At 47.1% G+C, this 72,089-nt stretch overlaps 1 protein-coding gene across 2 annotated transcripts; it reads left to right on the plus strand.

The window, feature by feature from the left end:
* Positions 1 to 15,127: 15,127 nt before the first annotated feature.
* Positions 15,128 to 55,906, plus strand: LOC143775227 (hexokinase-2). Of its 2 annotated transcripts, none has more exons than XM_077263105.1 (18): positions 15,128 to 15,744; positions 29,177 to 29,339; positions 36,769 to 36,917; positions 38,137 to 38,256; positions 38,860 to 38,955; positions 40,644 to 40,743; positions 40,822 to 41,005; positions 42,866 to 43,021; positions 43,664 to 43,897; positions 44,007 to 44,311; positions 46,443 to 46,591; positions 46,705 to 46,824; positions 47,847 to 47,942; positions 48,351 to 48,450; positions 50,239 to 50,422; positions 53,076 to 53,231; positions 53,581 to 53,814; positions 54,164 to 55,906. In XM_077263105.1, the coding sequence occupies exons 1-18, from the start codon at positions 15,319 to 15,321 to the stop codon at positions 54,306 to 54,308; spliced, it is 3,117 nt and encodes a 1,038-aa protein (XP_077119220.1). In that variant the 5' UTR covers positions 15,128 to 15,318; the 3' UTR covers positions 54,309 to 55,906. The 2 variants fall into 2 exon arrangements, with proteins under 2 accessions (XP_077119220.1, XP_077119221.1); XM_077263106.1 differs by lacking the exon at positions 15,128 to 15,744 and adding an exon at positions 24,152 to 24,173.
* The last annotated feature ends 16,183 nt before the right edge of the window (positions 55,907 to 72,089 follow it).

The following is a 72,089-nucleotide window of genomic DNA, read 5'->3' on the forward strand; positions in this document are numbered from 1 at the left end:
GGCACACAGAATGCCTGTCTGGGTGAGACAACCGTGAGTGAGAGCTGGGCTCGTGATCTATGTAATGTTAGCTGGGAGGGAGAAGCCCCCCCAGTTGTTAGATAGGAACGTATTTGTATAGTTAGCGCCGGACAGGCAAGGATTTATTTTTATGTTTTGTTTTCTGTATTTGCTTTCACTTTAATAAAACTGACCTGAGGTCAGTCTACTTGGAAACCTGCTGTCGCCTCAGAGTTTAATGCACAAACCACGTGACCTTTGACCCCAGCAAAGGCGATCCCGGAGTGTTTTTGTTACATTGTGGTGGAGAACGCGGGCACTCCGTGGCACAGGCGACAGTATGGAAGACGTGGGGAAAGCCCTAGTACAGTCCGCTGCCGTACAGCAGGAAGCTAACCGCTTGATGGCCGCACAGCTGAAGGAGTTGGTGGACGTGACGACTGCAGACCGCCAGCTTCTCCAACAGGTGGCGCAGCGCTTGGTGAGCATGCCTGAGGCTAACCCGGAAGCAGAGTCCAGGAGAATCCATGTGAGTCAGTACTGGCAAAAGCTGACCGCAGAAGATGACGTCGAGGCGTACCTGACAACGTTTGAGTGGACAGCGTTGAGAGAGAAGTGGCCGAAGGAACGATGGGCCGATCTAATTGCTCCGTTTCTCTCCGGTGAGGCCCAAAAAGCTTACCATGACTTGGACCCGGAAGTCGCTCAGGACTTTGAGAGGCTGAAAGCTGAGGTCCTGGCCCGGCTGGGTGTGACGACGGCTGTCCGTGCACAGAGGGTACATCAGTGGACCTATCAGCAAGATAAACCGCCGCGATCGCAGATGTTCGACCTGATCTACTTGATTAAGAAATGGCTGCAACCCGAGGTACTGACAACTCCGGAGATAATCCAGCGGATCGTTCTGGACAAGTACCTGAGAGTACTACCACCGGCGCTGAAAAAGTGGGTGAGCCAAGGAAATCCCGCGACAGCGGATCAATTGGTGGACTTGGTGGAGCGTTATTCCGTGGCGGAAGGACTTCCTGATGATACCGCTACTACCCGAACTGTACCTCCTCCTCGTGGAACCGGTAAGACTGTTCCAGGGACTGTGGGGGAAGGAAAATTGCCAAAAACTATGGGGGAGGAACACGAGACTGCTCGCACCCCGAGATCAAGGGTGTCGGACTTTGGTTTCAATAGGGGGCCTGTTAAGTGTTTCCGTTGCCATGAGAAGGGCCATGTTTCTGCGAACTGTCCTGTTACCACTGAACCCATGCAGTGCGACGTTACGGACTCTAAGAAACGCATGTCTTTAGTTACACGGCTAGTAAGTGTGAATGCGGGTCAAAATGATACAGCGAAACACCTGCGTGAATTGTCTGTAGATGGGAAAAATGTTGTGGCATTGCTAGACTCTGGAAGTGTGGTGACTCTGGTGAAAGCTAGTCTGGTGGCACTTCCATCTGGTCCGTCTGATAAATTTTCTGTAACGTGTGTGCATGGTGACACCTGCTCATATCCTACAGCGGTCATATGTATCTCCACTCCCTATGGGTCTGTGCAACACAAAGTGGGACTCGTTCCCGCATTGTTACATGATATAATCCTGGGAAGGGATTTTCCTCATTTCTGGCAGTTGTGGGAGAATCAGTTGCTCCTTCACGGTAGCTGTAACCGTGAATCTTCCCCCATGCCATCTGGAGGTCCCGAGTTCCTAGACGAGACTCCACAGGAAGATGTTGCTGGGGAGGTTATTGAATCTAACCTTCAGTTCCCCTTCTCAGTTATGGCGGGGGAAACTGAGGAAACTCAGCGAGAGGCGGAGGCAGACAGCCATCCAGCACCCTGCCTACCCGATTTGGGAGTTCAGTTGGATGACTTCCACAGCGAACAAATGAAAGATCCTACCCTGACTCAGGCTAGGAAAAATGTAAAAGTGATAGATAGCGTTCCCGTAGAACCTGACACTAGGCTAGCGTACCCGTACATGGTTCTTGAGAATGATTTACTCTACCAGGTAGAAAAAAAAGGGGAAGACACTGTGCAACAGTTAGTGGTACCCAAACCTTATCGGCGGAAGGTACTGGACCTGGCCCACGGACATATAATGGGGGGACATCTGGGGGTACAAAAAACCACAGAAAGGATATTGCATTGTTTTGTGTGGCCCGGAATACACAATGATGTGCGTAACTATTGTGAGTCCTGTCCAGAGTGCCAAATCTCGGCACCTAAACCTCGGTTCTGTAGCCCTTTGGTACCCCTCCCTATTATTGGGGTCCCGTTTGAGAGAATTGGGATGGATTTGGTTGGGCCCCTTTCCCGGTCCGCACGTGGGCATCAACATATCCTCGTCATCATGGACTATGCCACTCGTTACCCCGAAGCCATCCCTTTGCGTAACACTGCTACCAAAACGATCGCCAAAGAGTTGGTACAAGTGTTTAGTCGGGTGGGAATTCCAAAACAGATACTCACCGACCAGGGGACTCCCTTTATGTCAAGGGTGATGAAGGAGCTCTGCAGGCTCTTACAAATAGACCAGTTGCGTACGTCAGTCTATCACCCTCAAACAGATGGCCTGGTTGAGCGGTTCAATAAAACCTTAAAACAGATGCTCCGGAAGGCGATAGACAAAGATGGGAAGAACTGGGATTACTTGTTACCCTATTTGCTGTTTGCCATTATGGAAGTTCCCCAGTCTTCCACAGGATTCTCGCCTTCCGAGCTATTATATGCCCGTCGTCCCCGTGGACTGTTGGACGTCGCAAAAGAAACCTGGGAAGGTCAAGTCACTCCCTTTAAAACGGTGATAGACCATGTAACGCAAATGCAGGACCGGATTGCTGCTGTCATGCCCCTTGTTAGGGAACATATGTTACAGGCCCAGGGAGCCCAGAGGCAAAGTTATGATAGAGGCGCCAAGGTCCGTACGTTTGCACCCGGGGATAGGGTGTTGATCCTAATCCCTACGGTGGATAGTAAATTTCTGGCAAAATGGCAGGGCCCCTTTGAGGTCGTGGAACGAGTTGGAGAAGTGAACTATAAAGTGCACCAGCCTGGTAAGAGAAAACCAGAGCAGATTTATCATGTGAATCTGATAAAACCCTGGAAAGACCGCGCTGCCCTACCAGCGGATCTGCCCCGTCCGGTTTGCTCACCTACCATACCGGAGGTGCAGATTGCCGAGACTCTCTCTGAACGACAAAAATCTGAGGTTAAGCAGTTTTTGTTACAGAACCAACAGTTTTTCTCAGAAAAACCTGGCCAGACTAGGCTAGTGAAACATGAGATTGTCACAGAGCCTGGTGTCACAGTTCATGTGAAGCCGTACCGGATTCCGGAAGCACGCTGTGAAGCCGTCTCCCGGGAGGTGAAGGCCATGTTGGACTTAGGAGTTATTGAAGAGTCGCACAGCGCCTGGTCCAGTCCAATCGTGTTGATACCTAAGCCGGATGGCTCTATACGGTTTTGCAATGACTTTCGGAAACTGAATGCGGTTTCTAAATTTGATGCCTACCCTATGCCCCGGGTCGATGAGTTGATCGATCGGCTGGGTAAAGCCCGATATATTACGACCCTGGACCTAACAAAGGGGTACTGGCAGATCCCTCTGGCCGAGGCGGCCAGAGAGAAGACGGCATTTGCTACACCGGAAGGGCTGTTCCAGTATATCTACATGCCGTTTGGACTTCACGGAGCCCCAGCAACGTTCCAGAGATTGATGGATCGAGTCTTGAGGCCCCACAGGCAGTACGCTTCTGCCTACCTAGACGACATCATAATTTACAGCGTGGACTGGGAAGCTCACCTCCGGAAGGTACAGGCGGTGATTGATGACCTGAGAGACGCAGGCTTAACGGCGAATCCTAAGAAATGTCACATCGGCCTTGAAGAAGCCTGATACTTGGGCTACGTGATTGGCAGAGGAGTGGTTAAACCCCAGATCGACAAAATACAGGCAATTCAGGGCTGGCCGCAACCAGTGAACAAGAAACAAGTTCAAGCTTTCCTGGGCATTGCCGGCTATTATCGCCGGTTCATACCCAACTTTGCGGCCATGGCTACCCCCTTGACGGATCTTACCAAAGGGAGGGATTCCGTCATGGTAAAATGGACCTCAGCGGCTGAAGAGGCCTTCCACAGTCTGAAACGGGCTTTGTGCTCTCAGCCCGTACTAGTGACTCCTGATTTCAGCAGCGAGTTTGTGGTGCAAACGGATGCTTCTGATACTGGTATCGGAGCTGTACTTTCCCAGGTAAGGGACGGAGTCGAACACCCGGTCCTCTACCTCAGTCAGAAACTGAATGTACATGAGCAGAGGTATGCCGTGATTGAAAAAGAGTGCCTAGCCATCAAATGGGCTCTTGACTCCCTCAAATATTACCTGGCAGGTAGGAAGTTTAGGCTGGTCACGGACCATGCCCCTCTCAAGTGGATGCATCTCCACAAGGACCGTAATAGTCGGGTAACCCGGTGGTTCCTTGCTCTGCAGGCTTACTCGTTCACGGTGGAGCACCGCCCCGGGGTGCAGATGGGGAACGCTGATGCCCTGTCCCGAGTACACTGTTTCAAGAGTATTCTTGCTCGACCTGAGTGGTCTGAGCAGGGGGGGAGGATATGTAAGAGTCATGTCGGTCTGGTAGTCGGGGGCAGGTATATCTCGCCCAGGTATTTGTCCTATGTGAATTAAGCCGCTCAGTATCTTCAGGATACCGAGGGGTTAATAAGTGCAGGAATAAAGGCTGACCAGCTGGAGGTTTCAGGTGTCAGCCTGGGGCACACAGAATGCCTGTCTGTGTGAGACAACCGTGAGTGAGAGCTGGGCTCGTGATCTATGTAATGTTAGCTGGGAGGGAGAAGCCCCCCCAGTTGTTAGATAGGAACGTATTTGTATAGTTAGCGCCGGACAGGCAAGGATTTATTTTTATGTTTTGTTTTCTGTATTTGCTTTCACTTTAATAAACCTGACCTGAGGTCAGTCTACTTGGAAACCTGCTGTCGCCTCAGAGTTTAATGCACAAACCACGTGACCTTTGACCCCAGCAAAGGCGATCCCGGAGTGTTTTTGTTACACTAAGTTTACACTATCAGTATTTGGTCAGTATTTTACCTCCGTATTTGTAAGCCAAAACCAGGAATGGGTGATAAATACAGAAGTGGTGCATATGTTTCTATTATACTTTTCCTCTGATTGTTCCTCACCTGGTTTTGGCTTCCAAATACTGATGTAAAATACTGACCAAATACTGTAGGTTGAATGTGGCCTAAGAGACATTTTTTGATACCGCTCTCTGCTATGACAAAGAAATAAGGATATTGAAAATGGGACCTCCAATTTATTAATTCAGAATTACAAAATAGGAAAATGAAAATCGACATTCTGAACTGGATAATCACTTTCAATAATTTCTTTAAATATATGTTGCTGCTGGTTTTGTTTTACAAATTCTGATGCAAAATTCTGACCAAGCTACAGCTGTGTGAATAAGAGCAGATGAGGAGCGAGTCTCAGAACTCCAGCATTTGCAGTCATGAGTCCTAAAAATTCAGTTTGTGAAATGTCTGCACTGGTAAATACTTCACCATTATCTGTGAGTGGTATTATGCATAAAGGTACCTTCACATTAAGCGACGCTGCAGCGATAGCGACAACGATGCCGATCGCTGCAGCGTCGCTGTTTGGTCGCTGGAGAGCTGTCACACAGACCGCTCTCCAGCGACCAACGATGCCGAGGTCCCCGGGTAACCAGGGTAAACATCGGGTTACTAAGCGCAGGGCCGCGCTTAGTAACCCGATGTTTACATTCGACAGAAACTGCACTCATCAAGGTGACCAATGACCTTCTGACAGCAAAATGTAACGGTGACCACTCTCTGCTCATTCTCCTCGATCTTTCTGCAGCTTTCGACACTGTTGACCACCCTCTCCTACTCTCTAGGCTCCAGTCACTAGGCATTAAGGACACTGCTCTCTCCTGGTTCTCTTCCTATCTTTCTGAACGCTCCTTCAGTGTTCTGTTCTCCGGCTCCACTTCATCTCCTCTTCCTCTCACTGTCGGGGTACCTCAGGGCTCAGTCCTTGGCCCCCTTCTCTTCTCCCTCTACACGGCCCCAATTGGACAGACCATCAGCAGATTTGGCTTTCAGTACCATCTTTACGCTGATGACACACAACTATACACGTCAGCCCCTGACCTTACCCCCGCTGTACTACAGAACGCCACTGACTGTCTGTCTGCAGTCTCTAACATCATGTCCGCTCTCTATCTGAAGCTCAACCTCTCCAAAACTGAACTTCTTCTGCTCCCGCCTTCTACTAACCTCCCTAAATCTGACATTTCCCTCTCTGTGGGTGGCACCATAATAACACCACGGCAGCAGGCACGCTGTCTGGGTGTCATGTTTGACTCCGATCTCTCCTTCACCTCCCACATACAATATCTTGCCGCTTACACCTAAAGAACATCTCTAGAATCCGCCCTTTTCTCACCATGGAGACAACAAAAACTCTCACTGTCGCCCTAATCCACTCCCGTCTGGACTACTGTAACTCTCTTTTAATTGGCCTCCCCCTCACGCGACTTTCCCCTCTCCAGTCTATCCTTAATGCAGCAGCCAGGGTCGTCCATCTGGCTAATCGTTACTCGGACGTGTCCGCTCTTCGCCAGTCATTACACTGGCTGCCCATTCATTACAGGATACAATTCAAAGTACTTGTTCTCACCCACAAAGCTCTCCACAGTGCGGCACCCCCTTACATCTCCTCCCTCATTTCTGTCTATCGGCCTAACCGACCTCTGCGCTCTGCAAACGACTTTCGACTAACCTCTGCACTAATCCGTACCTCCCACTCCCGACTCCAAGACTTCTCCCGTGCTGCGCCAATCCTCTGGAATGCTCTACCCCAAGATATTAGGACCATCCACAACTTGCATAGCTTTAGGCGCTCACTCAAAACTCATTTGTTCAGAGCGGCCTATCGCGTTCCCTAATCAGTCATTTTATGTTTGTGTGTGTGTGTAGCCCATTCACTATCTCACCTACCCCCCACCCCCTGAAGATGGCTGGACCATCATTGTAAATACACACCTGTACTTTGTATCTCCCCACCTCATTGTAGATTGTAAGCTCTCACGAGCAGGGTCGTCTTATTTTGCTTTATTGCTGTATTGTTAACATTGTTACCTATGACTGTTGTGTTTGAAACTGTTAAACTGTAAAGCGCTGCGGAATATGTTGGCGCTATATAAATAAAGATTATTATTATTATTATTATTATTATTATTACCCTGGTTACCAGCGTAAAATGTAAAAAAAACAAACCGTACATACTTACATTCGCGTCCCCCGGCGTCCGCTTCCTGCACTGACTGAGCCCGGCCCTAACAGCAGAGCGGTGACGTCACCGCTGTGCTGTACTTTCACTTTACGGCGCTCAGTCAGTGTGGCAAGCGGACGCCGGGGGACGCGAAGGTGAGTATGTACTGTTTGTTTTTTTTACATTTTACACTGGTAACCAGGGTAAACATCGGGTTACTAAGCGCGGCCCTGCGCTTAGTAACCCGATGTTTACCCTGGTTACCAGTGTAAAACATCGCTGGTATCGTTGCTTTTGGTGTCAAACACGACGATACACGCCGGTCTGACGACCAAATAAAGTTCTGAACTTTGTTCAACGACCAGCGATATCACAGCAGGATCCTGATCGCTGCTGCGTGTCAAACTAAACGATATCGCTAGCCAGGACGCTGCAACGTCACGGATCGCTAGCGATATCGTTTAGTGTGAAGGTACCTTAAGTGTGAGGAACCACAGCAACTCCGCCACAAAATGGAGACCACATAAAGTTACAGAGCATGGTCACCCAGTGATAAGGAGCATATAAATCGCCAACACTCTGCTGACTCTGTAACTGTAGTGTCCAAACCTTCTTTGAGTTTCCATAGCCGAGTTGCTGACTGCCAGCCTTACATCAGCAAGCACAAAGTCATATATCAGATGGTGTGTTATAAAGCCACCACTGGAGTCTGGAGCAGTGGAAATGTATTCTGTGGAGGGATGGATCATGCTTCTCCATCTGGCATCTGTTGGACAGGTCTGAGTTTGGTGAATACCAGAAGAACATTACCTGCCCAATTGCATTGTGTCAGCTGTAAAGTTTGGTGGAGGAGGGATAATGACATGGGGTTGTTTTCAAGGATCTGTCTAGGCCCCTTAATTCTAGTGAACGGAAATCTTAATCCTTCAGCTGTCCAAGATATTTTGGGCAATTGTGAGGAAGCTTGAGGAAGGGCCTTCCTTTTTCTGTTCCCCATGATTGTGCCCCCAGTGCAGAAAGCAAGGCCCATAAACTCATGGCTGGGGAAATTTTGTGTGGAAAAACATGACCGGCTGCACTGAGCCTGGACCTCAACCGCATCCGACAACTTTAGGATGAACTAGAATGGAGATTGTGAGCCCGGCCCTCTCCTGCAACACCAGTGTCTGATCCCACAACTGTTCTATTCGATGAAATAAAAATTCCCACAGACTACTCCAAAAGTTTGTATACATCCTTCCCAGAAGAGAGGAAGCTGTCACTGCTGCAAAGGGAGGACCAACACCATTCTAATGCCTATAGGTTTATAATGGTATGCCATAACCGCTCCTGTGGGTGGAACATGTAGGTGTCCCGATGCTTTATTCCATATAGTCTAGTACTAACATTGCTGTTAGCAAGGACGTTTCAGCCTCGCCCTTCACACCTTCACATCACCATCCATTTATAAGAGTTCATCAGAGGTTCCTTTGGGGTCTGCTAGACAGAGTGACTAGTACCAATTCTGTCTGTTGCTTTTTTAAGCCAATGGCTTCAGGCCGACTGTAGAATAGCTATCCTTAAAGGGAACCTGTCACCTTGAATAAATGCTGTTTACCTGCAGGTAAAGAGTTATTCTGAAGGTAAATAGTGTTACAATACTGACCTACCTCCTTGCCAAAGTGCAGCTACTGGTAGAAAATTAACTTATTTCCTCCCGGAAGCCACTGGCTTTTAGTCACAGGTGCGTGGATGGAGCGGTTACGGTCATCATTCCAGATGAGCTGTCAATCAAAGATGCGATCAAAGTCAATGAAAAAGATAACACAAAAAAAGAGAAATGTTTTCAAAAATTCGGAAAAAGATGAATTGCCCCCTATGGCTAATCCTGGGGTGGGGACAGGAGAAGGTAAATGTCAGAGAGAAAAACAGAAGAGCGCAGAGAATTTAGCACACAACAGTAACCCCGTAATGGCTATATAAAATTTTCATTTCCAGTTAATGTTTAACTACAAATTATACTTCCTAAATACTCAGGCAATCACAATGAATGAAGCAGGGATCGAAGATGTGCAGCTCCACATGGGGCCCTGCAGACCCCAGTACTTAGGTTTTAGAGTTATATCTTGAGATGGTGGAGGTCCCAGCAGCTGAACCCCCAGCGATCATTGAATTATTCCCTATCGATTAGATAGGGGATATTTAATATTTTGGAAATAAACCTTTAGTGCCTTTAATCCTGCCCACTATGAGAAATGCCAGTCTGACACAGCTTTGTGAAAGAAGGTCATGTGCTTTGATGATTCATCCATACTGCGGGATGGAAACCTCTCTTGGCCATGTGGGTTTGTTTCAGCAGGTCCATCAGAATAAACAATGGGACTTCCAGGAACAAGTGACCGTGTTTCAAATTCTGGAATAAGTAATGTCACTTGTTGAAGTGATTTCCAAAACTTCTGCAGAAAAATCTAAAGGCTATGTGTATTTTTTTCTTAGAAACTATGGGAGGTTTCTTTGCAGTTTTTAAGTTGGTTTCGACTCAGAAGATGAGCCAAAGTCCAGGTATAACAAGATCCTTTTGACCGAATCCTAACTCTATAGGACCAGAGTGGTGTAACGTGAAGCTTGTGGGCCCCATTGCAAAGCCTCCAACAGGGCCCTCACGCTTCTTTAATAGAATTGATCTCCTTATGGGCCAAAGAAACCTTTTGGGTTCCCCTCAACTCCAGGTCCAGGGTACAACCAGAACCCCTGCAACAACTAAAGTTACACTCCTGACTCTGTACTGTGATCATGTATACATGGCTGACTAATTCAAATTAATAGGTGCAATCAAATATCATGGCCCTAGCCTAGCACACTACTGAGTTCAGTGACAGTCCAGTACCAAACATTAAGAATAAAGAGATTTATAGGATTAGAAAAAAGGTTTGTTTTCAAATATAGCGCCACTCTTGTCTGTTGGCTGCGTCAGGTATTGCTGCTCATCGTAGTCCATAGATTGGGGCTCAGCTGTAATATCAAACAAAACCCGAGGAGTTGTGCTATTTCTAGAAAACCCCAAAGTAGGCATATAGGGTCATGTGTCCAGAAGCCTGAAGACTCTTTATCTTCCATGTATCCTCTCCATTGTAATCATTGTCGTCAATTGTGAGATTGCATCAGCCTACATCCGGTGTAACTATAGATTCCTGGTGACAATGCAGTGCCCAACCCACGGCCGAGCCTCCAGCACGCTGGCAATGACACAATGCAAAGTGCTGTCCTGGAAACCCTACACACACAGTAACCATGTCGCTGGGAGGTGACAGCGCTCTCCTCACATTATCTCGGAGGAAGATGATGTCTTACCCTTCACCCTCTTAGTGTGACCCCTGTGACATACTGAACCATTCTCCGGCAGTTACACATATCCTGTGATGTCCCATGTGCGACACAGCGCTGCATCCTCCAGTCATCAGTCACCATTGCTGCAGGTTACTATTAACCCCTTCACCCACGGGCCATTTTCCATTTTCGTTTTTCGCTCCCCTCTTTCCCAGAACCATAACTTTTTTATTTTTCCGTCAATATGGCCTTATGAGGGCTTGATTTTTGAGGGACAAGTTGTATTTTTGAATGACAACATTCATTTTACCATATTGTGTGCTAGAAAACGAGAGAAAAATTTCAAGTGCGGTGAAATTCCAAAAAAGTTAAATTCCTCAACTGTATTTTTTTGTTTTTACCATGTTCACTAAATGCTAAAACTGACTTGTCGTTATGATTCTCCAGATCATTGCAAGTTCAAAGACACCAAACATGCCTAGGTACTTTTTTATTTAAGTGGTGAAAAACAAACAAAGTTTGTAAAAAAATAAATAAATAAAAATGTCGGCGCCATTTTCCGAGATCTGTAGTGTCTCCATTTTTCGGGATCTGGGGCCTGGTGATGGCTCATTTTGCGCGCGTGGAGCTGACATTTTTATTGATACCATTTTGGTGCAGGTACGATCTTTTCATCTCCTGTTATTGCATTTTATTGCAATGTTGCGGCAACCAAATAAACATAATTCTGGAGTTTTGATTTTTTTCTCGTTATGCCGTTTACCAGATTAATTCTTTTTATATTTTGATAGATTGGGCGATTCTGAACTCGATGATACCAAATATGTATATTTTTTTATTATTATTTTTTTACTTTGAATGGGGCAAAAGATGGGTGATTTGAATTTTTATATTTTATTAAAAATTCAAATTGCCTCTTCTGAGAAAAAGAGGACTTAAACTCTATAGCGCCACCTGTTGGAAGTAGCGATCCTACAAGTCACAATCAACCCTTTAACGGGTCGTGCAATATGACTTAGGATAAAAGCCAAATCAGTATCTCAATTCGCAGACACGGTGTTTCGGGCTGTTGGCCCTCGTCAATATTTTAATATTTTTAAAAACATTTTCTTTTACACTTTTTACTTGCATCAGTAGTCTCCTTAGGAGACTTGAAGCTGCGATCTTCTGATCGCTTGTGCTACACATATATGTGGCAGAATTGACCATCTGCTATGAGCGCTGGCCACAGGACCACCCTACAAAACAGCAGCCGGGATACCTTGGCTCTATCAAGAGTGACTTGACAGAACAACAGCAAGGACACCATGACTCCATGAAGAGAGAGTCTCTACAGGACAGCAGCCAAGGCACCATGGCACCATCAAGTGACACACAGATTTGACATTCTACAGGTTACCAGCTTATGCAAAAAGGGCCCTAGCTGGGAGAACACAGAACTGCTCCATTGTCCATTACTGAACCCATAGAGATGTTTGGGGAAGCCAGGATTGGGACCCTCTGGTTACCTAGACCCATGGACATGTTTAGGGAAGCCAGGATTGGGATCCACTAGTCACCTGGCCACATGGGGACATTCAGAGTGGCCAGGTTGCGACCCTCCAGTCACCTGGCCCCAAAGAGAAGTTCAGAGAAGCCAGGTTGTGATCCTCTGGTCACCTGGCCATTTGCCTCAGTAGACTATCAACTTCCTCAGCTCGTCGTTACCTCCTCTCGGTCGATGCTCGCCAAAAACGGTGTGCCACTGGTGGGGGTAGTCGGCCCTGGACACCCTGAAGTCGCAGTTGCTCTAATCCTGTCGAGTCAGTGGAAAGTTGACACTCTGTAATTTTGCACCATCTTGGGTATTTGCCAGGACTGTTCTATATGTTATTGTGTTTGTGGTTCAATAAAGTATTGCCACACTGTTTTACCCTCACCCTGTGTTGTCTGAGTAGTATTATGCCCACAGGAAAGCAGAGTGGGCATTCAATGGGATGGGCCCTGTTCCTTGCGGTCTCGGGCCAGCGGATTATAGCACCACTGCTCCCCCGTGTCTCCACAACATATATACTGGAAACCTTTCCTGGAGAATATGCAAGATATAAGGATCGTACACTGTGCATGCAGGGCCGAGCCTGGATATGTACGGCATCCATGTCCCAGTACCTACTGTTTTATTAGATTATTCCCACTTCTAAAGGTGCAATTCTGAGAATTGCTGAATTAACCAGATCTACCAAATCTGTAACAACGTCCCTAGCATCACCCGTGTCACTGTGTAGACTCCTACTACGAGTTTTCATACGAGACCTGCAGCAATCAGTCTTCTTCCAGAACAGACGCTGACAGCAGACGTCTCACTTCGCAGTCACTGTGGGCTACACCAGCTCTCTCCATTGTGTCTGCTGTGTCCCGTAGAACTTCATCCTGGTTATTGGGTCAGTAGTTATGTACTTCAGGATGATTAGGACTAATAGGAGGTCAGCAGGTGACGGACTCTTGTAATAATGAAAGGGTTAAACAGGTGCATGCTGAGTGCGGAGCCCCAGGCCACATATCAGGAGCAGCCCTACCCAAGAGACGTCTCCTGATCAGACATAGCTGTGGGGAGTGGTGATCATGTGCTGCTGTGGCCTAAATGCTTCAAATGATAAATGTACGTACAGTGTGGAGACGGACGCTCCCTGTAGACAGCAGAGCCGTTCTGACCTCCGCTATATATAAACCTATTTACTGCTAACCCGGTGCTGAGGTCAGAGCTCCAGCCAGGGTCAGTAATGACAGTCAGGGACACTCCTGTGCTTATATAATGCCAGCATGGCTTATTGGAGGAGACTTGTTACCCCATCCAGAGGGGGAGCAGCATCGCTGGGGTTGTCACAGATCAGTCTACACAGAAGCTGTCAGGTGACCGATGGTTGGGCCGATTGCTCCGCTGGCAGCTGTCTCGCAGCCTCTCCCATACACAGGAGCACTCACTCTGCCGAGCGCTGTGTTCTCGAGGAGAGCGTGGCTGCCGGACACCCCTGACGGTGGCTTATCTCGCCAAAAACGAAAGGATCAGCAGTCAGAAATCAGATATGCTGGATCCTATGCCACAATCATCTGCCGGGGACCCCCATACCCAGTGGCCGAGCCCGTCTATATCAGTGGGTATGCCTGACAATAGGATTATGTGGATGGGGGTCTTAAAATATGAAATAGAAAGAATTCAAAAGCGCAAGAAAATCCCAGTAAGGTCTCATTCACACGTCTCATTTACACAGATTCTATCAGTGGTTTACTCACAGAACCATTGCAGTCCCCGGCTGTTCACGTCTGTTTTTTTGTGGACTGATTACAAAGCTGAACACAGCAACAAGACACAAGGTAGTTATAGTGCATCAGCAAGGTCTGTCCCAGGCAAAGATGTCAGAGCAGACTGGGGGGTCAGCAGGTGCAGCTCAAGGTTAGATGCGCTGAGAAATGGGCAATGCTGAGGACCACAGATGGGGTGATGGCCAAGGACACAGTGCAGCAGATGAAAAACGCATCATGTCAATTGGCAGATATCCAGCAGTGCCAGCAGCTCAGACCTAGCAGTAACCAATGGGACCAGCTACTAGTTGGGGAAGTCTGGCTAGAACTGACCTTCATGGAAGACTTGAAGCCACAAAGCATACTTTGACATTGACAGAATGAAAAGTGACGTGACTAATGGCCTATAAGGCTACTTTCACACTAGCGTCGTACTCGGCCCGTCGCAGAGCGTCGGGCCGACGTACCGACTCTAGCAGTGAATGCGCCGCACAACGGGGGCAGCGGATGCTGTTTTTCCACGCATCCGCTGCCCCATTGTGAGGTGCGGGGAGGTGGGGGCGGAGTTTCGGCCGCGCATGCGCGGTCGGAAATGGCGGACCGTCGGCACAAAAAAACGTTACATGTAACGTTTTTTGCTGTCGGCGGTCCGCCAAAACACGACGCAACCGTCGCATGACGGTTGCAACGTGTGTGCATACGTCGCAATGTGTCGCCAATGTAAATCTATGGGGAAAAAACGCATCCTGCAGACAACTTTGCAGGATGCGTTTTTTCGCCAAAACGACGCATTGCGACGTATGCAAAAAAACGCTAGTGTGAAAGTAGCCTAAGCCACCTCACCCTGACATGTCACTCTCCACAAGCTCCCTACATAGAGCTCCATCACTATACACTATCTGTGTGTGATACATCGCTCCATCCCCGCTCCGCCATCCCAGCTGTACACCCCACATTACATAACCCCTTCCCCCGCCAGATGCGGACACGTGACCGCTGCTCCCGCACGTTCCTTCCTGCACACGACGTAGTCGGGGCGGGGCCAATCATTGTCACTTCTCCATCCAGGGGGAAATTCCAGGACCACCAAGAGCGACTGCAGACAGCCCCGCCTACCTCTATCAGCCCAACTGACCAATTCTGGAGCAGCATCCATCACACACCCCATTCCCAGCCAATAGGATGCCGTACCGGCTCTTGGCTGATGTTAACCACTGAAGTGCCGTTCGGGATGCTGCAGACATGTATGTACATAGCGGTCCAGTGTGGTGTGCATGGAGGAGGCTGTCACCTCCCGGTATCAGTTACTACTGCTGGCGGCAGCCGTGAGTCACCCAGGATGGAGGATGCTCCGGACGTGCGGCGGCAGTGCAGAGGTTAATCATGGGCGTGACGTCAGCGGGGGCTTGGCTGCCGGGTATCAGTGAATGAAGCACATTGTAAAGAGAGAGACAGCGAGGAAAAAAGCCGGCAAAGAGGAGCGCGGAGCACCGGGGAGCGGAGAACCGGCAGCAGAGCACCGAGAAGCGGAGAACCGGGGAGCAAAGAACCGGGGAGCAGAGCACGGAGAAGCGGAGAACCGGGGAGCAGAGCACCGAGGAGCGGAGAACCGGGGAGCAAAGAACCGGGGAGCAGAGCACGGAGGAGCAGAGCACGGAGGAGCGGAGAACCGGGGAGCAGAGCACGGAGGAGCAGGGCACCGAGGAGCAGAGAACCGGGCAGCAGAGCACGGAACCGGGCACAGAGGAGCAGCGGGACAGAGCTGCTACATCTCCGCGGCGGCCACAGACATGATCGCCTCACATCTCCTGGCATACTTCTTCACCGAGCTCAACCATGACCAAGTGCAGAAGGTGAGGAAAGAAGTGATCTATCTATCGATCTATCTATCTATCTTTTTATAAATTCCAAAATATGCGGCAGCACTCCAAAGTCACATGATGGAAAAAAATGGATTTTAATTAGCTTAATTAAGATTATTCTTTCTATGAAAAAGTGCAACTCTATCTATCTATGTATCTATCTATCTATCTATCTATCCCAGAGGACACTCCATATCTCCCATATAGTCACTGGCCGCCCGCACATCTTCCTACAGTGAAGCGCTCCATGATGGCCATTTCCCCCCAGAGTCCTATCATCAGATGAGATCTTCTGCAGAGCAGTCGGCCATATTTGCCATTTTCGGTCCATTCATGAAGTGTCATTGTGTGTGACCAGTGTCTCCATCGGCCACTACCCGCCCGCTGCAATCTGAGAATCACTGTCTGGCTGCTGTGAGCCACTAGACATGGGACAGGGGTCCTTTATCATTTGTGGTTACAATCACCCCGTTGGTTCCCACCAAACTCCCCCAACCCCCCTTGCCCTCTATCCCTTTAATTACAACCCTTTTATATATGGTATTCGGTTGGATGCCGTAACCCTGTGGTATTAGTGTGATATTGATCCGGCTGATTTGACCAGACATTGTTTCTGGATAGTTAGGGGTTAATAGGGTATATCTAGGGTCAGCCGTCAGTGAGCGGGGGCGCCACTTTGCGATCAAGTTTAGGGTGCCAATCTCCGCTGGCAGGAAGGGGTGCATTAGGGAATGATGGGGTGTAACAGCCCTTAGGGTACTGATTGCAACAACATTTGACCTTTTTTTTCTGGCCTGGCTAGATGTATTTTTGTTGATTTGTTTATTCCATTTTATTTCTAAATAATTAAAAGTTATATTTTAAAGCTATTATTTTTTCAGTGAGCCTGTTGTGAAGCACTAGAATTGCCAATAGCAAGGGAAAATGTGTATGGCTGCGGCAGCGGAGCGATCGTTCACCTGATCAATGGTTGTTTAACCATCAACCTACTTCTGTCTGTGTATGGTCATCTATAGGGGCATGTCTGATACTAGAGTCCAGGGAAAGGGGGTGATAGTCATGCTAGAGCGCGGCAGGGGGAGACATGTCTGATGCTAGAGCGCGGCAGGAGGAGGCTTGTCTGATGCTAGAGCGTGGCAGGAGGAGGCGTGTCTGATGCTGGAGCGCGGCAGGAGGAGGCGTGTCTGATGCTAGAGCGCGACAGGAGGAGGCGTGTCTGATGCTAGAGCGCGGCAGGAGGAGGCGTGTCTGATGCTAGAGCGCGGCAGGAGGAGGCGTGTCTGATGCTAGAGCGCGGCAGGAGGAGGCGTGTCTGATGCTAGAGCGCGGCAGGAGGAGGCGTGTCTGATGCTAGAGCGCGACAGGAGGAGGCGTGTCTGATGCTAGAGCGCGACAGGACGAGACATGTCTGATGCTGGAGCGCGGCAAGAGGCGTGTCTGATGCTAGAGCGCGACAGGACGAGACGTGTCTGATGCTAGAGCGCGGCAGGAGGCGTGTCTGATGCTAGAGCGTGACAGGACGAGATGTGTCTGATGCTAGAGCGCGGCAGGAGGAGGCGTGTCTGATGCTAGAGCGCGACAGGACGAGACGTGTCTGATGCTAGAGCGCGGCAGGAGGCGTGTCTGATGCTAGAGCGCGGCAGGAGGCGTGTCTGATGCTAGAGCGCGGCAGGAGGCGTGTCTGATGCTAGAGCGCGGCAGGAGGAGGCGTGTCTGATGCTAGAGCGCGGCAGGAGGAGGCGTGTCTGATGCTAGAGCGCGGCAGGAGGAGGCGTGTCTGATGCTAGAGCGCGGCAGGAGGAGGCGTGTCTGATGCTAGAGCGCGGCAGGAGGAGGCGTGTCTGATGCTAGAGCGCGGCAGGAGGAGGCGTGTCTGATGCTAGAGCGCGGCAGGAGGAGGCGTGTCTGATGCTAGAGCGCGGCAGGGGGAGGCGTGTCTGATGCTAGAGCGTGGCAGGAGAGGGTGTGTCTGATGCTGGAGCGCGGCAGGAGGAGGCGTGTCTGATGCTAGAGCGCGGCAGGGGGAGGCGTGTCTGATGCTAGAGCGCGGCAGGGGGAGGCGTGTCTGATGCTAGAGCGCGGCAGGAGGAGGTGTGTCTGATGCTAGAGCGCGGCAGGAGGAGGTGTGTCTGATGCTAGAGCGCGGCAGGAGGAGGTGTGTCTGATGCTAGAGCGCGGCAGGAGGAGGCGTGTCTGATGCTAGAGCGCGGCAGGAGGAGGCGTGTCTGATGCTAGAGCGCGACAGGACGAGACGTGTCTGATGCTAGAGCGCGGCAGGAGGCGTGTCTGATGCTAGAGCGTGACAGGACGAGATGTGTCTGATGCTAGAGCGCGGCAGGAGGAGGCGTGTCTGATGCTAGAGCGCGACAGGAGGAGGCGTGTCTGATGCTAGAGCGCGGCAGGAGGAGGCGTGTCTGATGCTAGAGCGCGGCAGGAGGCGTGTCTGATGCTAGAGCGCGGCAGGAGGCGTGTCTGATGCTAGAGCGCGGCAGGAGGAGGCGTGTCTGATGCTAGAGCGCGACAGGAGGAGGCGTATCTGATGCTAGAGCGCGGCAGGAGGAGGCGTGTCTGATGCTAGAGCGCGGCAGGAGGAGGCGTGTCTGATGCTAGAGCGCGGCAGGAGGAGGCGTGTCTGATGCTAGAGCGCGGCAGGACGAGGCGTGTCTGATGCTAGAGCGCGACAGGACGAGACATGTCTGATGCTGGAGCGCGGCAAGAGGCGTGTCTGATGCTAGAGCGCGACAGGACGAGACGTGTCTGATGCTAGAGCGCGGCAGGAGGCGTGTCTGATGCTAGAGCGTGACAGGACGAGATGTGTCTGATGCTAGAGCGCGGCAGGAGGAGGCGTGTCTGATGCTAGAGCGCGACAGGACGAGACGTGTCTGATGCTAGAGCGCGGCAGGAGGCGTGTCTGATGCTAGAGCGCGGCAGGAGGCGTGTCTGATGCTAGAGCGCGGCAGGAGGAGGCGTGTCTGATGCTAGAGCGCGGCAGGAGGAGGCGTGTCTGATGCTAGAGCGCGGCAGGAGGAGGCGTGTCTGATGCTAGAGCGCGGCAGGAGGAGGCGTGTCTGATGCTAGAGCGCGGCAGGAGGAGGCGTGTCTGATGCTAGAGCGCGGCAGGAGGAGGCGTGTCTGATGCTAGAGCGCGGCAGGGGGAGGCGTGTCTGATGCTAGAGCGCGGCAGGAGGGGGTGTGTCTGATGCTAGAGCGTGGCAGGAGAGGGTGTGTCTGATGCTGGAGCGCGGCAGGAGGAGGCGTGTCTGATGCTAGAGCGCGGCAGGGGGAGGCGTGTCTGATGCTAGAGCGCGGCAGGGGGAGGCGTGTCTGATGCTAGAGCGCGGCAGGAGGAGGTGTGTCTGATGCTAGAGCGCGGCAGGAGGAGGTGTGTCTGATGCTAGAGCGCGGCAGGAGGAGGTGTGTCTGATGCTAGAGCGCGGCAGGAGGAGGCGTGTCTGATGCTAGAGCGCGGCAGGAGGAGGCGTGTCTGATGCTAGAGCGCGACAGGACGAGACGTGTCTGATGCTAGAGCGCGGCAGGAGGCGTGTCTGATGCTAGAGCGCGACAAGACGTGTCTGATGCTAGAGCGCGGCAGGAGGCGTGTCTGATGCTAGAGCGCGACAGGATGAGATGTGTCTGATGCTAGAGCGCGGCAGGAGGAGGCGTGTCTGATGCTAGAGCGCGGCAGGAGGAGGCATGTCTGATGCTAGAGCGCGACAGGACGAGACGTGTCTGATGCTAGAGCGCGACAGGACGAGACGTGTCTGATGCTAGAGCGCGACAGGACGAGACGTGTCTGATGCTAGAGCGCGGCAGGAGGAGGCGTGTCTGATGCTAGAGCGCGGCAGGAGGAGGCGTGTCTGATGCTAGAGCGCGGCAGGAGGAGGCGTGTCTGATGCTAGAGCGCGGCAGGAGGAGGCGTGTCTGATGCTAGAGCGCGGCAGGGGGAGGCGTGTCTGATGCTAGAGCGCGGCAGGAGCGGGTGTGTCTGATGCTGGAGCGTGGCAGGAGAGGGTGTGTCTGATGCTGGAGCGCGGCAGGGGGAGGCGTGTCTGATGCTAGAGCGCGGCAGGGGGAGGCGTGTCTGATGCTAGAGCGCGGCAGGAGGAGGCGTGTCTGATGCTAGAGCGCGGCAGGAGGAGGCGTGTCTGATGCTAGAGCGCGGCAGGAGGAGGTTGTCTGATGCTAGAGCGCGGCAGGAGGGGGTGTGTCTGCTGCTAGAGCGCGGCAGGATGAGGTGTGTCTGCTGCTAGAGCGCAGCAGGAGGAGGTGTGTCTGATGCTACAGCGCGGCAGGAGGAGGTGTGTCTGATGCTACAGCGCGGCAGGAGGAGGTGTGTCTGATGCTACAGCGTGGCAGGAGGAGGTGTGTCTGATGCTAGAGCGCGGCAGGAGGAGGCGTGTCTGATGCTAGAGTGCACATGTTATACCGTAAAGTGCATAGGAATGTACACTTTGAGGTCACGTCGGGGGGTGGCAGAGGTCTCCGCAGCATTCTAGGACACTGGTAATTCATGCAGCATGTCCAGTAAGACGCAGCCTCCCCAGCCTGTGCACGTCTAGGAATAGGGTTGTAATGAGGGTAAGCGATGTGACGATGCCACGGCTGTGATCACACATGTCACAGTGGGATTTTCCCTGCTCCATCTTTCCTCATCACTAAGCAGCGATTACCACAACATGTAAAATGTAAATTCCGCCTCAAACAGGAAGTTTGTTTAGTTGCGTAAAAAAATTGACATAAAATCCCGCCCCGAGCTCGGTCTGCGTATTAACCATTTCCTTCCCCTTGACTCGAGTGTCTGCCATCCAGTAACAGTCACACTGTTGATTTGATGTGAGGCGACGTTTGCTGATCCCTCCGCAGTCCAGCAGTCAGGGCTGTAATATTCACAGCGACAGTGATGATGGAAGTGGATTATTCTTAGCTTCTAGTTGGGATCAATATAAATTTGTCATTTAAAGAGGAACTTCTGGGAATAAAATATGGTCACACTGTTGTGTAAAACTCGTAGAGATGACCGTCCCAATAGCAGGTGACTTCTGAGTCTTTGGGCTGCAATGAGGAGAAATCAGCACCTGCATGAATAAGAGGAGATGTCGCCATGTTTTTAGAAGTATCCCCTTGAATGGGTTCTCCGGGAGTCTAAAAATATGAAGAAAGAAAGGAAAATGTCGTCATGAATACATTCCTGAGCACCTTTTTATTTAGCGATTTACACTCCATTTTGCCTAGAGGTAATGATGATTACAGAAGTAAAATGGCCGCTGTCTTGTTCCAATGACAGAGGGTCGTCCTGGAATATTAACAGGTCAGGGGTCTGTGAGCGTGTGCCCTGGGGGGCTTCACAGTCTCTGGGTCATAGCAGCGGAGTTGCATATTGCACCTGCTCACGGCCCACAGTCATGTTCACATTCTAGAATAGATTTCTGTCAGTATAAGAAGACAGCGGCCATCTTAATTCCATAGTCATTACCTCTCTAGACAAAACGAGCATAACTAAAAGGTATTAAGGAATGTATTCATAATGACATTTTCTTTCTTTACATGTTTCTGTTCCTGGAGACCCCCTTTCATATAAGCTAATTACAGGGTACCTTGCTGCTGGAACTTTCAGTGATCCCTGAGGAAATATGGCAGCGTCTACAGGGTGACTGAGCGTTTACATGGGGTTTGTTGGAGTGAGCGAACTGTCCATGTAATGCATGGATATGACAGTGCTCTCAGTTCTGACTGGCTAATGAACGTCCTAAATGGAGGACCCTTATATTCAGTCAGAAGGGTTTTTAGACGCCAATGACAATTGACGCCAGGAGCCATTTTGATTTTTCTAGTAGCCAGGTGATATGAACCATAGACCTCTATAGAAGAGATGATGTCAGCAGTATGTCTATGGGAATTTCTCTGTTGGCAGACTTCCCATATCACTGTTTGGAGATAATTGTTTTTGCTCCATGTTCACTGTCAGTTGGATTGTGTATAGTCATTTACTGGTTGCTAGGGTGTTTCTAGGAGAATTCTCCGAGCAAGCGAGCTGATGAGCATGCTTTATTCTTATGGGCAGAGTGACGATGGCATTACAAGGTTTGCTGAAATCTCAAGGGCAGGAATGGAAAGTCTGGAGCAATCCTAATCAATGAAGGGGAAATCAATGTTAGAATTTGTATGGCATTAGTCTGAAAATCTTTCCATTGTATGTATTGTACCTGTTGTCACCAAGTCAAAAGTGGCCGGTAGTGATGAGCGAGCGTGCTCGCCACTCAAGTGAGCATTGGGGTGCTCAGGCACGCATCAAGGTCAAAAGTGGCCAGCGGTGATGAGTGACCGTGCTCGCCACTCGAGTGCGCATCAGGGTGCTCAGGCATGCATCGAGTTCAGAAGTGGCCAGTAGTGATGAGTGAGCGTGCTCGCCACTCGCGTGAGCATTGGGGTGCTCAGGCACGCATCGAGGTCAAAAGTGGCCAGTAGTGATGAGCGAGCGTGCTCGCCACTCGAGTGCGCATCAGGGTGCTCAGGCATGCGTCGAGTTCAGAAGTGGCCAGTAGTGATGAGTGAGCGTGCTCGCCACTCGCGTGAGCATTGGGGTGCTCAGGCACGCATCGAGGTCAAAAGTGGCCAGTAGTGATGAGCGAGCGTGCTCGCCACTCGAGTGTGCATCAGGGTGCTCAGGCATGCGTCGAGTTCAGAAGTGGCCAGTAGTGATGAGTGAGCGTGCTCGCCACTCGCGTGAGCATTGGGGTGCTCAGGCACGCATCGAGGTCAAAAGTGGCCAGTAGTGATGAGCGAGCGTGCTCGCCACTCGCGTGAGCATTGGGGTGCTCAGGCACGCATCGAGGTCAAAAGTGGCCAGTAGTGATGAGCGAGCGTGCTCGCCACTCGCGTGAGCATTGGGGTGCTCAGGCACGCATCGAGGTCAAAAGTGGCCAGTAGTGATGAGCGAGCGTGCTCGCCACTCGAGTGTGCATCAGGGTGCTCAGGCATGCGTCGAGTTCAGAAGTGGCCAGTAGTGATGAGTGAGCGTGCTCGCCACTCGCGTGAGCATTGGGGTGCTCAGGCACGCATCGAGGTCAAAAGTGGCCAGTAGTGATGAGCGAGCGTGCTCGCCACTCGCGTGAGCATTGGGGTGCTCAGGCACGCATCGAGGTCAAAAGTGGCCAGTAGTGATGAGCGAGCGTGCTCGCCACTCGCGTGAGCATTGGGGTGCTCAGGCACGCATCGAGGTCAAAAGTGGCCAGTAGTGATGAGCGAGCGTGCTCGCCACTCGCGTGAGCATTGGGGTGCTCAGGTACACATCGAGGTCAAAAGTGGCCAGTAGTGATGAGTGAGGGTGCTCGCCACTCGAGTGAGCATTGGGGTGCTCAGGCACGCATCGAGGTCAAAAGTGGCCAGTAGTGATGAGCGAGGGTGCTCAGGCACGCATTGTGATGGGGATTGCCAAAGGCAATCCCTGCATGTTTATTGGCTGTGTAACAGCCGCGAAACATGCGTTTCGGGGACTCCAGCATGGCGCTCAAGCACCAACGATACTCAATGCGTACCCGAGCACCCCAATGCTCACTTGAGTGGCGAGTAAGCTCCCTCCTCACTAGTGGCCAGTATTTGCTCTAATTCCCGCTGTTCCCCAGTTTTTTAAGCTGCTCTGCACGATCTCCCTGTGAGCCATGCTCCCTTGGTAAAGACCACACAAATTAGCACTAAATAAAAAGGTCTATATCTCTACAACCATATGGTGGGTTAAAAAGAAACGTAACAAAACGTACTGGGAGCAACGGGTATAAAATTAGAGCAAAAACTGCCTACTGGTGATCGGTCCTGTAAGACACTCATTAGGAGGGCATGGAAGAAAATATGGCCTGACCCCAGCAGCAGTCTTTCCTTTCTCCTATAGAGTGGTACAGTACAGGCAGGTTTGGGATTGTTAAGCTCGCAGTGTGCTGTGTGATTGGATAAAAATGAGGTCACGTTTTCTGGAGCGCGAGGCTGGATCAGGTATACAATCACTTACTGCAGTCATCTCTTGTGAAAGGTCACATTCTGGGGAACTGTCTGCACATCCGGGTGGTTTGTGCGAAAGCGCTCAATAATAAGCTGGGATCACAATCTGACGTCGCCGGGCATCTCCTCATGGGTCGTGGAGTTAGTGCATTGTGTTGCTTTCTAGGAAATCTTCAGAATTGCATTTGCTGCTGAGTATTGGAAGCCTGGAGACAATATGCAGAAATGTGTGTACAGAAATGCAGTAGGTCATGTGGGTGCATTAAAGGGGCACTTCACACCTACTGTCCAGCTGTGTACATGCTGATGGTTGGCATAACTAGCCAGTGCCATCCAATGGGAAAATGACAAGCAATACACCCTCGTAGATACAATACCCTTGACCCCTATGGAGGCAGAAGCCATAACTAATCCATTTTACTAGCAATGTGAGTAATTTCATTGAAAAGATAACGAGACTTCTGAACGAAGGTGTCATTATAGATCTGCATAAATGAGTCAGAGTACAGAGAGGAGCACGTGGTTGTATCAGCTTTTCGTTATGTTCCTTATCATCTAAAATCCTATATTGAATGGTGCCGGTACACGATAACTGTATGAATGCATTCTATCATGCAGCATTTTAGCCTGTTGGTATTTTAATTATTAAAGTGAATTTGATGAGGCTGGTGTACTGGCTATGAAAGTCCGCGTCAGAATAGCTGCATAATCTTTTTGTGAGGAGCATCTGGACTGAAAACGGTCATGTTAATATCGGTATTGTACAGCCATTTTGACATGGATTTTCAGAGTAAGTACACCAGCCTCATTAAGTGGTTATGTAATAATGTGTTCTGAAATCTTGTGACCCATCCATTAATATGTATTTTTTTACCTAGTGTAAATGGCGCTGTTCTAGATTTCTTTTGCTCTTGCATATCTGTGTCTTCTAGACCTGGCCCTCTCTACTCGGTCTGTAAATCTAGTCTTTTTAGCCAAGTGGGCGTGATGCTAGAGAAGAGTCCAACTGTTCATTATGGGACTTTACAGAACCTCAACCAGTTGGCTAAAAATGCTAGATTTATATACGGGGAAGAAGGGGTGATGGCTCAAGAAGGGAGAGGGAACAGATAAAAAACACGCCAGATTCAAGAGAACAGCGGCAGGTAAAAAAATAACTTATCAATGGCAGGTGACGGGTTCTCTTTAAAAAGAAACGTTTCCTGTTAGTCCCAAGATTGCAGCAAACGAAGGATGCCATGTTTAGTATCTATAATTTATACATCTAAAAATCTATAGAGAAGAACAACTTGGACTATATCCTGACCAGCAGAATGGGAGTAGTAGTAAGGCCTAGACACTCCTCCATTTCTTCTATTCCGAGAAAACCCCTGTGCAGTTGGGAGAAGTTCTCCCCCTTACATTGGGCTGAAACCAGACACCCTCGCTGGAGGAAACTGAGTCATTTCACCATGGGCCTCCTGCTCTGCTGCTGCCCCAGACGAGGAGCATGTGATGGGAGCATCATTTGTTTAGAGAGCGGACCGGTTTCTGTCGGGCGTGGCGGTGGCTTACACAACTATTAATTGCCCATTGCATTCCCATGAAGACGCTTGTGTCTCGTTCTATAACACTTATCTCAAGACGGTATTAAACCTAGAAGAGTGCGCTCGGCGAAAGGGACCTCCGAAGTGTCCGGCATATCTAATTATAAAGGGAGCACATATTTATAACACCTAGGCAAGTGTTACCTATTAGGCTGCGCTCACATATCCGGGTGCAATGTCCATGAGATATAATATATATGTTTTCTTTTTCTATGTCAGACAGCAGTCTTACACATTGAGCAGAACGGATGTATTCAGATGTCACAATCACAGATCTGAGAGTGAAATCTGTCAGATTCGGAGCGTGTCCTATTTCCATCCATTTTTTGAGGATCAGAATCTGTCATTACAGCAATGGGTCCACATGCTGCTCGATGAATGAGTGAAATCAAACAGGACATGGACATTTCACAAGGATGTCGGAGGCTGGAGACGCACAATGTTTTTTTGTTCCAGGCCACATTGAACCATTTCAAGGGGGCAATAAATCGTAAATCTATGACCATCTGAGACCTTTATGGCATATACTTCTGAGGTGTCCTAAATGTCTGATCTCAGCTCTGGGTTTCCACCTACTGGGAGGAGGATGAGGAGGATGAGGATGCCCTGTGACCAGTCAGCACTTTCAGAGATGAGGGGACCATGCCTCCACGTGGTTCACGCCATTGGTGAATATGCGGGTCATCATGCCCTAACATTTTACAGTTACCACATGAGAAGAACCACATGCACAGACCACTATCTTTGTGCGCTCTCCTACATTTTACTAGTGGTGAGCGCCGCAGCATCACACAAGCACTAAGCTCCCTGCGGTCTCAACATTGCAATCTGCTCAGTATCATAGCCACTTTTCCCACTTGTTTGCAAACCACCATCTTTAACTCATTTACTCTTTCCAAAGAAGTCAAGGGCCCCATTCTCCATGTATTTCAGCGGCATAGAGATGGCCACACAAAGCTACATTAGTATGTGCTCCAAAAAAAAAAAGAATAAATAGGGCCCGCACACCTTTAGTATTAAATGAATGCATAGGTGCACAAATCCGCTCTATGGCCCATATACTAACATACACGATGCGTCAGCACACTACGACTAATGAATACATGAACTCCAATATTGCTGCAAAATGTTAGAAACGTAAAGGTTCTTTGGGTTTTTTGATCAAAGAACGCCAACCATGCCAAGGTGACCTTTAAATATGGATGGCCCCATGCCACTAAATGTCTTACTTCTCTATGTGCCAAACCATCCTCATGTGAATGGGGAGTGAGAAGGAAACCAGGTGTAGCTCTCAATCAAAATATTAAGTGAGCAAAATGTGTGGATAAGGGTGCTGAGTCCTCGAGGGGGCAACAATCCCACAATATGTTCTGCAGAAAAAAAGAAAAAAATAGGGCCTGCCCACCTTCAGGGAACAAAAAACCCTAAGTACCTTTAAGGCTATGTGCACACGTTGCGGATTTGCCTGTGGAATTTTCTGTGCGGATTCTGCATCTCTTTGCAGAAAACACAGGTCAAAATCTGCACTTTTTTGTTGCTGATTTTGTGCGTTTTGTTGCGGATTTTCTGCGGATTTCATGCGTTTTTACCCCTGCGGATTTCTATTATGGAATGGGTGTAGAAACGCTGCAGACCGACACAAAGAATTGACATGGTCCTTTTTTTAATCCACTGTATTTTCCGTGCAGAATTTTCCGCATCATTAGCACAGCATTTTTTTTTCCATTGATTTACATTGTACTGTAAATCACTTGCGGATCTGCAGCATTTCTGCGTGGAAAAAACACTGCGGATCTGCAGGAAATCTGCAATGTGTGCACATACCCTTATATTTTTAATATTGCAGCAATAATGGAGTTTGTGCATTCATTGATCGCAGTGTACTGCAGCGCTGAAACATGCAAACATGAAACACTGCATTACTGCACTAGAAATATGAAAAATGAGAGCGTTTAGCGCATAAAAATGGCCAATTTTATGTGTACCTGGTAGCCACTTTACGGCATCTCTCTTATACCAGGTCCTACGCTTTCCTTTCCTCGCTGAGAATAAACGTCTCCATCTGAATGGGTACCTGTGAAAACCTCTTCTTAGACTAACATTCTCTCTCTCTGTGGAGGGGTAATGGACCTGTTGCAATTAAAACACCTATGCTCCCACATATGCCCCCACGCGGTAGTGTACTTCCGTACCTTTGCAAAAATGTATACCACATTGTATGGTGAAGAAAGTAGGAAAACACATAATTTGAACTTTAACACTGTAGTTCATACAATTATTACCTTATTGTAGTGGAAATTATGGAGCCGTATTGTCAGACTTTCTTGACTATCAAAATCTGGAATAAAGGCATTACTGTAGTGCAGACAGCTGACGTGCTTTTACAAATTACCATAGGCTTAAAGGGGAATATCCACAAACCGTTATCAATTCCTACTCTCTATGTTGTGAGGTAGTGTATATGTGACCATGGCTTCCTTCAGACAGGATTTACAGGGCTGACATTTCCCAAACTTGGGAATGCAGTGTAGGCAACAAAAATAGCTGAACGATAATACCATGTCTAGCTAAAGACCAGTTAAAGACCAGAATAGCGCTTTTTGGGTGAAAAAAATGGAATCTCTTTTAAAGGGAATCTGTCAGCAGGATTTCAACCCCCCCCCTCCCTAAAATTATTTATATGTGCATTCAACTTCTGTCACTCCAGCTCTATTCCCTGCCACATGCTGCCTGCCTCTGCTGACTTGATAGCCACTATGCTGTGTGACTTCGGGCAAAGGAACCATCAGTTAGGCAAGAGGAAGTGGTGCTGGTTGGGAAATAGAGCTGGAGTGACAGAGGCTTGAGATCTACCATAGCTCTTCAGCATCATTTGCATATATGTTTAAGCACTGATTTCTCAGTAGCGGGGGAACAGCCTGGCCATGTAAAGGTATTGCTGGACTTGTCTATGAAAGAGCTTCATGCGCATATAGTTTCTGGGGTGAAATCCTGTTGACATATTCCCATTAAGTCTCAAGCTACACCTCCAGGCAGGCTGTTAAGGACTGCATCGAAACCACATCTGAAAAGCCACAGCCACACCAATTTTACATATTTCACCCGTGAAAACAAGATCACTTAATTTTGCAGGGAAAAGCTGTACTATCGGCCGTTCAGTTTTGCATGTGAATCGCCTTAACGGTTAATCCGGCGCTGAGAGAATGGCCGTGTCATGCAAAACGTAGTCCTGGATCAGGCAGGAGGACACAATGAGACTTCGTTGTGAGACCTTTTCTAGTCCAGTTTAGCGTACACCTCGCTCTCCATGTTCTGTTTGGCCGGTAGAGTCCCCGACAGACCATAGCCCGATACTGCCATTATCTTCTCGGCTGCTTACCAGGTGACTGGAGACGCTGATGTCAACCAGGAGGCTTTTTTAGCTCTGAGTCTGTGTTGCACTAAGGTTGCATCTTCATTATTTAAGGATTAACACAATCTCTGAGTTCTGGCTTCAGGACATCCTGGAGAAGACGGAAAGCGTGACTAGGTATTGTAGTGAGTGTTCTGCCATTACATACTGGAATCATCACCAACTGCTTAACTCCTTCTGTCTCAGACGTTCTTTTGTTCCTTCTTTCTTATTAGCATGTTACTATCATATAGGGTAATGTTTCCTAAACAGCAGCACACCCGGCTTATGTCTCTAGACTTAGAGGACATGGAGTATATATACCGTGAAGGGTGCCCCCGTGTGCCAGCCATGCCTTGGCTTTGGTATCAAGTCCTCTCGGTTCTATGGAAAACTGGTAGAAGAAATAAGCAGCAGAAGCTCACAGCCAATTGTTGTTGTGTTTTCTCTTCAGGTGGACAAGTACCTGTACCACATGCGCCTCTCCGATGAGACCCTGTTGGAGGTATCGAATAGATTTGGCAAGGAGATGGAGAAAGGACTCGGAACAGAAACTAATCCCACCGCCTGTGTGAAGATGCTGCCCGCATTTGTCCGGTCAACACCAGACGGCACAGGTAGGTAGGGGCAGGGGTGACACTGCTAGAACTTCATGATGGTCTGAGACGTAATGCAAGTGTCTATTTTAGACCGATTCATTTTCTAAAGCTCCACCTTGAAGCCAGGCTGAAAACGGTGTTGGAACAAATTTATGATCTGTTTCTAAAATATCTGTTCCCATAATATCTGACTTTACAAGTGGGAGAAGTATTGGAGGCAGAGTATGGGAGGGGAGGAATCAAGTTTTTCATGAATCGGCATGGGCGTAGAATTCATTTTTGTCAGCCATGTTGCCGAGTGGAGCGTCTATGTTGGGTTTATTTTAATGACAATCTAATGGGTATTAATTTCTGTTACTTGTACAGCTCCAACATATACCACAGCGCTTTACAGACATCATCGCTGTCCCCATTGGGGCTCACCATCTAATTCCCAATCGGGATCTCTTTGGAGTGTGGGAGGAATCCCACCTAAATATGGGGAGAACATAGAGCAGAAGAAATGAACTTTTCATACTTTGGAGAGTCAATCAGAAATCCGATGTAATTTTATTATGGTATATCGGCCATTACGCACTCCGGGGCGATATGCTAACACTATAATAAAACTACTTATGGTTTTCTGATTGCATCCCTTCAAGTGCTGAGGTTCATTTCTTCCACATTTGGGTGGTTTTCCAGGACTAGTGAATGCCGAACCATTATGTTTAAGGGCACAGACACAACGCACATGAAGGTCGTGTCTCAACTGCCCCACAGCAGGCAATGTTGAGAAATCTGCTTTTTAGATTGCAACATGACTACCTTACTTTTATGGTCTTTTGGGAAACAAGTCCCCCGATTAGTGTCTGGTAGCATTTTTTTTTTCCTCTCCTTACCCCACTAATTAAACAAATACCCAAACATTTTAATATTGGAGGTGGCCCGTGTTGGATGGATATGAGTCTATGGGTATGTTGGGTGTATGTACCAAGAGCTTTCTTGGGTCATCCGCCCTCCAATATAAACAGTAAGCAGAAAATTCCCCAATTCCAAACAGTAGTGTATGCTGTAGTGTAGAAAAGCAGAGTATGCCCCCCAAAAATGATCCGGTGGTGAGCTGTTCACCCAGGGAAAGCTCCTTTCCTCTTTCCAGTACCACAATACATATGTTTGCTCCCTTGTAAGATCCCTTTGTGGTTTCCGTCCTCTCTATACTTAGAGCAGTAGACGTGCCACAGCCTGGCATTTTGGCAATTATGCAAACACGAGAATGTCTTTGGGCAGTGAACCTCTCCCTCGTAGAAACATGTCTTTGTGCTAAAACACTGCAAGGACTGTAGAAGGCAAAGCCCTGGCACAGCGCATGGCTGCCGCATTGATAACACATCTTGCTATCGCTGCAGGATCGTTTTATTGCCCTTGTAAAGCACAATGGAGCGTCTGTTAAAGCCGTCTAAGCGTGACAATCCTGTGTAGTTATATTATAGTCAGATATGGAGAGAGTTGTGCAAATATCTGCTCCAAACAGCAAAAATGACACATATTGGGAGACTGCGATTGTAAAAGCAGTATAGAGGGACTATATAGGGAAGCTATACATAGTATGCCCTCGTAGTAATATCCTACATGATGGCACCATTACACATGCTGCCATCTTTATGTCAATTTCTGCCCATGTGAACAACTTTCTGGGAAGACGCCACTCTAATAAACATTCCCAAGATATATGGCAGCACAGGCATGTCACCATTCTCACTAGTAAGGTCAAAAATGCTGGCAAGGTCGTATGTAGACTTATGTAGGGGACAAAGGGGATGTATCAGCTCTCCTGACAGGTCAGTTTTTCCATGAAATTCCAGTTGTGGGGGTCCTATTCTTAGTGTTCTACATTATACGGCCCAAAATGTATGCATAAACTGACAACTGGGGGTTAGCACTTACCTTATCACAGGGGGGCGTGTCCATATAGTGTGATACTGGCTGCACTGATTGGACAGTGTAAGTGTGCAGTGACACCCCCCCAACTTGTAACTCCCCGTTGTCAATTTACTCACAAGTTTGTTACACAGAATAAAGCGGACATGTCAGGAGAGCTGATGGGGCCACTTTCAAGGTTTTCTTGAATCCATTTATAGAATCATAGAATGTTAGAGTTGGAAGGGACCTCCTGGGTCATCGTGTCCAACCCCCTGTTCAATGCAGGATTCACTAAACCATCTCAGACAGATATCTGTCCAGCCTCTGTTTGAAGACTTCCATTGAAGGAGATCTCGCCACCTCTCGTGGCAGCCTGTTCCACTCATTTATTACCATCACCGTCAAAAAGTTTTTTTCTAATATTTAATCTATATTCTCCCTTTCAGTTTCACTCCATTGCTTCTCGGGTTTCCATGTGTAAATGAGAATAATGATGATCCCTTTGCACTGTGACATTCCTTCAGATATTTGTAGACAACTTTTAAGTCACCTCTTAGCCTTCTTTTTTGCAAGCTAAACATTAACAGATTCTTTAACCGTTCCTCGTAGGACATACTTGACAGTCCACTCAGCATCCTTGTAGCTCTTCTATGAACTTGCTCAAGTTTTTCAATGTCTTTTTGAAAATGTGGTGCCAAAAACTGGACACAGTATTCCAGATGAGACCTGACCAAGGAGACGTAGAGGAGGATAATTGCTTCACGTGATCTAAACTTTATGCTTCTCTTAATACATCCTAGAACTGCGTTTGGCTTTTTTGCTGCTGCATCTCACTGTTGACTCCTGTGCAGTCTGTGATCATTAGTATACCCAAGTCTTTTTCACACGTACAGTTGCTTAGTTCTATTCCTCCCATTCTGTAGATCTAATTTTCATTTCTCTTGACCAGATGAAGAATCTTGCATTTAACCCTGTTAAATACCATGTTATTAAGGCTGAGTCACACATAACGATATCGTTACTGATATCGTTGCAACGTCACGCTTTTGGTGACGTAGCAACGATCCCGCTAACGATCTCGTTATGTGTGACAGCGACCAACGATCAGGCCCCTGCTGGGAGATCGTTTGTCGATGGGAATGATCAGGACCTTTTTTTGGTCGCTGATCACCCGCTGTCATCGCTGAATCGGCGTGTGTGACGCCGATCCAGTGATGTGTTCACTTGTAACCAGGGTAAATATCGGGTTACTAAGTGCAGGGCAGCGCTTAGTAACCCGATATTTACCCTGGTTACCATTGTAAAAGTTAAAAAAAAACAGTACATACTCACATTCTGATGTCTGTCACGTCCCCCGGCGTCCACAGGGTTAAAACCTGCTTTCGGCAGGAGCGCTGCTAATATGCACGCGCTGCTGCCGAGCGCTTCCCTGCACTGAATGTGTCAGCACCAGCCGTAAAGCAGAGCACAGCGGTGACGTCACCGCTGTTACTGCCGGCTCTGACACATTCAGTGCAGGGAAGCTCTCGGCAGCAGCGCATGCATATTAGCAGCACTCTTGCCGAAAGCAGTTTTAACCCTGTGGACGCCGGGGGACGTGACAGACATCAGAATGTGAGTATGTACTGGTTTGTTTTTAGTTTTTTTTTTTTTTTTTTTTACTTTTACAATGGTAACCAGGGTAAATATCTGGTTACTAAGCGCGTCCCTGCACTTAGTAACCCGATGTTTACCCTGGTTACCCGGGTGCTGCAGGGGGACTTCGGCATCGTTGAAGACAGTTTCAAAGATGCCGAAGTCGTTCCCCTGATCGTTGGTCGCTGGAGAGAGCTGTCTGTGTGACAGCTCTGCAGCGACCACACAACGACTTACCAACGATCACGGCCAGGTCATATCGCTGGTCGTGATCGTTGGTAAGTCGTTTAGTATAACGGTACCCTTAGTCGCTGACCATTGTTCAAGCTTATCTAGATCCTTCTGAATCCTTTCTCTGTCTTTTCTAGTATTAGCTATCCCTCCTAGCTTTGCATTGTCTGCAAATTTGATTAGTTTACCTTCTGTTCCCTTATCTAGATCATTTTATAAAAATGTTGAACTGGTGCCAGGACAGATCCTTGTGGTACCCCACTTGAAATAATTTTCCAGTTGGATGTGCAACCACTCTTTGAGTATGATCACTTATGAATCCACCTAACTATAGCCTTGTCAATCCTATCCTTGGTCATTATTTTTCAATAAGGATGGTGTGAGATACTTTATCAAATGCTTTTCTAAAGTTGAGATATACTATATCTACCGCATTTCCATGATCCACCCAGTCAGTGCTTCCATCATAGAAGTAAATTAGATTAGGCTGGTATAACTTGTTTGCTACAACCCATGCTTGCTCTGGCTAATTACTGTATTCTTATCCAAGTACTTACGTACATGTTGTTTAATGATGTGAACCTGTGCAGTGACTTCCCAAACCTCCCTATCCTGGCATTAATCAGCAGCAATATGGGGGCTCCTCACTTATCTAAGCTCCTCATGTTAATATTTGCCATTACAAAACATTATTTTGGGGAATGTTTTGCTGAATTCAGCTTTCTGCAGATTGCTGCTGGATTCAGATCAGTTCTAAGTGACACATATGAGCATTTGTGTGGTAGGAGCAGCCATGTCTCCTCTCCACAGCTGTGCACATAGAGGAATAGCTCAGGCTATTGGCTTGTATTGTGTTCACACAGGTTGAGCACCCATTGTTTAAATATATCAGGCCGGTGTCATGTAAGAAAAGCCACTGCTGTCATGCAAGCGAGATGTCAGCCCATCAGGACTATAGTTACATCAGAACAGGGTGGAAAAGTGCATGGAGCAAAAAATGTAAATCCTGTGATTGCTGTGTGCGCAGACCTTATACGATACCTCTAATATCTGAAGTGTTACAAGATCCTTTGGGCTCCATTTAATATAAGTAGAAAATAAGATTATGACCCAGAAGAAATATTAACAAGACTGATTCACTTCATATCAAAAGTAGTAAAAGTGAGCATCATGGCTCTTGTCTGCCTAGAGCAGAGTTTCCCCAGACTTCAGTCCTCACGTCTCCACTGGTCATGTTTTCAGGATTTCCTTAGTATCGCACAGGTGGTGGAAGTATCATCAAGGCAACAGCGATTCTCTCACCTGGGCAATAGTATGGAAATCCTGAAAACATGGCCTGCTGGGGGCTGTGAGAACTGGAGTTAGGGAAACGCTGGCCTAGCGGAGACTATTCGATAGGTCACACATGGGCACCAGCTGGACATCAGCACCACATGTGGTACTCCTCTATATGATACTATCAGCCATTGAGCCTTGTGTATATACACTAGGGCAGGCACAAAGTGGCGGCAGTGCCCATCACGACCAATTGAGTCTCACCTGTCACATCCTGGATCTGGACTGTCATTAGCGGCTGTCACAGCAGCTACTATTACCGGAGGAGACCAGGATAATCGCGAGACGTCTGAACAGAATATTACACTCTACCCAAGGACGAGTGTGGTCGGGGTATTGTTGCATACCAGATCAAAACTAATCCTGGCCATACGTAGATATTAGCCAAACCCTCCAATTATGGCGACACCGGATGTTCTAAGGACAACAAGTGTCAGAGGAAAGGAGCATGTTGGATTACATCTACCTGGTCCTTTTTTGTTCTCCGAGAAAAATGATTTTGGGACACAGTCATTGGGATTTTGATCCAGTTTGCCTAATGTTAAGAATTAAAAAAAATGGTATGTCCCTCTAGACAGATACTCAGATACTCAGTGCACACACCCTGTACGAGGCAAGGGCCCGAGGGCTGGATTATACGAGTTTTTATAGTGAGACTGCAGCAAACTAATAGCAAAGCCAAGAAAGTGACGTATACTTGATATGCAAGAAATTCCAGTCAAGCCCCTACCGAGCAGTGTTATTAACAGGACCTGCTGCTAAATACAGCCATTATAGGGATTTTTTTATTTCATTGCTCCTCTAGTAATAAATGAAGATGTGTGTGGTGTGTACGTGGTGTAGACTTGTGTGGTGTAACCTTCCTCTAATGGGTATACCATGCTCGCCCCTATACCAGTCCCCAACTAATCCACATGGCTTATGTTACGCAGTGTTTTCTAATATATGGACGTGGGCTGAATGTTATAAAGGAGTAATCTAGATAAATTCCTAGAAAGCGACTGTTTCCCATCATTTGTCAGACAGAGTTTATCGCCTCACTGACGTAGGAAAGAGGTGGCGCTGTTGTAGGTTTAGTTTTTTTTTTTTCTCGCTTTTCATTTTCATACCTTTGACGTAGATCTGTCTGGTGCGATAGACAATGTTGTTTTCACACAGCAACCTGGCTTTAAATGGGTTAAATCCGTTGGCATCCTTTTGGTTTGTGCTGCCATCTGATTGTAGGAGCACAATGGTGTAATCCTACATATTACTGCCAGCGCAGCAGAACCACTGCCTGGGATGGAGAGCTGGGGTCATTCCAGGGCGTCTACGCTCATCCTAGGCCGTGCCAAGCTGATGCACCAGGGTCGCACTACGGGAGACGCTGATCCAGGTTTATCCCAGCAGGTTGCGGGGTCCCCTGAAGTCTGTGTGCACCATTAAGGGGTCCTCCGAGACGAAGAATATGGGCCCTTCAGTGCCACTCTTGAGAGATTGGAAGGCATGGCCAGATTTCTTCTTAGAGGACAGCTAGTTATAATTTTACCTATACCACCGTCATGTTCTCCCCGAAATTTCTGCTGTGTATTTCTAGACTGAACTGCCCCAGATCCTCATGTCATCTAGTGGGGCTAATCCTCGGCTTTTCCATACAGATCATCCTAAAAAGTAGCACACACTGGGGTTTTCCTGTTACATTGCATGAGTTCCAACAAGCTGACTGATGGATTAGTTTACTTAATGGAGGCTACAGAAGGAAACCGTGCAAAAATTTCAATGAAACACAATTGAAAAACTGATATTTTTTAGTCCCAATGACATGCAGTAAGAAAAAACAAAACTAAATAAAATACTCCCAAAGGGGACAACCTCTGGAATTTGGTGCAGAATCTTCACTAAAATCCGTCATATCCCACCCATGCTGAAGTTTCCTAAGTGGTGTTGCTATTCCTCGGTGATGAGGTGACTATTCCCGCCCCAGGCCTGGAGACTGGTTAGATCCTTTCTGAGCTGTCGTTTTTGTAGTGCCTGTATAATGCGTAGGATGACATACTTCCTTAAATAACCAGAATTATTGGCATTTTCCATACATCAATCATTATTACTGAATATCCCAATTATCTCCAGACCCTGAAGACACATTTCCACCAGTGACCGGACTGTAGATGTGGATGTAGGCGTCTTCCTGTTCCTACATCTTCATTGGGCTTGTATGATTAGTCCTGGAAATGTCCATGTATTCTCTTCAATTAGTCACTTCCCTACAGTAATCTGGACCATAGAATTGTATCTTTTGTCTTAATGGAGAGGCGACTAATAAACTCTTTGGATTACATACATTTCCTGTATTCTTTGTTTTGTATAGAAAATGGAGATTTTCTGGCTTTGGACTTGGGAGGAACGAATTTTCGAGTTCTTCGGGTGAAAGTTTCTGATAATGGAATGAAGAAGGTGGAAATGGAGAACCAGATTTATGCCATCCCGGAAGACCTGATGAGGGGCAGCGGAGGACTGGTAAGAGCGCAGACGGGAGGGCCTGAAGAAGAGCCTCCCTGAGAAGACCATTGTTACAGAAGGCCATTCTTAAAGCCTTGTTCTGGCAAACGCTCTCTCTCGATGTAACACAGGGCATAAAGTGACGCGACTGCGTGTAGGACTGTCTGACTGCCGTCTGTCCACCGCACAGCGCTGATTGGAATTTTTTCATGTGGGCAATTCATGGATTTAATTTGCCCAGGAGTTTTATTTTTTCGGCATGTAATTTTCCATGGCCATATATAGAGCACAGGTCGTGTGTAGGTCTTCACTTTGCACCCTTTTCCCATGCGTTATTATACAACAGGTGACATGATGGAGGGGAGTCATGCTGGATGCAGCCAAAGTCCAGAATGTGCCCCCTCAGCGCCGACGGCTGCACGCTGCCCCCGTCACACACAAGTGTCGTTTTTCTGCCAACGAGTGATTTCTGGAATAATAACACAACTGCCCGAATACAATAACTCGCACAATGCCGGCTCCGATCTGCCCGGCTCCTGCCATCTTTAATGCTGTGAATCACTTTGACGTGTTTTGTTGGGGGATTGGACAAAGAAAACTGTGCTGCCGGCCGCGACTGACTGTCTATTATAGTCAGGGGGCTTTTTATCAGATATTATGTGCCTGGCAGTAATGGGAATCTGTGACTGGCCAATGTTGTGGTAGCCACGTGGCACCTTGTGGACTCTAGCACTAAGGGCTAGTGCACACTACTGATTTTCTCGGGCTAGTGCTATCCGTGGTTTTCATGGCTAGCACTCTTGCCTATAATAATCTGTGAGCCTGTACACATGTCCAATGTTATTTTTTGTCTTTTTTTCATGGACGGAGAGGTCTGATTTTGATCAGCTTGTTGGACCAAAATTGGCAATGCAAGTCTATGGGTCCATGAAAAAAAAAAATCGGACGTCATCCAAGTGCAGTCAGTCCACACTGACCGAATGGAGAAAGTGGGAGAAACTTTTTTTTTTTCAAAAAATCTGATTTTGACTGTTTTGGAGACATCAGTCTTGTGAACAACTGGCTCCACACAGCCAACATTCATGATTTTCGGTACAGACCACGATCTCTGGAGATCATGGTCTTGATTTGGATCATGAATCTGGGAGCCTGTTTGGGGTTTTCTCAGGGTAACATTCGGCACAATAGATTGGTCTCCGCTACTTCTTATATCCTGTTCCTTCTCCTCCAATTCCAGCTGTTTGACCACATTGCTGAATGTCTGGCCAACTTCATGGACAAGCTGCACATCAAAGACAAGACGTTGCCCTTGGGATTCACCTTCTCGTTCCCCTGCCTCCAGAATAAACTGGACGAGGTGAGTGGCAGACAATCCAGTATGATGGACATTTCCTTATTGAATTTTCCAGGTTTCTTAGATCATTATCAGGACACCAGAGCTTTTATATTAAAAGCTACGGACAGACGGAGCCTGCTGGGGGACACACCACTATACACACTAAGGCTAATCTGCACTATGGCCGCTAGGGGCAGCTCAATGGCCGTCATGGGTGGCCTACAAAAATGTATTTTCTGCTTTTCAATAATCCTTTTTTGTCAGAAGAAAGTAGTCTCCATAAATAAGCAGATGCAAGGCGTCCTGGTGCTGCAGGCAAACAATGGCCTGTTGGGGAACTTTTAGCATTACAGCGCCACCACAGGACAAAGTAAACATTGCATGATGCCCATCGGGCAGTCCTAATACAAGGCTCTTCGTAGCTGCTCTGGATAATTGGGGACCCCTCAGAGGGTATTTGTGTAGGTAGTTTGCGTTTCTTCATTATGGCAATTACAGATTTATAAATCCAGAACATGGGGTTCTTGTTCCCCTAATATGGGAAGCCCTGGGGTTTTCGATATGGCATCTGACATTTTCACCAGTTTTTCCAGCAGAACATGTTATAGTTTAATCTCTCTGCAGAGCATCTTGGTGAACTGGACTAAAGGCTTCAAGGCGTCCGGTGTGGAAGGAACAGATGTGGTTACTCTGTTAAGAAAGGCTATTAAGAAACGTGGGGTAAGCGGGAGCTCCATTGTGCCCAGCCTGGGCTATAATAGCTATCCTCTGCCTGTTATGAATTCTGGAAAAATCTGAGATGGGAAACTGCATACGACTGTTGCCAAGCTGCCCGTCCCCTCTGCCGTCAATGCAATCACCAATCCGGAGCTATGAGAACCTAACTCCGGGGAATGAGTGCAGTGCCGGCGTGTATGTGCGTGTCTGTGGGACTGACGGAGATAAGGAAATGGTTGGCTGTCTCCAGCAGTCCCACAGACTCTGAATGGGGTGGCAAGGCGAATGCTTATATCCTTGCTCTAGTCGTAGGCCCTATGCCCCTTTATTGGTGGAGGTCTCAGGTTTGGACCCCTGAGAGCAGAGACTTTGCCTGTCCTACAGGCAGGTCCTGGGTTGTACATGTAGGACATTCCCTATAAATGGGGCTGTGTTGCAGCTCCTGGGCAATGTGGTGGAATTCTTCCATCATCCACACTTTCCTGACACAATTGCCTCCATGTTAATCAGATGGTGTAACCATAGATTCAGGTTCAGGGAGCTCGAATACCTTCATTTCTTATATATGAAATGGTTTTTATCATCATTAATGGGAATCTGTCACCAAGTTGTTGCAATGTAATCTGAGAGCAGCATGATGTCGGGGCAGAGACCATGATTCCAGCAATGTCACTATTTGGTCTGCGTGCTGTCATTTTGATGCAATCAGTCTTCTCTGCTGCAGAGCTTGAATGCTGAGCTCTGTATAACCCCGCCCACAGCACTGATTGGCAGATTTCTGTCAGTCAGTGGAGGGGGCGTGGTTACACAGAGCATCTGACCAAGCACCTAGTCCTGTAGTGATAATCTCCTGCTGATAAAACTCATTTTATTGAAACTACAGCACACAGCCTAGTAAGGGACATCACTGAAATCAGGCTCTCCACCCCTACCTCATGTTACTCTCAAATTATATGGCAAAAACTTGATGACAGATTATCTTTGATGGGTAAAGTTGCAAAGAGTTTGTACAAACAAGCAACTTTGCAATTTTACGTCTCATTATAATTCCTCTCCATTCTCAACGTACATTTTTTTTTAATTCTATAGCTTATTGCTCATTGCTGCACTTTCAGAGTTGTAGATGGCCAGCCTCCTGTCAGGAGTGCAGTGCTTACAAGCTCTTTAATATACATCTTTCCAACGCTGCGCTGTAGCTGGCCGGATCACTGGCGCTGTAGCTGGCCGGATCACTGGCGCTGTAGCTGGCCGGATCACTGGCGCTGTAGCTGGCCGGATCACTGGCGCTATAGCTGGCCGGATCACTGGCGCTGTAGCTGGCCGGATCACTGGCGCTGTAGCTGGCCGGATCACTGGCGCTGTAGCTGGCCGGATCACTGGCGCTGTAGCTGGCCGGATCACTGGCGCTGTAGCTGGCCGGATCACTGGCGCTGTAGCTGGCCGGATCACTGGCGCTGTAGCTGGCCGGATCACTGGTGCTGTAGCTGGCCGGATCACTGGCGCTGTAGCTGGCCGGATCACTGGCCCAGCTGTCTCTGCCTGCAGAATCGGTGGGGCACAGTTTAGGCCAGCGTTGAGACAATGCCGCAGATCCGAGCAGTCACTCCAGAATGGGTGGCAGGGGAGCGGCGCACTCCTGGAGAGAGATCATTAGTGTGATCCTTTTACCATTCTCCCTCTTCTCATTTCAGGACTTTGACATTGACATTGTTGCGGTAGTGAATGACACGGTGGGCACGATGATGACCTGTGGATATGATGACCACAACTGTGAGATTGGACTGATCGTTGGTGAGTGGGTTATTGTATACACTATAGCTGTACATACCTGGCCTATAGGATCTCATCAGTACTGTCTGTTCTTTTCAGGTACCGGTACCAATGCCTGCTACATGGAAGACATGCGACATATAGACCTCGTAGAAGGTGACGAGGGGCGTATGTGCGTGAATATGGAGTGGGGAGCTTTTGGGGATGACGGATCTTTGGATGACATCAGAACGGAGTTTGATCGAGAAATTGACAGGGGATCCCTAAATCCTGGGAAACAACTGTAAGCATCTAAGGGTCGAAACCGTAACGTTCCCTTGTGCCGTTCTATTCAACAGATTGGCACATTACACCGTATATTAACACCAAAAAACTTCCTACAATGGCGTCTTATGATCGCGTTTGTCACATGATCGTCTCACATCGATGCCCGGGACGGCCTGTTCTGCAATTTGTGTCACTCAGCTCCTCTATTTCCAGCTCCTATTGTTCATGGCGCCGGTCCATTGTTCTCCTGTGATATCCCATTGTGAAATAAGAACATGACTCCTTCCCAACCATATGATTTACATCCTAGATTTATGAATTGGGTAACTGGAGCGCCCCCACACCGCCGCAGGGCCGAGGGGTACCCGGAGCCGGGCCTCTGAGTCTCAGTTCAATTCTGGGGTTGTCACGGTGGCTAGACCCGGTCCGTGGCCCTGTCTGTCAGTGGGGGACGTCCGGTGCAATAAGTGGTGGTGTAACGGTGCAGTTGTGAGGTGCAGGTCGCGGTAAATAACGAGGACACCAGGTTGCAGTCTCTTTACCTCTTTACTGAAGATCTCTGGGTCCTCAGTCCGGAATACGGTTCACCAGGCTGCGCAAGTCCGGCCGGTCCAATGGCACCTCCAGAGTTCTCCTCTCAGGTGGAAATCGGTGCCTTCCTTCTTAGCGCTATGTGTTGCGGTCCTCCCCTGCTGTGCTTACGGAAAGTCCCCACAACCGTTGTGTCTGTTTCTTAAGTTCCCTCACAACTCGATTAAATGATTTTCTTCTAATCTTCCGTCCCTCCCTGATATTCTGGTTGGAACGGCACCCGTTTGTCGGGTAGGCCTGGAGTTCTTCCGGGACCCTAGAGACGCCCCTCTCCCGCAATTGCCTCCCAAGACTTCATAGGTGATATGTGTTAGACAGCCCGCCTTAGACTGACTGCCCTGCCGCTGTTTAGAGTATTGCTTGAAGCTGATTATTGTAATACTCCCTCGGCGTTCCGGCCACCGGTAGTGCGCCTCAGTAGGATGTTGCTCCGGTCTTACAGCACGACCCCTACTGGTATTCTCCTATTGCTTGATCTCGTTTCTCACTCAGCACAATCTATCTCGCTTCTAGTCCTTTCTTGGGTCCCGCCGCTTCCCGGAGCAGGCGCGGTCCCGTTACGTTCTTTTCAATGCCAAGCCTCTGTCAGGATCCCACCCCTGACAGAGACCCTACTGTCTCTTCCTCCACAACACCCTCTGCCACCAGGTGTTGCTTCGTCCAATCCAGTCAGCTTTCTGATCCAACTTCCTGCCTGACCCCCAGTTTACCCACTATGGTGGGGAGTGGCCTAATGAATAGCACCCTTAGCTCCCCCCGGAGGCCCAGCTGTGAAATGTATTGGTGTCTGTGATACCTGATCAGATGAACTCCTTCAGTGCCATCGGACGCACCATGGCTCCCTATAGTGGCGGAGCCACAGTACTGCAACGACCAGGACTCTGGGGCGCTGCATAACCCTATGGGTGCTTTCACACTGCGCTTATCTTCACATTCGTGGGTCCCGTCAGAGCTTGCATTCAACCCCCCCCGCAAAACGGAATTTGGGGACATAGCTGCACCCGTAGACAATGTAACGTGGCACTAGGTGTTGTGCTGTGCCATAGATCAGTGGCGTTTCCGTACAGAGGCGCCATGTCCAGATGCAGGCGATAATAATCACAGCGCTATTACACAAGGGCCAAGAGTTTTATAACTGCAACATCGCCACCTGCTGGTGATATTGGGTACTGACACCTGGACCCTATGACGACGCAGCCATGGTGAATATTATGTCGGCTGTGTTATCTGGGGACCGTAAGCGAAGTGCCGCTGATATCCGTATAATGGTGACTGTCTCCTGCAGGTTTGAAAAGATGATCAGCGGGATGTATATGGGTGAGCTAGTCCGGCTTATCCTGGTCAAGATGGCTAAAGAGGATCTGCTATTTGAAGGAAGGATCACTGCTGACCTTTTGACCACTGGACATTTTGAAACCCGCTACGTCTCTGAGATTGAAAAGTAAGGTCCATAAATATTCTGCTAATTAACTTTAAGCAGTTAGCTATCTTTAAGTATTTAAAGGGGCAGTCCCATGAACAACACATACACAAGATGGCTGATCAATGTATGAACACTAGGAGTTTACTGTTCAGACCACCACAGATTACAAGAGCCGGAGTCCCAAAGCCCCCTGTGTGAATGTAGCGAGCACGTGTGACCACTGCTGTATGCACCGTCTATAGGAGTGGTGGTCTCATATGCTCACTACTGCTCCATTCACACAGGGGACTCTGGGACCCTCATTCTTGTGATCCATGTTTATGGAGATTATTTATAATTATTTCTGAGTATAGATTAATGCTTTTTATGAAACCACTTTTTTAAAATCTATTAACAACCATATATTTATCCATCGGGGGCCGTACAATAATAATAGGGGCTGGTTTATTGAATATGTTCTTTGTTAGTCAGGCCAATGGTTGATGCACAATTATTATACCTTGCTGCTTACAGTGCAGCTTTCTTGAATCTTGGTGCCGCCATTTTTGCTGAGCCATGATGTCATTCTCTGTGTATGATGTCATCGCCCTATACGTGATCTCTACATATTGCCTTATAAATGAGCTGCTATTAACTCCGTGGAGTCTGCTGTTCTTACAGAGATAAGGAAGGTATCAAAACGGCCCATCAGATCCTGAGTAAGCTGGGGCTGGAGCCCTCCCACGAGGACTGTGTGGCCACGCACCGCATCTGTCAGATAGTCTCTTCTCGCTCCGCCAGCCTGTGCGCTGCCACGCTTGCCGCTGTTCTGAGACGTATCCGAGAGAACAAAGGTGTGGAGCGATTGAGGTCAACGGTTGGAGTGGATGGGTCCGTCTACAAGAATCACCCACAGTGAGTGCCTGAGATATTGATGGGAGATAGAAGCCACTATGCCTTGTCTTGGTGACATGAGTATAAATCTGCCCGATATTTGATTCTGTCCCCTCATCTCTTTCCTTAGCTTTGCACGGCTCCTTCAGAAGACCGTCCGCAGACTTGTGCCGGAGTGCGACATCCGATTCATCCGGTCAGAGGACGGCAGTGGGAAAGGAGCCGCCATGGTGACAGCTGTAGCTTACCGACTGGCTGACCAACGTCATGAACGGGAGAAGACGCTTGAAGCCCTCAACCTCAGCACCAAGCAGCTGCTAGAAATCAAGAGGATCATGAGTGTGGAAATGGCCAGGGGCTTGAAAAAGACGAGCCATGACGAGGCCACAGTCAAGATGCTACCAACATATGTAAGGTCAACGCCGGATGGCACAGGTAAGACGAGGCTGCCAGCGCTGCGCTCACGGCATTCAGGAGCTAGAAGTTAGACTGTCCAGTGATGCAGACTCTTCAGGGTGTTCACACTGCGTCTTATTTCTGTCAAAAACTTCCTTTTTTTATTCATTCAGCAGGATATTTAGAAATCGCTTTTTCTGTCTGGCGATTAGAATCCTATCTTTTTTTCACATGATTTCTTTTTTCCCCCCAATTATTTATTTATTCGTTGCTAGCGTTTTTTTTCCATTGCTTTATGGCTTTCAGAAAACTTTGTTATCAAAGGGCTAGGGTTTCTCCTTGCGTAAAGTGACCTTCCAGGTCTGGCATGCCAGTATGAGGAGACTTAAACACCATGCATGTTCCCCTAGGAAATAAAATATGCAAGAAGACTTGAACTCTAGCGCCGCCTATTGGAAATAGCCATCCTAAAAGTCAATATGGACCCTTTGACTTTCAGAAAACACAGCTAAAATGATGCCCAAAAAAAAATTGACAGAAAAGAAAATAAATAAATAAAAATAATAAAAAAAAAATAAAATTTTATATATATATATATATATATATATATATATATATATATATATATATATATATATATATATATATATAAATATATATATATATATATATATATATATATATATATATATATATATATATATATATATATATATATATATATATATATATATATATTATTTTATTTTTTTTTATTTTTTAACTAGTGTTTTTTTGACATTTTACAAAAGCAATGACGAACACCCTAGAGGCTTTTCAGGTAAACATTCCTACAAATCACTACAAAAGATGCCTTCTTTATAGCATTCGCACTGACTTCTGTTGTGTAGTGTGTGGCATCTTCCTTGCAGCAAGCCCCTGAAGAATGGGCAGGTCCCTTGTGCTGCATTTATATGTGCGGACAAGCTCAAAAATGGTGGAAAAACCCCTGTGTGAACATACCCTTATACTAACTCTTTTGAGAGAGAACTCCATTTAATTTAAAGGGATTCTGTCAGCAGGTTTTTGCTATGTAATCTGAAGACAGCAAGAGGTAGAGGCTGTAACACTGAATTCAGGGATGTGTCAGTTGTCCCAGTGCTGCTGCTGTTTACTAACTGTGAAGGATTTATGATTAAGAGATTGACATTTCCGGACTAGTCCGTCTCCGCCTCCTCCTGTGATAAGCAGCTGACTGCCTATGGACTTTGTACACAGAGAGCCTGCTGTGGGCGGGGTCAGCTTTCTCAGCTCTGCTTCATGCTAAATCTTAGAGTTCTGATTGTGTGAGAACGACTGCACCCAGTGTTCTAGGTGACACATTGTTGGATTCATCTTCTCTTTCCCTACATTATGCTGCTCTCAGATGAGGTAGATAAAACCTGCTGACAGATTGCATTTAAGCAGCTTTCCATGTGATAACATTGATGTTCTAAGCTTGGGATGATTGCTTCCTCCACCAACTATACTGTGATGTTGGGTTCGGTAGGAGAAATTTTTCCCTTTCTATGAGGTAATTATCATCTGCCTCATGGGGTTTTTGACTTCCTCAGGATCAACATGTTTTTGCTGTAGGATTTGGGTCTTTATTCCACCCTAAAACTATGAGGCTATGTTCACACGGTGCGGTTTTTGCTGCGGATCCGCAGCGGATTTGCACTGCGGATCCGCAGCAGTTTTCCATGTAGGTTACAGTACAATGTAACCCAATGGAAAACAGGACCCGCTGTGCCGACGATCCTTTTTTCCACAGGCAAATCCGCAGCGGTTTTGTCTGCAGAAAAAAGAAGTACCATGTCAATTCTTTCTGCGGATTCCGCAGCGGGTTTCCAGCAGCCCCAATAGGAAACTGCATTTGGAAACCCGCAGTGGAATCCGCAGAAGAAAAAGGATCAAAAACCGCAGCTAAAATCAGCACTGAATTTAGCTGCGGTTTTTCAAAACAGGACCTGGAAAAAAAAGGATGAAAAAAAGGAACGTGTGAACGTAGCCTGAAAGTTTCTAGTCACATGCTATCGTCAATCTTAGGCAGCTTGTGAATGTACCCTGGAAATCTGCATTACTTCTGGAGTAATACTAATAGTTCAGATCCTCAGCTGTAAATGCTGAATGACACCCCATAATCTTTCAGAGAGAGGCGACTTCCTGGCACTTGATCTTGGGGGCACAAATTTCCGCGTTCTCCTGGTGCGTGTCCGTAACGGTATGAGACGTGGGGTGGAAATGCACAACAAGATCTACACCATCCCACAAGATGTCATGCAAGGAACCGGAGAGGAGGTGAGCATTGCTGTCCATTATTGCCCCCATGTGGAGACTACACCTCAGCCTCACCCCGATATTATAATGTCGGTATAAGATATTCATTCTGTATTATCTGTCCTTTATTGCAGCTGTTTGACCACATAGTTCACTGCATTGCCGATTTCCTAGAGTACATGGGGATGAAAGGAGTGTCTCTGCCCCTGGGGTTCACCTTCTCCTTCCCGTGCCATCAGAATAGCCTGGATGAGGTAATTGAGGCGATGGTTGCCGGATGTGATCTATTATCGGATGATTGGTCCTGATCTGATCACTAGTACAGTAGAGCTGGCCATACCCTGCTGAACGTGTCTGTGATTTCATTGTGGAGAGGGGAATAAGCCTCAGTCGGGCACTAAAATTCACGAGCCTGATTCTTTCTCTCTGGTGGTGTGTGGCCATTCCAGGTGCATACAAGATGGTCGACCATGGTCGTCCGGCTGAAATCTCCTGGTTTGTCCAACGTTAATCTAATGTGTATGGCCACGTTTAGGGAACAGTCAGTCAGACTGTTATATAACTCAGAAGAGGATGACAACGCAATGCTCGGACTGGCCAACCTGAGTGTGACACCATGTATTTCTATGCAGCTATCACGCCGACAGCCAGTCCGAGCATTGCGTTGCGATCCTCGTCCAAGTTATATGACCGTCTGACTCTTCATGTAGTCTGTACAGCAGTAAGATATGGTTGTAGCAGAGCGGAGTTCTGCCATCATGGTCGTCTTTCTGCAGCTTTACATTGGACTGCAGGTAAAGCCATTTCATTATCACTATTGTGCGACATAACTCCTTTAGCTCCAATGAGTCAATGACCGAGTCAGCTCTGCTACATCTATTCTGTGAACATCCATTCTTGGCAGTGTCTTCACCGTCACACCCTTATGACCCACTTTCTGAGTATGTATATCGTCCTTTTTGCAAAACGGAGATCAATATGATTATGCGAGCTTTTCCCACTGAGCCTAAATCCTATAATTTTCACCAGCATTGTACAGTAATCGCTGTGGATTAATCGGCTTCTGAAGCAATCAAAGATTTTCTTAAGTTCTAATAGTTCAGTTGAGTTCAGCTAGAAAACCCCAGAAAGCGCGAGAGGCCACGACTGAGTATATGAGCCTGCTGTATGGGGGCCTTGGTGACTACTCTGCCGCTCTAGGACTTCTCTTCTTCATTCCCCGTCCCACAGCTTTCCGATCTCGGACCATACAAATATATGTAATGTTTTTCCATAGGGCATTCTCCTGAAGTGGACCAAAGGTTTCAAAGCATCTGGCTGCGAAGGAGAAGATGTGGTAAATCTTCTGAAAGAAGCCATCCATAGACGGGAGGTAGGTGTCCGGCACCAGGAACGTAGGAGACGCAAGACTACACGGAGTCGTGCAACCAATAACCTCTGTGCACCTTGTCTGTGACTTCTTACATCACTATTCTAGAGCTGCCATTTTGCTTTAATAAGCCGCCAAGTCGCGTGTGACCTGTGATTGGTAGTGAGTCACCTGCGATCAGCGCCATAAAACTATGACGCTGTCGTGTAGACTTGGCCGTATTCTGTCAGTAAGCTGCATCGCTGGTGAGCAGATTCTACAATATATACATTGGGCCTGTTTGTCCTCGCCCAGAACACTATATAGTGGCCGCCTTCTTCTGCCAGGTCTCAGAGTAGCTGCAGGGGATTTAACCTTGTTGCCTCCATTACTTATGTTCTCGTCTTCACTCATCTGTTCTTTTATCCATAGGAGTTTGACCTGGATGTAGTAGCTATCGTCAATGACACCGTGGGGACTATGATGACTTGTGGCTATGAAGACCCTTATTGTGAAATGGGACTGATTGTCGGTAAGACAGAACATTGCCCTGTGGTGTAAGCCGAGGCATAACCAGACTGGGAAACGTTGTCTGTCTTTGTACAGCATTAGGGAGAAGCCATGCCGATGTGCACTGGTCCTCTTAGGCCTTATTACTAGTGATGAGCAAATATACTCGTTACTCATGATTTCCCGAGCACGCTCGGGTGTCCTCCGAGTATTTTTTAGTGCTCGGAGATTTAGTTTTCATTGCCTCAGCTGAATGATTTACATCTGTTAGCCAGCATAAGTACATGTGGGGGTTGCCTGGTTGCTAGGGAATCCCCACATGTAATCAAGCTGGCTAATAGCTGTAAATTATTCAGCTTTGGCGAAGAAAACTAAATCTCCGAGCACTAAAAAATACTCGGAGACCACCCGAGCATGCTCGGGAAATCGCGAGTAATTAGTATATTCGCTCATCACTACTTATTACTAGTTATTGCTGAAAGGAGTTTTGCCCAAAATCCAGCTCCACTACGTGGCACTAGTGAGACTGTTTTTCTTTCTTTCCTTCTGGGAGGGGGCTAATTTACAGGTTTTCCCCATACATAATAAAGCCAATATATTAGCCGGGCATCCCATTCATCCGAGAAAGTACCCTGAAACTGCTGTCTACCGATGGTTGTCTGGATTAGCTAATATGTCCAGTCATGCTGTAAGGGTCTGATAATTGACGTACAAGGTATCTTCCATAGGCAAAACCAGCTAGATCATTTTTATTTTCCTCAAGATAATTAATTTGCAAGCCTTCGTTAATAATTCATTGTCTTACAACGTGAATATCTGTCAAACAAAGCTAAAGAAGGCCTGCATAATATACATTTTAGCATAACTTGATCACCTACAGAATATTATCTGATTTCTTTTAATGTTTTGATGATGCTGAAGTGCAGGATAGACATTGATTGCTGAACGGATGCAGGAATCACAAAGTTTTGCATTGCTTAAGGTGGTGTTCCAATACCTAGGAAGCCCTTTAGAAACATCTTTAAGCCCTAACCACTTGTGTAATTTATTAGTAAATTTTTATTGTATTTACTCCCTGCAACGTTTCATTGCTTCCCTGTAGTATCTATGACCCCTCCTGAAACAGCATGTCATCGGGGTGGCGGTGCTTACCACAACTAGTGTCACCACCGTCCCCTGATGACATCCTGGTTCAGTAGAAATAATTGAGAAGTGACCCGGCCTCCTTATTGAAGGTGCAGGTAATGGGAGAAAATGAACTTTATTCCTCCCGGGAGACAGCGGCTTTCAGTCTTACAGGTGTGTCTGGTTGGCTACAGTTACCACTCGCTATACTGAGAGAGGCGGCTCGCCCCGCCACTGACTGACGGCTTGCTCTGCGCAGATGCGCTGTCTCATGAGGTACCTGTGTCGGGAAGTGTCCACAGCGCTGCTCACGGTATAGTGATGTGAGCGGTGACTATCTCCGCTCTGTGCGTGCCTTTGACAAAGTCGGCAAATCCTGAAGGGATAAAAGTTAATTTCCCCCCGGCGGCCATGCTCTCAGTAAGGCGGCCAGACAACAAGGGAGCACTATTAACCCTATATCTACAGGCTAATACTGTTTGCGGACAAGTTTTCTTTAAAAGAGCAGGACCATTATTATATATAGAGTTACTGGCTTGAGAAAAAAATAGTAAAATTCTTCAAGAAGTGATGGGAGTATAAACCGTCTCCTCGTGTTTGACAGGTCATTACTCTGACTAGTTTGTGTACTCGTGTATATGGGTTTTATATGGATCATCGTTTTCTCTTCCTTTCTGCTCCTCAGGTACTGGCAGCAATGCTTGTTACATGGAGGAGATGAGAAACGTGGAGCTGGTAGAAGGAGAAGAAGGCAGGATGTGCATCAACATGGAGTGGGGAGCGTTCGGGGATAATGACTGTCTGGAGGATTTCAGGACGGAGTTTGACAGAGCGGTGGATGAACTGTCGCTGAATCCTGGCAAGCAGAGGTATGTTACCTAGTACAACAAATAGCCCGAATCCAAGAACAACACGTCTGCTCACAAGCCTAATGAGCTGCCATAGACCCGCGCTGGGCTTATGTAACATGCAGTGTTATTACAGCTGCCGGATTGTCTTGGCGTCCTCTTCATTACACAATATTATTGGTGTCATACTTGCACAAAGGAAGGTGGGAGATGAGAGGCCCTGCCTGAGCACGGGTGAGAGGCCCTGCCTGAGCACGGGTGAGAGGCCCTGCCTGAGCACGGGTGAGAGGCCCTGCCTGGGCACGGGTGAGAGGCCCTGCCTGGGCACGGGTGAGAGGCCCTGCCTGGGCACGGGTGAGAGGCCCTGCCTGGGCACGGGTGAGAGGCCCTGCCTGGGCACGGGTGAGAGGCCCTGCCTGGGCACGGGTGAGAGGCCCTGCCTGAGCACGGGTGAGAGGCCCTGCCTGAGCACGGGTGAGAGGCCCTGCCTGAGCACGGGTGAGAGGCCCTGCCTGAGCACGGGTGAGAGGCCCTGCCTGAGCACGGGTGAGAGGCCCTGCCTGAGCACGGGTGAGAGGCCCTGCCTGAGCACGGGTGAGAGGCCCTGCCTGAGCACGGGTGAGAGGCCCTGCCTGAGCACGGGTGAGAGGCCCTGCCTGAGCACGGGTGAGAGGCCCTGCCTGAGCACGGGTGAGAGAGGCCCTGCCTGGGCACGGGTGAGAGAGGCCCTGCCTGGGCACGGGTGAGAGAGGCCCTGCCTGGGCACGGGTGAGAGAGGCCCTGCCTGGGCACGGGTGAGAGAGGCCCTGCCTGGGCACGGGTGAGAGGCCCTGCCTGGGCACGGGTGAGAGGCCCTGCCTGGGCACGGGTGAGAGGCCCTGCCTGGGCAATATTGTCACTTTTCTGTATTCACTTTACATTACTCTTAGGAACAGTAATATAGTGGTAGATGAGGTTTAAACAATTTTGGGACACTATTTGTTGTTCCCCTCTCTTCCTGATGGGGCAGAACTGCTTCTGAGATCGGATATCGGTATGTTCACTTCCAACAAATAGGTGCAATTGCAAACACATGTAGTGCAGCGTATCTTTAAGCAGTTTTGATAAGATTGAAAGTGATCCCCTTATTCATCTATCTTGAAGAAATAGGGGGTCGCGCATATGCACCTCTGCTCCATCCATAGGCTATGGACAGCCAAACACTCGTCTATCTGTGGCAGTCCCATAGACAGTGAGTGGAACGGAGGAGTGCAGGCTTGACCTCCATCTTATTCAGATGGGACACCACAAGATCACTGGAGGTACCAGCAATCAGATCCCTAGTGATCTGTAACTATATCCTATCCATAATTTATTACCCTTTTATGGATGTATCTGTCTTTATCTGTCCATCTATGATTCAGAGACATTTTAAACGCAGATGGAAGATAAAAATGAATACATCCCATAGATGCCTTGAAAGATCCCATCTGTCAGCTATCCATCACTGTAGTGTAGCAGGGTTTGTGCAGTGAGACAGATAGGCAGAGACCACAGAAAGTTCCACATAAGTGGTGTCTTTATTTTTATAACTCACATATAAGGAGTGATATCCTCCGGATCGCAGCTGGGTTTCCACAAACATAGTCCTGAATGGCACCGTGTCTCTTGGGTGCATTAGCCGCTTTGAAGTCCCTGGTTCTGTGTTAGCTCCTCACAGACCTGGATACACAGAGCCTCCTGCTCTGCAGCTTGCAAACTCCAATCTGACACATCCAAAGCAAAACTGACAGATTTAACTGGAATTGTGGTTACGGTATAGAGCCACTTCCACAACCTGAGTGGAGAGAGGGATTCGCCTCACTACCAAACCTGCAAATCCCTCTAAAAATAAAAACCCTTAATGGGTTTTCCTAAACATCTGACTGAGTAACTATTTGGACCCAATCCATACTTTCTTTTATTTTGCCTTGTGACTCACTAGCATCCTGTTGTGAACACAAGACACTCCAGTGGGTTTAATAGGATCCTGAGGGACACATATCGACCCTCGCATATGATCCCCCTCACTGCCTCACATCGCCTAAAGGCTTCTATGTTTAAAAAACAAAACTATGGGGTTTTTTTTGTTTGTTTGTTTTTTTGACAGGATGGCACAACATTTGTATTAAATTGGTATTGTGGTGAATTTTAGAACTCCATGCAATCCAAGGAATCACTTTGTGAACAAATCTGTAAACTGGGTATCCTGCTGCTGAGACCTCCCAGCATCTGGCTGTAAAGTGAGGAATCCTGACCGCAGGGTTTTAATTAACTACAGCTCCACCATTGCACAGTTCTCACTGATGACCATGGCCAGCAGGTGGAATAAATGGATGTAGCCGTTCCCCTAGTAGAAGAGATCAAACCAGCTTCTGTCTTTATAATAGATAAGGGGCCTAATTACAGGACCTTAGGCCTTAACCCCCTACTATAGGACAATACAATAGGATATCTGGTTTAGAAAACCTAATAAATTGTCCATAACCTTTAAGACTAATATATATGAATTTTTCTTTTTCGCATGTAATGCGGGAGGTAGATCTTATCTCTTTGGTTGAGGTTGGCGGGATGTTTCAAGTCGTAATAAACTCCTCTAAAAATATCCATTGTTTAATTGCCAAGCTCATTAGTAACCGGAATCTGTCTCCTGCAGGTTTGAGAAGATGATCAGCGGCATGTACCTGGGGGAGATCGTTAGGAACGTCTTGATTGACTTCACTAAACGGGGGCTGCTTTTCCGTGGAAAGATATCGGAGAGGCTGAAGACGAGGGGCATTTTTGAAACCAAGTTCCTGTCTCAGATTGAGAGGTGAGTGATTGTACTTCTAGATTGTAAGGCTAGGTTCACATTAGTACAGTACTCCCTATCAGGATTTCTGTCAGAATCTTCAGAAAACCATTCCAACGGGATCCCTGACGGAGCCATTCGCTTGAATAAAGCGGACAGTCTCAGAACCACGGTTTGCCGCAGTTTCTCGTCAGCTTCATTTAAGTGAATGGTTCCATCAGCATACAGGGTTTGATTGTGACAGAAACCCTTATGTAGATGTAATGCTTGGCGCAGACCCCTGTACTACTGTGAACCTAGTCTTGGCCAATATGAAGCAACTCATGAGTCGTGGGCCATACCTTATTTGTTTCTCATCTTATGTTGGCAGTGATCGCTTGGCATTGCTTCAGGTTCGCTCCATCCTTCAACATCTCGGCTTGGACAGCACATGTGACGACAGTATCATTGTAAAGGAAGTGTGTACGGTGGTGGCACGGAGAGCTGCTCAGCTTTGTGGGGCTGGAGTAGCTGCAGTCGTTGACAAGATCAGAGAGAACCGAGGGTTGGAGGCCCTAAAGGTCACTGTGGGCGTAGATGGGACCCTTTATAAACTTCACCCACAGTAAGTTATCTGGGCATACAATTACCGTGCTGATTCCTACCATCATACAGTGCCCAAATAACACTGATATACAGTGCCCAAATAATACCACCATACAGTGTCCAAATAACACTGATATACAGTGCCCAAAAAACATGGCCATACAGTGCCCAAATAACGCCGCCATACATAGCCTAAATGTAACGACTAATGCTAGTAATAACATCAAATGTATGGCATATATTCATCCTAGTCATTGATTTTATTAATGACTTCACACATTATAATACACACTATGCAGTTTTAACTGGTTGCTCCTGACATGTTCAGAACCATTTATACATTTTTATCTATTTTTTTCCCCTTGTAGCTTCTCTTCCATCATGCATGAAACCGTGAAGGAGCTTTCTCCAAAGTGTCAGGTGACATTTCTCCAGTCTGAAGATGGCAGTGGAAAGGGAGCCGCCCTCATCACGGCCGTCGCTTGCAGGGTTCGGGAAGCAGGACAGCGTTAAAGAGAAGAGGAGCCAAAAGATATATATATAATTTTTTTTAGCACACTCCTGTACAGAGACTTATTACCGGTTCCTTACAGCCTCAATAACTTTTGTCTCCAACCCTTGGGAAGGGTCACTTAGTTGGATGCGGCTCTGGTGACAAGGAGCCAAGCCCAAACCCAACCAGGGATATGTACATAGGTCAATTTATTTTCTTTTTATAGAATAGACTCTTGGAAAAAGGCCACAAAGATTATACATAAGAAACCAAGCCTGGTAGATATTTACATATATATAATATCGTATGCGTGCCCCCTCAGCCTTCATAAAGAACCCGTTGGCTCATTAGTTTAACAATGATTTCTCCTGAAACCTTCCCCATAGACATGCATGCTCAGCTTGGCCAAACGTGCATGTATGCCGAATAGGGAGAGAAAAGTAAGCACCTCCGGTGATAGCTAATCTACCCAGAGGGCAAAAGTAAAGGGTGTGAACATTTACCATGTCTTCCTCCTGTACCGGACATCTGACGGGGCAATCTCAGGAGGCCTCCATATTCATTAGATGGTCGGAGGGTCCTGACAACTTTTTTGTAATGTGTTTGGACTCCTTTAATCTGCTTACATGTAGAATCCGTTTTCCTCTCTTTGGGTTTGAGTTGGGGTGACCACCTTTACATTTCAAGTATTGGTCACAGGAAGTTGCTATATCGCAGACTGCCTCTCCATTCTGCACAGACTTGTTTTAGGTTCCCCTAACTATAAATGGAGATAAGGCTTTAAATTTTGCTTTTTATCTGGGTGAGCAGAACATTAGGTAACGCTGCATAGGAGAAAAATGCCTTAATTTACTTTTTTTTTAAGGAAATATTAACCCTTGTATTTTCCAAATAGTCTATTTCTGTAGTTTTCTGTGTCAGTGAATGTGTAAATGGATGTATACACGTGAGTCATGATATCCTGCAAGACTTGAAAACCTCATGCAGCCTTGAGGACTGTACATTGTGGCTCTAGGAATAAAGCTTTTGGGATTAGTCTCGGGCTAACGCATAAGTTCAGCAATAATTCATCTCTAGGGTGAGCCACCTCCTAATGGACCATGTATGTGTGTGTTTTTTTTTGTTTGTTGTAGATTATTATAATATTATAATTGTTATTATTGTAATATTAATTTATGTTCAGCTTATGTAGGATGCTAGAGGCACGTTACCGGTGTGAAACGCCTTGTAAACCCTTGAATGCTGCTCTTTCCCAAAGAATCACAATGTAGGAACCATCAGACTGATGGAGAATTGTCTGTGTACCGGCCGCAGCGTCTGCCATGCGCAGAGTTTACTTTTGCTACGTATAGACCTCACTATATATTTTGTAGTTGTACAGGTACGTAAGACTCTTCCCCTAACTGATGGTCGCCACATGGGACGTGGAGACCCCTCATAGGATCTGACGGTGGCGCTGGTCGGGGTCTGCTCTCCGTGCACTGTATCACTGTCCGTCTGGTAGACTCCATCGGTTTCATGTACATAGTTCTAGTTGTGTTTTATTTATATTTGCTATTTTATTGGCTTTTCTGTACCTGTAACTTAATAAACTTGCTGAATGCTTTATAGAAAGATGAAATATGGCTGGATCTCCTTTTTTTTTATTGTTTAGTAACAAACGTGAAGGGATTATTCAGGTCTTGGATACAGATAACCAATCTTTACACGTTATAAGACTTTTTAACTAGATTAGTAAATCTGTCCTAATGTGTATGGCATAGATTCAGCATTGGGCACGACAAAGCATATCTGAGTGGGCCCCTAAGATAGCCATGTTTACAGCTATGGAGATTTAGCGTATTTATAGGGGTATAGTGGGCACCTCAGCAGAACGCCATGCTGATATGGAATAACGTTCACTACACAAAGACCAAAACCGATATTACAGCCATAGGCTGCCGTCACACCAGCAGTATTTGGTCAGTATTTTTCATCAGTATTTGTAGCCAAAACCAGGAGTGGGTGATAAATACAGAAGTGGTGCATAGGTTTCTGTTATACTTTTCCTCTATTTGTTCCACTCCTGGTTTTGGCTTACAAATACTGATGTAAAATACTGACCAAATACTGCTAGTGTGACGGCAGCCATACACTGGTAGAATTCACCTATTCATGTTGACTTTCCCAGGAAATTTGATTTGCGGAGAAGTTATTCCTCACCAATTTAATGCCCCTTGTTGTTTTTTTTTTGGGGGGGGGGGGCAGGGGGGGGTTCCCCTCAGAGCATAATAAACAGAAGAGCAAATAAAAAATGTTAAAAAAACCCCTTATACTCGCCTCACCGATCACATCTCTGGCTCCTGCGCTCCTATCCATCATCCATCCGGTCCTCATGGCATCTTCAGCTCGCCGCTGCTCACTGATGATGTCCTTTCTGATGGGAGTCTTTCACTTTTGCCATATTTTTCACCTGACCCGGATCGTCAAGACAAATTCTCCCAGCTACGAGTTAGCAACAAAGATACAGCTGACTGTTCCCAAACGACACAAATTCCTCATCCTGCTGACAATCCCAAAGCTGACTCACCCTGCTGCTGCAACCATATGTGTCCCCTTTACTGCGACTGCTGTGCTGCGCAGTAACGGCTCCTAGTACGAATACCCCTTGTTGGTGCCATCTAGACCGTAAAATTGCCACCTACAAATAATAATGCAGGAGGAATTATTTTAATTCCATATCTGCCTCCTAAAAAAGTGATAATGTTCCCTGTGTGCTCCTTTTGAATATTATAATACCCTAAGTGCCCACTATAAAGTAAAAATGCTCTTTAAATGCTCACTTAACAATTTTATCCCCAAGCACACCTAAAAGGTAGTAGTGCCCCCCTGAGTGTTCCTTTAGTAATGAATTCCCCCTTAGTGCCCCCAAAAAGTCAAAAATGCCCCCTGCCATGGGTCTAGTGCGGCAGAGAGGGGCCAGAAGACCGCAGCGTCATCCTGCACTGATTAGAAGCAACCTATCAAAGCAACCTGGGCTTCCATAACACCTCAGCAGTAACACAGGTTGATGACTTCCATGCCTGGCCGCATTAATGCAGTAATTGATGTGCAGCGCCCCAGAGTCCTGGTCATTGCAGTACTGATGCTCCGCCGCTAAGGGGGGCTATGGTACGTCTGATGGCACTGAAGGAGTTCTTCTGACCAGGTATCACAGACACCAATACATTTCACAGTCTGGCCTCCAGGGGAAGCTAAGGGTTCTATGTATTAGGCCACTCCTCACAATCTGGTAAAACTGGGGGTTAGGCAGGAAGTTAGAAAAGAAAGCTGACTGGGTTGGAACCAGGCAACACCTTGTGGCAGAGGGTGTTGTAGGGGAAGATTCAGAGGGGTCCCTGTCAGGGGTGGGATCCTGACAGAGGCCTAGCGACCAGAGAGAACGTTACGGGACCGCGCCTGCACGATATAGCGGCGGTACCCCAAGAAAGGACAAGAAGCGAGATTTATTGTGCTGAGTGAGAAACGAGATCAACGCAACAAGGAGAAATACCAGTAGGAGTCGTGCTGTAAGATCGAGGCAACATCCTACTGAGGCGCGTAACCGGTGGCCGGAACGCCGAGGAAGTATAGAGCTCCAGGCCAAACTTCAAACCTATGGCAGGACAGTCAGCTATAGGCGGGCTGTCTCACACCAATCACCTATGAAGACATGGGGGGCATACTAGGAGAAGGGCGACACTAGGGTCCAGGAAGAGCTCCGAGCCTACCCGTCATACGGGTGCATCCTAGCCATATCATCTGGGGGACGAAGAACATCATAATACAGTTGTGAGGGAACACGAGAAACAGACACAACAGTTGTGGGGACTATCCCGTAAGCACAGCAGGGGAGGACCGCAACACACAAGCGCTAGAAGGTAGGCACAGATTTCCACCTGTAAAGGGAACTCTGGAGGTGCCATCGGACCGGCCGGACTTGCGCAGCCTGGTTAACCGTATTCCGGACTGAGGACCCTGAAGCCTTCAGTAAAGAGGTAAAGAGACTGCAACCTGGTGTCCTCGTTATTTACTGCGACCGGCCCTGCACCGCACTACCACCATCATCCACATCTATTATTTGGGCGCCCCTCAGCAGGGTCACGGACCGGGTCTAGCCACCGTGACAACCCCAGAACAGAGACTCCGAGGCCCGGTACCGGGTACCCCTCGGCCCTGCGACAGTGGGGGCGCTGCAGATGCAAAAGGAGCCCCGACCAAGTATTGAGTGCATTTACTGAGCATACATTTCAGTAGGCCAAAATTTTGGATTTTAAGATACTTTTTCACGCTGGTGTTATAAAGTATTCTAAGTTACTGAGATAATGACTTTAACAGAAATAAACACTTGAAATAGATCACGCTGTTTGTAATCTATATCTACTATATAATTGTCTAAGGGGTACTTCCATCTTTCTGTCTCTCTGTCCTTCTGTCTGTCACGGATATTCATTGGTCGCAACCTCTGTCATGGAATCCAAGTCGCTGACTGGTCTCGCCAGCTGCCTGTCATGGCTGCCGCGACCAATCAGCGACGGCCACAGTCCGATTAGTCCCTCCCTACTCCCCTGCAGTCAGTGCCCAGCGCCCGCTCCATACTCCCCGCAGTCACCGCTCACACAGGATTAATGCCAGCGGTAACGGACCGCGTTATGCCGCGGGTAACTCACTCCGTTACTGCCGCTATTAACCCTGTGTGACCAAGTTTTTACTATTGATGCTGCCTATGCAGCGTCAATAGTAAAAACATCTAATGTTAAAAATAATTAAAAAAAATATAAAACCATTACATACTCACCTATGCTGTTCTGATCTGGTGACCTTGGAGCCGCATGAAAACTTTCTCTGGAGTCGGTGGAACCTGTACTGACTGCAAATCCTGAACTAACACCGCAACTAGAAGTAGCCGTGGGGTGTGCCTAACAAACCCTAGACACCTCGACACAGCCGGAGGACTAAATACCCCTATAGATGGAAATAGGAATGCTATCTTGCCTCAGAGCAGACCCCCAAAGGATAGGCAGCCCCCCACGAATAATGACTGTGAGTAGGAGAAGAATAGACACACGCAGGTAGAAAACAGGATTTAGCAAAAGAGGCCACTCTAGCTAAATAGGAAAGGATAGGACAGATTACTAGGCGGTCAGTATTAAAACCCTTCCAAAAATATCCACAACAGATAATACAAAAAGTTCCACAATCTAACTAAAGACATGGAATGTATATCTGCCACTCCAGAGAATCCAACTAGACTGAGAATATACTGACACAGTCTAAGCTACACAAGAAAACACAAAGAATAGCACTGAATTGTGAAGCACACAGCATGTGAGCCACAGGAAAAAAAAAACCAGACACTTATCTTTGCTGATTTGGCAGAAAGGCAGGAGGAACCAGACAGAGGTCCATCACCTCCCAACAACAATTGACAACTGGCAAGGACTAATGAATCCTGCACACCTAAATACCCCAGTCAGAACTGCAATCAGCAGACACACCTGACCAGGACTGCAACCCAGGGACAACTGCATTACCACCTACTACCACCGGAGGGAACCCAAAAGCAGAATTCACAACACTATGCCACCTTTCCCGCTCCTCGCGACGCTCCGGTGACCGCTCCATGCAAGTGGCAGGTTCCGGTGGCAAGGATCTTCCATGACGAGAAGGACCTTCCATGACGTCACTGTCATGTGACCGCAACGTCATCACAGGTCCTGCGCGAGAAGGACCTGCCATGACATCACAGTCATGTGACCGTGACGTCATCACACCCTGGGACCGGAAGCTGCTGCCTGCACCGCACACAGGCGACAGAACTACAAGGGTACCCTCGGAAGGTGAGTATATGTTTATTTTTTAACCTGTGACATACGTGGCTGGGCAATATACTACGTGACTGGCCAATATAGTACGTGGCTGGGCAATATACTACGTGGCTCTGTGCTGTATACTACGTCGCTGTGCAATATACTACGTGGCTCTGTGCTGTATACTACTTCACTGGGCAATATACTACGTCGCTCTGTGCTGTATACTATGTCGCTGTGCAATACACTACGTGGCTCTGTGCTGTATATTACATCGCTGTGCTGTATACTATGTCACTGGGAAATATACTACGTAACTGGCCAATATACTACGTGGCTGGGCAATATACTACGTCACTGGGCAATATACTACGTAACTGGGCAATATACTACGTGGTTGGGCAATACACTACGTGGACATGCATATTCTAGAATACCCGATGCGTTAGAATCGGGCCACCATCTAGTATATATATATAATTGTCTAAGGCTGTGTTTGTAACCAAAATCCCGTGTCGCTGATTGGTCAAGGCTGGCCAGGAGCAACGAATCAGCGTTCATAAATAAACTGCATACATATACTAGAACAAGAATAACATGGAGGTCAGTCTGTGAGGGAGAGAATAACATGGAGGACAGTCTGTGAGGGAGAGAATAACATGGAGGTCAGTCTGTGAGGGAGAGAATAACATGGAGGACAGTCTGTGAAGGAGAGAATAATGTGGAGAACAGTCTGAGGGAGAGAATAACATGGAGGACAGTCTGCGAGGGAGAGAATAACATGGAGGTCAGTCTGCGAGGGAGAGAATAACATGGAGGACAGTCTGTGAGGGAGAGAATAAGAGAATAACATGGAGAACAGTCTGTGAGGGAGAGAATAACATGGAGGACAGTCTGCGAGGGAGAGAATAACATGGAGGACAGTCTGTGAGGGAAAAAACATGGAGGACAGTCTGTGAGGGAGAGAATACGAGAATAACATGGAGGACAGTCTGTGAGGGAGAGAATAACATGGAGGACAGTCTGTGAGGGAGAGAATAACGTGGAGGACAGTCTGTGAGGGAGAAAATAACGTGGAGGACAGTTTGTGAGGAAGAGAATAACATGGAGGTCAGTCTGTGAGGGAGAAAATAACATGGAGGACAGTCTGTGAGGGAGAGAATAACGTGGAGGACAGTCTGTGAGGGAGAAAATAACGTGGAGGACAGTCTGTGAGGGAGAGAATAACATGGAGGACAGTCTGTGAGGGAGAGAATAACATGGAGGACAGTCTGTGAGGGAGAAAATAACATGGAGGACTGTGAGGGAGAGAATAAGAGAATAACATGGAGAACAGTCTGTGAGGGAGAGAATAACATGGAGGACAGTCTGTGAGGGAAAAAATAACATGGAGGACAGTCTGTGAGGGAGAGAATAAGAGAATAACATGGAGAACAGTCTGTGAGGGAGAGAATAACATGTAGGACAGTCTGTGAGGGAGAGAATAACATGGAGGACAGTCTGTGAGGGAGAAAATAACATGGAGGACTGTCTGTGAGGGAAAGAATAAGAGAATAACATGGAGAACAGTCTGTGAGGGAGAGAATAACATGGAGGACAGTCTGTGAGGGAGAGAATAACATGGAGGACAGTCTGTGAGGGAGAGAATAACGTGGAGGACAGTCTGTGAGGGAGAGAATAACGTGGAGGACAGTCTGTGAGGGAGAGAATAACGTGGAGGACAGTCTGTGAGGGAGAGAATAACATGGAGGTCAGTCTGTGAGGGAGAGAATAACATGGAGGACAGTCTGTGAGGGAGAGAATAACGTGGAGGACAGTCTGTGAGGGAGAGAATAATGTGGAGAACAGTCTGAGGGAGTGAATAACATGGAGGACAGTCTGTGTGGGAGAGAATAACATGGAGGACAGTCTGAGAGGGAGAGAATTACATGGAGGACAGTCTGTGAGGGAGAGAATAACATGGAGGACAGTCTGTGACGGAGAGAATAACGTGGAGGACAGTCAGTGAGGGAGAGAATAACGTGGAGGACAGTCTGTCAGGGAGAGAATAACTTGGAGAACAGTCTGTCAGGGAGAGAATAACATGGAGGACAGTCTGTGAGGGAGAGAATAACATGGAGGACAGTCTGTGAGGGAGTAAATAACATGGAGGACAGTCTGTGAGGGAGAGAATAAGAGAATAACATGGAGAACAGTCTGTGAGGGAGAGAATAACGTGGAGGACAGTCTGTGAGGGAGAGAATAACATGGAGGACAGTCTGTGAGGGAGAGAATAACATAGAGGTCAGTCTGTGAGGGAGAGAATAACATGGAGGACAGTCTGTGAGGGAGAGAATAACGTGGAGGACAGTCTGTGAGGGAGAGAATAACATGGAGGACAGTCTGTGAGGGAGAGAATAACATGGAGGACAGTCTGTGAGGGAGAGAATAACATGGAGGACAGTCTGTGAGGGAGAGAATAACATGGAGGACAGTCTGTGAGGGAGAGAATAACGTGGAGGACAGTCTGTCAGGGAGAGAATAACGTGGAGAACAATCTGTGAGGGAGAGAATAACATGGAGGACAGTTTGTGAGGGAGAGAATAAAAATTATCCCCGATTTTAAGTTTATCATATGGTAAAATAAATGGTGTCTTTGAAAACTATGTCATCCTGTAGAAAACAAGCTGTAATACAGCGGTAGATGATTAATAACATTTTGACTCTTAAAATAAAGACAGGAGAAAAACAATGGCAGTGTGTCCAATGGGTTAAAACATAAATGTAAGCACCAATGTTTATATGAATACTAGATGGTGGCCGGATTCTAACGCATCGAGTATCTACTATATAATCGTCTAATTCTGTCTGTTTGTCTGTAACAGAAATCCCGTGTCGCTGATTGGTCTCGCCAGCTGCCCGTCCGGCCGCAAATTGGCGCGGGATTTGAACCACGCTTCACTGATTGGTCACGGCCGGCCAGGCGCAACCAATCAGCGCAGCAGGGTTTAAATCCCGCGCCAATATTGCTGATTGGTCGCGTGCGGCCGTCCGCGACCAATCAGTGATATTGGCTCAGGATTTATACCCCGCTGCGCTGATTGCTCGCGACCAATCAGCGATATTGGCGTAGGATTTAAACACCGCTTCACTGTTTGGTCGCGCTCGGCCGGCCATGACCAATCAGCGATATTGGCTCGAGATCTAAACCCCGCTGCCCTGATTAGTTGCGCCTGGCTGGCCACGACCAATCAGTGATATTGACGCGGGATTTAAACACCGCTTCACTGATAATGTATATAGTATATATTTTACCCGGAAAATCCTGTGTATTCATTGCATTATTCTTAAATCTTCATAAATAAACTACATACATATTCTAGAATACCCGATGCGTTAGAATCGGGCCCCCATCTAGTGATTATATAATGAGTTTAACTTTTGATGACGTTCTAATTTAGTGAGAAGCACCTGTATGTGTGTGCGCCTGACAAATCCACTAGCACAATCTGCGTCGAGGTGCACCCGGAGGAAAGTGGTGATGATGTTGCGCTACCAGTGCTGGGATGCTGATATCCTGTGCGTGTCCCAGCCCTTCTGGTATCCATTCGCCTAAAGCAAACTGTAGACTAGAAATCTGAGAGCAGGATCCCTGCTCTACCATAGGGTTTATCTTTATGCCCTATGCTGATGCACGTTGCTCTGGGTTGTCTCCGCTATGTATGTTGGCCTTGGCCTGGCCTTACACCATCCTAGCTATGCTACTGGTGTGTGGGTATCCTGTGCTGACATAAACATCTGACCAGGAATCTGTCCCCAGGTTTTTGCTGCCTCATCTGAGAGCAGCGTCATATAGGAAGAGACCCCAATTCCAGTGATTAGTCACTTAGTTTACTGGGTGCCACAGTTGGGACACAATTAGAGGTTTTAGATGTTGACACGAAGCAGAGCTCAGTAAACTAATCCCGCCCAACTCCACTGATTAGCAGCTTTCTGTGCACAATTTTCATTGACCGTAATGTGCTAACGATTAGTGCTAGTTGAGGTTGCACTAGGAGGCACATGGGCACCAGTCCGGGCAGTGATAATCCCCTGCTTATAAAGCATTCATTGTGATGAAACACTGCACAGCCCAGTAAGTGACACATCTCTGAAATCAGCCTCTCATGCTGTCCTCAGATAGCAAAAACCTGCTGACGGAATCCCTGTAATTTATTCTAATGCAACTGCCCCAAACTGGAGTAATTTGTCAAAGGAGACCAGAGGGAGACAGTGAGTACAGCGCTCCATTATTTGGCCTGTAGGGGCCTAGAATAACTGTATAATAGAATCAGAACCCAGTATGTCTCCATATTGCAATGTGAAAAGTCCTAATTATACGTCTACTGTCAGGTTATTGTCCCACGAGAATAGCGTGATTTCATCACTGCCCACTACAAATGAGAACTTTCCATTAAATGAAACAAATCCACTTTCCGTTTAATCTGCTAATGAATTACTGATTAAATAGAATAATTGGATTTCTTGGTAACTTGTTCTGTACAGTGGATTCCTGCTAGATAATAACAATCATCCGGCCGCAGGTCATAATTATCATCATCCTGTAAGTGCAATCGTTTCACTAGACGTTAGCTCGGCCCGTATACACGCTTTAACCTGTTCAGTGTCAGGCCTCATCCCCGTGACTGTATTACAGTGCAAGCACACAATGGGGCAGAGTTATAGAGCGTTACCCATTAGTAACCAATCACAGCCCAGCTTTCATTTTATAACCTGCTATGGTAAAATGAAAGCTGTCATGTGATTGGTTGCTATGGGTAACAGACAGTTTTACTTGTAGACACTGGATAAATCAAACCCATGATTTATCTGAAAAAAAAATATCCCCAAATGTCACATATTTGGTATCGCCACATTCATAAAGACCTATACTACGCAACTATACCATAAAACTGTGTTAAATGTCAGCCCACACGGTGAATGCTCTGAAAAAAAAAAAAGAAATACTATCCATAATTTACTTTAACAATTAAATAAAAAGTGATGAAAAGTCATATGTATTCCAAAATGATAACAATAAAAACTGCAGCTCATTGTGGAAGAAACAGACCCTAATGCAGCTATATAAAAAGAAAAATGAAAAAGTTAGAGCTCTTACAATATGACGGCAAAAATTTTGAAAAAACCTTTCCCATGAAAAATTGGTAAAACGAACGTAAAATTTTTTATAAATTCCACAGAATAAAATTAACATGTGAATTATACTGCATGGTGAACAGATTTAACCCCTTAGTAACGGAGCCAATTTTCACCTTCCTGACCAGGCCATAATTTTGAGTTCTGACCAGTGTCACTTTATGGGGTAATAACTCTGGAATGCTTCAACAGATCCCACTGATTCTCAGATTGCTTTGTTTTGTGACATGTTGTACTTCATGATAGTAGTAAAATTTGTTCGATATGACTTGCATTTGTGAAAAGATCAGAAATTTGCCAAAAAAATTTAAATTTACACAATTTTCAAACTTTTAATTCGTATGCCCTTAAACCAAAAAAATAGTTAATAAATAACATTTCCCACATGTCTACTTTACATCAGCATAATTTTTTAAACATATTCTTTTTGTTAGGAAGTTATAAGGGTTAAATTTGATCAACAATTTCTCCTTTTTCCAACAAAATTTCCAAAACCATTTTTTTAGGGACCACAGCACATTTAAAGTTACTTTGGGGGCATACATAAAAGAAAGTACCCAAAGTGACACTATTCTAATAACTGAACACCCTTAGAGTCCCCAAAACCACATTCAGTAAGTTCATTAACCTTTCAGGTGCTTCACAGGAACTAATGCAATGTGGAAGGAAAAAATGAACACTTTACTTTTTTTCACAAAAATTTTACTTTAGCTCCAAATGTTATTTTCACAAGGGTAACAGGAGAAGATGGACCATCAATTTTTTGTGTGCAATTTCTCCTGAATATGCCAACATGACACATGTGGAGGAAAAGTATTTTTTTGGTCGCACAGCAGGGCTCAGAAGGGAAGGAGCACCATTTGACTTGTTGAACGCAAAAAATGACTGGAATCGAGATTGGATGTCATGTTGGGTTTGAGTACGCTGATTCCCCATATGTGGGGGAAAACTACTGTTTGGGTGAATGGCAGGGCTCAGAAAGGAAGGAGTGACGTTTTGGAACACAGACTTTGATGGAATGGTCTGTGGGCATCATGTCGCCTTTGAAGAGCCCCTGATGGCCCTAAACAGTGAAAAACACCAACAAGTTACCCCATTTTGAAAACTACACCCCTCAAAGATTTTATCCAGGGTATAGTGAGCATTTTGAACCCACAGGTACTACACAGAATTTGATAACATTAGGTCGTCATATTGAAAATGTTTTTGTCTTTTTTTACAACAATGTTGTTATAGCCCCAAATTTGTAATTTTTACAATAGATAGAGATTTTCACAATAGGAGAAAACGGACCCTGTAATTTTTTTCTCAATTTCTCCCCAAAGCGATGATACCCAATATGTGGTCAAAAACTTCTGTTTGGGCACAAGGCAGGGCTAGGAAAGGAAAGAATGGTATTTGTCTGGAATAGATTGTGAATGCCATGTTGCATTTGGAGAGCCCCTGACATGCGAAAACAGCAGAAACCCACCACAAGTGACCCTATTTTGCAAACTAGACTCCTCAAGTAATTCATCTAGGGGTGTACTGAACCCTTTTAACCTACAGGTGAGTCACAACACTTTATAGCATTTAGATGTGAGAACAAAAAAATATTTTTTCCCACTAAAATACTGTTTTAGTGCCAAATTTATAGTTTACACAATGGTAATGAGAGAAATTGGACCACACAACTTGTTATGCAATTTCTACCCCATATGTGGTTGTACAATACTGTTTGAGCACATGGCAGGGATCGGATGGGAAGGAGCGCAACTTGGCTTTTAGAACTCACATTTCATTTGAATAGATTGTGGGCTATATTAGCTTAGCCCCTGAGGTGCTAGAACAGCCGAACCCCCCCTCCCAAGTGACCCCATGTTGGAAACTTCACTGCCTAAGATAGGGGTGAAGTGAGTGTTTTGAACCCATAGCTGCCTCACAGATTTTTATAACATCGAAATGTGGAAATATGACACTTTAGTGGTAAAAATCAAATTTTTGTATTTCCTGCAAATTTGTCAGGTACACAAGGGTTAATACGCGAAACTAGACCCCACAATTTATTGTGCAATTTCTCCCGAATATGGTGATGCCCCATATGTTGTCAGAAATTACTGTAAGGCCGGCATCACACATAAGGTTTTTCACGGCCGAGAATCGCAGAAATGTTCCCTGAACAGTGATCCGTATGTCATCCGTGTGCAATGCAAGGATGCGATTTTCTCACATCTAAACATCCGTATGGCATCCGTATGGCGAGATTTTCTCGCCGGCTTGCAAAATGGACATATAATGAATCCCGGCCCAGAAAATCATGAATAAATAATGTGGAAGCCTATTTATTGGCTTCACAAGTTCCATCCTACAAGCAAAAAAAATTGTGTGGTCTCCCGCGCAATTTTCTTCACCAGAAAGCAAAAGCCGACGGCCGGGGCCAATATTTGTAGCCTGGGAAGGGGTTAATACCCATGGATCTTTACAGGCTATGAATATCAGCCCGCAGCTGTATATTTAGCCTTTACTGGCTATTCTAATAGGGGGACCCCCCAAAAAATGACGTGGGGTCCCCCTATAATTAATAGCCAGAGAGGCTAACCAGACAGCTGCGGGCTGATATTCATAGCCTAGGAAGGGGCCATTAATATTGACCCCCCTGGCTAAAAAATACCAGCATCCAGCTGCCCCAGAAAAAGGTGCATCTCTAAGCTGCTCCAATTCGGCACTTAACCTCTCTCATCCCACTGCCCTGTAGAGGTGGCACATGGGGTAATAAGGGGTTAATGTTACCTTGCTATTGTAAGATGACATTAAGCCCGGTTAATAATGGAGAGGAGTCAATAAGACACCTATCCATTATTAATCCAATAGTATGAAAGGGTTAAAAAATACACACACATTAAGAATAAAGTCTTTTAATGAAAGAATTAAACACTAAGGTTTTCTATCTTTATTCCACTCTCAATCCAAGCGAAGCCCTCATTCTTCTGTAAAAATCCAAAATAAAAAACAACAATATCCCATACCTGTCCGCCGTACAGTCAAGTCCCTCCCTGCAATCCATCTCAAGGGGTTAAATGGTTTACAACCGGGAGCAGTGCTAATGCTACCACCCCGACTGTAAACCACTGTGTAATGAATGAAAATTTCCCTGAGCAGCCTCCCCCCTGACTGGACATGAACTCTGTAGCGTGGTAAAGTTTCTGAACTTTTTCCCATGCTGCTGAATTCACCTCAGGTCAGGCTGTGAGTCTGCACATGCGCAGTGACATCAGCGATGGTCACTGAGGCTGCGCAGCGGCCCCGCCTGACCTGAGATGAAAACGGCAGTGTGGGAAAAATGGAATTTTGGAATGATGCTCAAAATCAAAGTGAAAAATGAAGTTACAGCCTGATCCAACTTCAGTGGAAATTCCTCAAGACAAGGAAATGATGCTCAGTAGTGTGTGTGACCTCCACGTGCCTGTATGACTGTTGTGAATTTGCTTTTTGGCTCCCTCTAGTGGTTACTAGTTATTTGACTCTGGGTTTTTCTGTCATCCCTTGTATTCTCACCTGGGTCGTTAGTTCAGGGGTGTTGCTATATAAGCTCCCTGGACCTTCAGTTCTATGCCTGGCAACGTAGTAATCAGAGCTAATCTGCTGTGCTCTTGTCTACTGATCCTGGTTCCTGCTCGATCAAGCTAAGTCTGCTTCTTTGCTTTTTTGCTATTTGTTTTGATTGCATTTTTGTCCAGCTTGTCCTAAACTGTTCCTGACTTTGCTGGAAGCTCTAGGGGGCTGGCGTTCTCCCCCCGGACCGTTAGTCGGTTCGGGGGTTCTTGAATTTCCAGCGTGGATTTTGTTAGGGTTTTTGTTGACCATATAAGTTATCTTTCTATATTCTGCTATTAGTGAAGCGGGCCTCTCTTTGCTAATCCTAGTTCATTTCTGTGTTTGTCATTTCCTCTTACCTCACCGTTATTATTTGTGGGGGGCTTGTATCCAACTTTGGGGTCCCTTTCTCTGGAGGCAAGAGAGGTCTTTGTTTTCCTCTTCTAGGGGTAGTTAGATTCTCCGGCTGGCGCAAGTCATCTAGCGATCAACGTAGGCATGATCCCCGGCTACTTCTAGTGTTGGCGTTAGGATTAGATATATGGTCAATCCAGTTACCACTGCCCTATGAGCTGGATTTTTGTATTTTGCAGACTTACTAGTGCCTCTGAGACCCTCGCCATTGGGGTCATAACATATGACCTCCCTACAATGCCTGGGCATGCTCCTGATGAGGCGGCGGATGGTCTCCTGAGGGATCTCCTCCTAGACCTGGAGTAAAGCATCCACCAATTCTTGGACAGTCTGTGGTGCAACGTGACATTGGTGGACGGTGTGAGACATGATGTCCCAGATGTGTTCAATCGGTTTCAGGTCTGGGGAACAGGCGGACCAGTCCATAGCTTCAATGCCTTCGTCTTGCAGGAACTGCTGACACACTCCAGCCACATGAGGTCTGGCATTGTCCTGCATTAGGAGGAACCCAGGGCCAATCGCACCAGCATATGGTCTCACAAGGAGTCTGAGGATCTCATCTCGGTACCTAATGGCAGTCAGGCTACCTTTGGCGAGCACATGGAGGGTTGTGCGGCCTTCCAAAGAAATGCCACCCCACACCATTACTGACCCACTGCCAAACCAGTCATGCTGAAGGATGTAGCAGGCAGCAGATCACTCTCCACAGCATCTCCAGACTCTATCACATCTGTCACATGTGCTCAGTGTGAACCTGCTTTCATCTGTGAAGAGCACAGGGCGCCAGTGTCGAATTTGCCAATCCTGATGTTCTGTGGCAAATGCCAAGCGTCCTGCACGGTGTTGGGCTGTGAGCACAACCCCCATCTGTGGATATCGGGCACTCAGACCATCTTCATGGAGTCGGTTTCTAACTGTTGTGCAGACACATGGACATTTTTGGCCTGCAGGAGGTCATTTTGCAGGGCTCTAGCGGTGCTCCTCCTGTTCCTCCTTGCACAAAGGCTGAGGTAGCGGTCCTGCTGCTGGATTGTTGCCCTCCTACGGCCCCCTCCACATCTCCTGGTGTACTGGCCTGTCTCCTGGTAGCGCCTCTAGCCTCTGGGCACTACGCTGACAGACACATCAAACCTTCTTGCCACAGCTCGCATTGATGTGCCATCCTGGATGAGCTGCACTACCTAAGCCACTTGTGTGGGTTGTAGAGTCTGTCTCATGCTAGCACGAGTGTGGAAGCACAACCAACATTGAAAAGTGACCAAAACATCAGCCAGAAAGCATTGGCACTGAGATGTGGTCTGTGGTCCACACCTGCAGAACCACTCCTTTATTGAGTGTGTCTTGATAATTGCCAATAATTTCCATCTGTTGTCTATTCCATTTGCACAACAACATGTGAAATTGATTGTCAATCAGTGTTGCTTCCTAATTGGACAGTTTGACTTCACAGAAGCTTGATTTACTTGGAATTATATTCTGCTGTTTAAGTGTTCCCTTTATTTTTGTGAGCAGTGTATATATATATATATATATATATATATATATATATATATATATATATTTTATCTATTCTATTTTAAGCTGTCAGTGTGATTTTACATCACAGCGCCCTGAATTGTTGGCTTTTCTAAAGGACACCGATGCGCATTTCTCGCAAGCACATGCATGGTCCGTGTGTAATCTGTTTTTTTCTCACACCCGTAGACTTGCATTGGCGAGTCTCGGCCATAATACGGTGCAAATCGCAGCATGCTTCGATTTCTCTCGCACGTATAATAAGCACAAGAAAAAAAATGGATGATGGGAGCTGCCCCATAGATTAACATTGGTCTGAGTGCTATGCGATTTTTTATCACATAGCACTCATCCATATTCCTCTCAAGTGTGACTCCGGCCTAAGGCCACACATCAGGGCTAAGAAGGAAGGAGCACTATTTGGCTTTTGGGGCACAGATTTTGCTAGAATAGTTTGCAGGCGACATTTGCGGAGGCACGAAGGTGACAGAACAGCAGAAAACCCCCAAAAGTGACATAATTGTAGAAATTGCACCTCTCAATGATTTCATCTACAGCTGCAGGGACTATTTTGTAACATCCATGTCAGGCTGTTTTTCTGGAGAATTGCAAATATGCCAGTTTAGTAACCATACATTGTGCCACCATATATTGTAGCACCCCCATACATTGTGCCTCTGGCAATATGCACCCCGTAAATTGTTATGTATAAGTGCTCTGTCCCCACTTTATTAATGCCAAACATGTGGCGGCTGTTAGGTGTCAAGTTCCCGCAGCTGCACAGGGGGAATCTCAAACCATCTCCGCTGCGGTCTCCCATTCTCCTCCAGCCACAGTGGAGCCTGCTCAGCAGAGATGTTGGTCCCAGTGTCTCGCTCAAGCTGATCCTGTGCGGCTGGTTACTGATGTCCTTCCATGCTCAGCCATCGTAACCAGTACTGATCATCGGCGAGCGGGCGCTCCTGGGACTAAGTCCTGCTTTTCTTCTTCTGAGCATGCCCAAGGGACGACCTCCCATTGGAGGTCGGGGGTCACATGCTCAGGTCCTGTAGCAGCTCCTATTGGACCACTAGGAAGGTCCTGGAGAGCTTCCGCTATAAAAGGTTCACATGGCCGCACGGCCATGCGCTAGTATAAACCTGTTATCGTGTGTGTGTGGATGAATGCCTGTTCTGGTGATTGCTCCTTAATCATTCCCATTCCTAGTGTTGTTGAATGCTTGCGAATGGTGGAAGCTACCTAGCGCCTGACAGTGCTTTTCGCGTCAAACCAGCATCGACCGCCAGTGGGGTGCCG

This window comes from Ranitomeya variabilis, chromosome 5 (genome assembly GCF_051348905.1).
Source record: "Ranitomeya variabilis isolate aRanVar5 chromosome 5, aRanVar5.hap1, whole genome shotgun sequence".
Taxonomy (NCBI): Eukaryota; Metazoa; Chordata; class Amphibia; order Anura; family Dendrobatidae; genus Ranitomeya; species Ranitomeya variabilis.

Coding starts and splice junctions, on each gene's coding strand:
- LOC143775227 (XM_077263105.1), top strand. CDS start 15,319: ATGAAGCACATTGTAAAGAGAGAGACAGCGAGGAAAAAAGCCGGCAAA. Junction 15,745..29,176: donor ACCATGACCAAGTGCAGAAG/GTGAGGAAAGAA, acceptor TTTTCTCTTCAG/GTGGACAAGTACCTGTACCA. Junction 50,423..53,075: donor CTGAATCCTGGCAAGCAGAG/GTATGTTACCTA, acceptor TGTCTCCTGCAG/GTTTGAGAAGATGATCAGCG.